The sequence below is a fragment of the Dipteris shenzhenensis genome, chromosome 24 (genome assembly GCF_047967505.1).
Source record: "Dipteris shenzhenensis isolate YYH24624 ecotype China chromosome 24, Dip_SZ_1.0, whole genome shotgun sequence".
Taxonomy (NCBI): domain Eukaryota; kingdom Viridiplantae; phylum Streptophyta; class Polypodiopsida; order Gleicheniales; family Dipteridaceae; genus Dipteris; species Dipteris shenzhenensis.
The window spans coordinates 30,256,227-30,328,315 of NC_141619.1; the positions used below are offsets into that span (position 1 = coordinate 30,256,227).

The following is a 72,089-nucleotide window of genomic DNA, read 5'->3' on the forward strand; positions in this document are numbered from 1 at the left end:
TATCTTACGCCACGTGTCAGATTCTTATCCAAGTGAACCTATACACTAGAAGGCATTGTCTCCATCACTAAATCATCAACTGCAATGTAAGTTATGTCAAGTTCTCCTGCATTTGTTTGTGCCATTCTTCTATGTGCTTGCCTATGGTAATTGTGTCAGGATGCATTATAGTAGACATTCGAGCTATTCATCACATCTATCATTTTCATGTAGTCATTGCCTTATAGGTGCCTAAGTCTTGGTTAGCATCATTCTCATGTAGTTATTGCCTTGTAGGTGCCTAAGTCTTGGTTAACAAAATGTGCCATTGCTTGTGTTACGTGCATTTGATCATTCTACTAACAACTTTTACTATCCAAGATGCTAAGTATTTGTAATTAGCCCATTGAATGTCCACTATCCCCAATCCTCCATTCTCTTTGCATTTTATGCAAAAGGACCATCGATCAATGGCATCCATTTTTTATTAATGTTCTTTTCCCAAAGAAAAGATATTCACACTCTAGTGAAATTTTCCAACTTGGCTTTAGAGGAACACTAGCTGAAAAGGATGAAATTTTTTATAAGGTATAGGCAATTATTAAGGTCATCCTTCTACCATCTAGGATTTCTTGTGTTGTTATTGTCGATCTGATTAATTTTGCAGCTGTAGGTAGCTTTTAGATGAAAGTTGTAGGCTAGATAGGACTCTCTCTCTCTCTCTCTCTCTCTCTCTCTCTTTCTCAATAAAAAAGGATAGTGAAGTAAAGAAATTTTACGAGTAAAACAATAAAAAAATAACTCTTAATAAGAGATTTCAAAGACAGTATTTCTCAATCTCTGTCACACAGAAACTCTCTCTCTCTCATTTACAAGGAAAGAAGGTCTCTCACTAATAATCAAAATTAGAAGGAACTCACACTCAAAGTAAGTTTCACTCCATAAAATCCACTCCATGTCTCCATAAGAAAGGATCAAAATGCCTCAAGGGAAGGCAAGGAATGATTTGATACCATGGAGAGAAGAATAGTGGAGATGAGGAGAAAGGGCATACCTATGTTGCACACCACAAAATGACTAACTGTATACTAGATAAATTGAAAAGAATGAATATTTACAAACCCTTTAGGGTTAGGGTTAGGGTTTTCAAGCCTTTTACTTTTTTAGTACTCTTTTGCATTAATTCTATGCACAATACAAACATGATATTGAGATGAATCCTCAACATTTTTGACATCATTTTTTAGGGTGTTGACATTGAAGGTGCTTGGTGTACATGATTCCACATCTCAAAGGAGATGAGGTTATGACTTGCCGCAATATCAATTAAAGATGGGGCTTGTGTCTTATGTCCTAGTGCTTATAAATAGGACCACACTTGCATAAGTGAAATGCTAAATTCCTCTTCTCCTATCTCTACCAAGTTGGCCATATTTATTTATGGTGGCCTTTGCTCAAAATTTAGCATTTCTTGCATCGGCTTCTACCCTAGCCTTCTTTTTTAAGATATTCAAATCTTTTTTCTCTCTTTATTGAGATTTGTTATGGGTTCTATTATGTTAGCAATTTGTAATACTACTTGATCTTACTTCCATTAAGATGCCTTGGCATCTCCACTTTGTTGAGAGTTTCAACACGGACCATGCCATATGGCATGATTTTGCTCAATTGAACTTGAGCTTGTTCTTCATGTTGAGAACACTAAATACGTTTAAGTCTTATGTTTTTCAAACCATTTCTTAAATTATAGCTTCTCAATCATCACTTCATGGACTGATCTTACTCATGATTGATCAAGTCCTTTGACATCGCAAGCATTCATTGAGAGAATTTTCTATCACCCTCTCCCTTAGGCAACTAGTAGGCTTGTCATAAGATATACATTAGGCATTATCACTGCTAGTCCATATACCAAATTGAATGGGGTATAGGTAGTCCTATGTGCCCACAATGTGGTTGTAAGTTTATGTTCCCAATGTGGTTGTAAGTTTATGCTCCCAATATGAATGACTTGCCACTATGCTCTATATTATTATGTTGCTTAGGGTCTTATTGGTGCTCTCTGCTTGACTATTGGTGTGAGAATAATTTGGTTTGGATTTTTTGTGAATCGCTAGGAGTTTTGCTTGCAATGTTGTTGTTACTTCCTTAATAATGAAAGTTGATTTGACAAGATTGTGTGTAGTGGCATTTTGTACTTTTGTCAAGGTAAAACAAAGTATTGGTGTTCATGAAATCATTTGATGAACTCAAAGGCATCCCAAAAGAGGGTGGGCCACTAGAATTTAGCTTGAAACACCTTGCATGCCATGGTGTCTATTACAAATTGTCTACCTAAAGTCACTAAGTGACCTTGTTCGAGCACACCCAAGAAGTCTTCTCAAAGACACCTCCTGAGTATGCCATCTGTGCCAATTTCATACAATTGACCTATGATTAGTTGGTATGGTTGGCATCCTTAAGTAGTTTGTGAGTTGTGCCCCTAAGTATTGAGTATTTGCATTGTTCCCTTGGCTTCTTTTGCTCCATGCATTCCATAATGGGGCAAGGGGTTCTTCTCCAATCAAAGATAGATGTAGACTCAAAGATGGATGGGGGCATGAATCTGCTCAAGTGGGAGTGCATCGAAGTAGTGGGCCATTCAGGCAAGGGCTAGACCATATACCCAACACCATCACTTTGGGATAGGATAGGTTAAGATAGTGCCTTTGGTTGTGGGAGGGCCACCCTCTTTGGAAGGTACAATGGGATTTGGGTGAGTGGTTTTGGCACTTATATTAGGGTGTTTAGAGAGGTGTGTTAAGGTACCCTTCTTCTCATATATGACAACGTTGGTTGGTTTTCAATTGGAGGTCATTGTGTAGACCCCCTCTAGAGAAAAGCACTAGGTAGAGCAACAGGTGCCCGGAGGTTCTTTCTAGATTTTGGTCATGGTTGTGGATTAGCTCTTGCCACAAAAAATTACATACTTCTAGATGGTGGCATATGGATTGTCCCATGGCTAGAGGAATGCGTGTTTATGGGATATGCCATTGATGTGCAAGTAGTGACCTTGAGCACATTGATTAAGGAGTTACCCCACAATACAAAGGATCTGGCAAGGGACCCTTTGGATCATGGCTCGAATGTAGGGAGACTTCACTCATGGTAACTTGGTCGATAGATGGGGGTCACACCTTCTTGATTTTCTCAAATACTTCTACCTACAGGATCCAAGGATTTTGAATCAAGATGCAAGATGTGACTCTGCCTTCTAGACAATGTCCCATATCCTCATGGGAGGACAATATTTAGAAGATAGTGTCCAATATCACTACTTCAAACATCTTGGCTTCCCACTATAGCTTGGCATGCAGCCATGTCCCTTAGGTAGCCACCCTTCTTGCCATGTGGCAAAGATATCAACTACACCTTGCATGCCATTTGGGAATGAAGTATGATAAGTTCTCAAATGCCCACACTGAGATGTGGGTGCATAGTTGCAAGACTTGGACTACAAGTTTCTTCTATGTAATCACATGGCAAGGTATTCACTAGATGTATAGTCCCCCACCTTATTGTTGGCTTCTGTTTCAAAGACTACCTAGGTAGTGAGATGGGTTCTCTAAAAACAAGTTGGTCGACAACCAATGTTTTTTTCTTTGCATGTCTTTTGTGATTGGTGCCACATGGATTGTTAACTTGTATTGTTGGTTTTTCTTAAGCATTAATAAGAGGTTCTTTTCTTTTGAAACTAAAAAGTAGTTTGTGATCCTGCTCATTGTTTAGCAGTTGGACTTGTGGAAACCTATTAATAGGAGGTTATTTTCTTTTGAAACTAAAAAGTAGTTTGTGAGCCTATTCATTGTTTAGCAATTGGTCTTGTGGAAACCCATTAAAATTTGCTGACAAATCTCTTCTACACATTCTATTCTAAGCCCAATTGAAATGATAAGGATCTTGAAGGTCATCATCCACTACTATAGCTAGCTCTCCATTGGGTATAGTTGAGAGGTGATTAGCCAGTGCATGTTTTGAGAGCCCATGTGGATAGCTACCATGAAGTCAAGTTCAAGGAGGACGAGCATCCACCTTGGTATACATCCTATCATGCATGGCTGGTTCATGAGTAAAGTAAGGCTCAATGGTTAATGAAGAACATGAATTTGTTGGCAGAAGGCAATGATGGAACTTACATATAAGGTACGCCATGGCTAGGCCTTCACGTTTCATGGTAAATCTCATCTAGTAACCCACTTGTTGCATAAACCTTTTTACACCTTTGTAATTCGTGGAAAACATTAGCTTAATAATGAGCTTGAACTTGTTTTTGTTAGTGGAGATGCCATTAATGGACACAATATGCCCAATAACTACTCCATGCTTTTACCCAAAACTAACAATTTAGTAGTTTGAGAGATATGTGGTAGAATTGGCACTTCTCAAACACCTTGCTCAAGCATTTTAAGTGCTCACTCCAACTAGAGGTCATACCTAGACCATCCAAAAAGACCTCTAGAATTCTCTTAGATATCCATTGAAAAGTTTGTTCTCATTAACCTTTGGAACTTTGGGGCACTTGTTAGTCCAAAGGGCATGAATTTGTAGGCATACACTCCCCATTCTATGGTGAATACTTTCTATATCGAATAGGGGGGTCTATGGTAGGTTGATTGTACCTACAAAAGCCATTAAGAAAGCTATAAGATTCCTTGCTTGCTCTTTTGTTTATACATGCTCTATGTAGAGAAGGGGATACTAATCATGTCTTGTGGCCATGTTGATGTTTTAAAAGTTAACATGGACGCATATCTTGCCATTTTTCTTAATGGCAATCACTGTGTGAGACACCTAATCCATAAGTTCTATCTCTTAAAGGAATCTAGTGTTGAGGACTTTTGCGTACTTTGGATTCTTGGGGTAAGGGTGGTGCTAGATTGGCCTCTCTATTTCAAATAAAGGGATGGTGCACTTAACCACCTCCAAGGGAACTCCCTTTATGCTAGTATACTCCATGTAAAATAGTCCTTAAACTCCTTTATGAGAGCTACAAGCTCTTCCTTTCCTTGGGTTTGAGGTTTTTGGCAACATAGACGAATTTAGGGTTTTCACTTTTGTCTACCAAGACTTCTTTAATTTGGTCGGACTACTGTATGAATAGTATTTTTTCCTCACCAATCATCTATTTTCCTTCTCAAATACTATCTTATGGTCTTGGATTGTGTATGATTTGTAATGAAGAGGACCTATTGCAAAACTTGTTTCTCTATTTCCTCATTGTCCTCCTATGTAGCTTCATCCTTGATGAGAGATTCTCTTTTCCTTTGGACTCAGGATCCCTGTTCCCTATTGGCAATGGGCTTCTATCCATGCCTCCATCAAGGTGATGAAATTGTTAAGTTTCAAACCCTAATTTGGTGTGAATTTATGGTCGACCAATGCTGCTCCAATATGGTCAAGACGATGTAGGTTTGACCCTTATCCAATGGCTCGTGGACCAGAGATGGAAGCACTCACTAGATTTAAGGGTACATTGACACTACATAGATCATCATTGTCAAGAGGTGTCCCTTTGGTGGTTTGCAAGTCTAATGTTGCAAGAGTTCCAACTAACATGTTAGAACTTGGATTTGCAAGGAAGATCATCACTTAGAGAATGTCTTTCCTCTTTGTATAAGGTTTCATTTAGAAATAGTACGATAACTCCATTTTGGCTCGATGGTTTTGCCCCATATGGGGTGACTATTAATCTGCCACTAGGGCTTGAACTGATGACATGCACATACACACGTTTACAATTCTACATTAAGATAGAATCGTGACCTGCCCTGAGGATTGAATTAGGTAGGATTCACAAACGGGCGTGGACATCCTAGCAAAAATGATATTCGCGAATAGCATGCTGCCATTTCAATTGTCCGCCCTCAAATGGTTCACAAATGGGCATGGACATGCTTATGTGGCATTTTGGGTGGAGGAGTTTTTTTGGGCGGCAATCCAAGGCTGCCCAAAAAAATTTGAGGCGGACAAGAGTAGAGAATTTGCCATGATAACCACTTGCCACTTCCCATCTGCTGATATAGTTAAATTTATACATTTGTCCGGCGTAGGTTTGTGAAAGTGCTTATGCCCTAGCCGTCAGACATGTAGGGCCCAAGCTCCCCCTTAGCCACCGGACATGTAGGGCCCATGGTCCAATGTGCGGCACCCGTTTGTGAAACCTCCCTTAGATACTTGTATGAATATAGAAGAGGGAAGTTAGTACTATGGGGTTTCGTTCTCTCAGAATGTGCAAGTTTGATTTACTAGACAGAGCTAAAAGCTCACAACGGAGATTTATCACCCACGTAGCAAAAGGTTCGCTAATAGGATTCAAGTTAGTCGTACTCAATTCGTCGCTGTGTTATAGTAATTCAGTACCATAATGTTTTGCAATGATATTTTTTTCCTTCCATGTAGGGATTCTTTCTAGGAAATAAATTATATCATTTCTATACATTTTCCCTGCTTCACAATATTTTTTTTTAACTCGACCGTCATAGAAAGCATTGCTGAGACTACAGCCCTTCGCTTTTGTTATAACATGTGCTGCTGTTTGTTGCAGAATATCGGCAGCTTTGATAAATTAAGCCATGGCATCTGAGCCGCGATGGAAGCATTCAAATGCACAGGATTACACGCTTGAGAATCCAATTTCTCAGCTCTACGAACGATTACGGGCTTTACCTCCGATGAAATCTCTCATTGCTCATCGAGCGGTGATCGTGTGCGCTGATACACAACAGTCTGGTTTGCTAAACAGTGCTTGCTTTGGGCGCCCTATTCTTGAGGCACCTAGGGCTTCCCTATCTTGTGGTAACTCCCATCTCCTTCGCTCTCTTTCCATATGTTGCAACAGTAAATGCAAACTCAAGAATTTAAAAACATAGGTTTGATTGAAACTGCTTTTAAGGTAAAATGTTGGTTGCTGAAGCTTGTGTAAACCTTCAAATTCAGCAATGCAAAACTTGTATGATAGTACATTGTCATATAATCTACTGCCGGTATTATTCAATTTACTCTTTAAACGTTATGGCATAGATGGACGTTTCCTAGGTGATGAACAGATACCGGAAGACATACTCGGAGAGAGAATGTTGTTTGAGCTTGGCTTGGAGGAGGCATTTTTTCTATGCTGCGAGCTAAAGTGTCTGGAAGTCTACCCCAAGGGCCAGCAGGTTTGTTGCCCAATCCTTATACGACCTTGCAGAATACCTCAAACCTTAAAGAAAGGGATCAATCTGCGTGAGCTAGGAAAGCTATAATATTAACGAGTGACAGATGGAGTTTATCCCAAGCTTCAGCACTTAGCTATTATGGGATTTGTGCCATCTTAGTTTGGGGTTTGAGTTTGGACATGTTCTTGGATTAAACCAGACATACATTTTGTTAAAAAAAAAAAAATTGTTACCTCTTTTTTCTTCTCTTTCGTTTTCTCTTTTATTTTGTGTAGATTTTTGAGACCTCTTGGGCATTTTGAACAAATGGCTATCTCGCTTGATATTCAAGAGTTCAAATCAAACATTGGTAAAGACTGCTCGAAATCTCCATTGAAAGAAGACTCATCAATTGGCTCAATGTAGATGAAAAAAGGTAATTTGTCGGAGTTAACTACTGGGTACTCCATCACTCATCACAGTGGTTGCATTTTGGTGGCATACCCAGAGCCTCCCCACAAAACACTTGACTTGAGAGGAAGCTAAAGTACAATTTTGAACGGCCCTAGGAAAGGCTAGCCTAATGCCATGCCTGAGCCCACTGAAAGTCTGCATATTAAGGGCTAAAAAGTGTTAGATATTATATCTAACTTCGAAAGGGCCTTGCTTGCTGAGCTAAGCCCAAACAAACCATGCAGTGGAAAATATAATACCCTTGAGAGCTCACACCGATCTATATCCTACTTTATGTATGTACACAAGCATTATCTACACCAATGCATATATCTGACGATAGACAGCAAGATATGTAACCAAATCATGTTGAAGTATGTCCATAAATATATTATAGGACCAAAAGATCAGTTCAAAAGAGGCTTTACAACTGACACGATGTGAACAGCAGGGTACTGCTTCATTGGTGCCTGATTAGTGTGATCTTATCTGCTGCTCTGTGCCTCTTGGACGATGGAGGAGCCTACAACATACTGTTCAACACCTTTGCTCCTTGAATGGGCTCTACACTTGCAGGTAGGTTTACTGGAATTCAGTCCCTGACTGCTCAAAACAATGTGTTGTGCTCCTCGAATGGGCTCTATGCTTGCAGGTAGGGGCTGCTGGAATTCAGTTCCTGACTGCTCAAAGCAATGTGTCTAATGCCCCCCATTTGGGCCTAAATAGAGAAGGGAAGCCCTCTTAAGTGGGTGGCCTGCTCTGGTTTGGACTGACCTCCTCTGTGAGGCTGGCTGACCAGATGGACGAACCCCTCAGTTTGGACTCTGCTTGGCTGACCTTAACAGCCCTTTCTGGCTGGCTTCCTCTGGGCGGCTGGGGCTGTGTTTGGGGTCTATAACACCCATATCTCCAGCCAATTGCCGGGGTCTGCTCCAGCCTGACGTGCCCTTCACAGGGCCTGGTGCTTTCGCATATTCAGAAGGCGGACACCAGAAGTCCAATACTTGAAAAAATCTCATGAAACGTAGTGCACAAACATTTGATATGTCACTTAGAACTTGAAATTGGATGCTTGAAACGTATTACTAATTTCTAAATCAGAAAATTAACAACACACCATTGTAGATTCAAGCATCAATGGTCATATTTCAGAATTGAGAAAGATACATAGAATCATGAATCACGATTCATTTTCGTGCTGCACTTGGACGGGCTAAAGGCAAATGTACGGATGAAGATCGATTTCAGCATACGGGTGACGTACGGGCGGTGTTTTGATGTATGGGCGGCAAAAATGCAATGCAACACCAGATTTTCCAAAATCAGGGCAAATTAGGGTTTTTTGAACATTGCGGGTTTTTTGGGAGCGCGGGTTTTAGAACCGAAACATTTTTGAAACGTTTCGTACGTTTCGGGCTGTCCCAAAACATGTTTCGGGCCTACTATGCCCCCGATGCACTCCTCATATGGGGGCTCACAAGTGGGGAGGTGACCAGTCCTATTCCAACACCCCCTCTCACCGACCCACATTGGCCTGATCCCAATCCGTCGATGAAGATGCTCCAGTAGCTGCCGTGTCGTAGCCCTTTGGAACACTTTGGTATCGTGATAGTCTTCTGCTGGCTTTTTGACCAGTGGCTCTTGCTCAGCCAGGTCCGGTTCCGCTTTCGCACACTAGTTTGGTACACAGGTCCATCGTTGGTAGCACGTGATGGTACCACAACCTTCAGTCACGAACCCGCCTCTAAACTCCAGCTCTCTTGGTACTAGCATCCTCCAACTGTCCCCCTCATGATAAGTGAACAACTTGAAGTCCTCCAGGCACCAAGCTCTCAAGGTTTGTTTCGACCCATCCTTTGTCTGTTTGGCTAGGTCTGCAACCAAACACCATACCCGAGACATCATATCCCAGGCACAAATCTAGTCTACCTAGACTATGAAGCTACAACTATGGTTCTTTATTGTTGTCCGCCTCTACGTCACAGCCACTGTCTGACCTTGAGTCTTCAAGTCCTGTCGAAGAATCCCCCTCTGCTTTAGCAACACCAGCCAAGCACCTAGATGACTCCAGGCACTCGTCACTGTCCATCACCTTCACAAAGGATCCTAACTCCTCTTTTGACCAATCCTCAATGTCTGACATTCTGATAGTCACACTGGGTTCCAGATATCTAATCTCTGCGGCTGCACACGGAGTGGCCACCAAGAAAAGTTCTCCTACTGCCACCTAAGCTGACTCCACTGACTCTGAGCTGGCACCCTTCTTCTTTTGATTAGTCTTCTTCTTTTTGCAATCTGTGACAAAATGTCATGTTACAAAAATGTCTTATCTCATCGCAGTAGAAGCACTCTCTCTCTTTCTTTGTCTTCTTCTTGTTGTCTTCATTTGAAGAGTCCGCTTTGTCGTCATTTTTGAGCTTGCCTTTGCCGGGCTTACCCTTGCCCTTGGCTTTGCTCTTGTCCCGAGCTATGAGGACTTTGTCATACTAATCCGTACCGTTGTACTTCTTTTCTCGAGCTTCTTGCTGCAACAGTAATGGAACTAGCTCCTCAAAAGTCACCGGCGCCACCCTATGCCCTGCAGTCATCGTAGTCACAAAACTACCATAGCTCCAGGGGAGCATTTCCAGCAATAGCCTTGCCATCTTGGTGGAGCTCGTCCTTTAACCAACTCCCGCCAGTTGACCCCACACCACGTTCATCTTCGTGACGTGTTCGTGTACGGATTCCCCTTCATCCATACTCATGCCGTACAGCTCTGTCTTGAGGTCCAAGATTCTCACCTCATTGTTGAGCTCATACATATTGCAAGGGAAAAATATTTTACTAAATTTTGATTTAAGATCAAGATATCAAAAGTGGCGAATTAGAGAAGAGCATATCCCTAAGACATCATTTCATACTATATATGGGCATTGTTTATTTAGAGTATTGCCATTTGGTTTAACAAATGCTCTAGCAACTTTTATGACACTTATGAATAGGGTCTTGAGGCCATATTTAGGAAAATTTGCTATAGTATTCTTGGATGATATCCTTATCTATAATAAAACGAGGAAAAAGCGTATGAAACATTTGACAAAAGTGTTCCAACTACTTAAATTACTCTCTTCTTCCTACAAAAACTAAGTGTGTATTCTTTGCAAAAGAAAAAAAGTACTTGGGACATATTATATCCCAAGAAGGAATTTGCATGGATCTCGAAAAGGTAAGGGCCATTTTGGACTGATCACATCCGACAAACCTAGAAGAATCACAGATATTCTTAGGTTTGTTTGGATTTTATAGGAGATTCATCCAAGACTATGCTAAGATTGCTATTCCGAAGACAGATTAGCTCAAGGGGAAGGGAAGTATCATCATATGGAATGAATCTCAAAAGAAGAGTTTTGAGAAGTTAAAAGTAGCTATAGCATCATCTCTAGTCTTAGAGATAATGGATCTCAATTAGCAATTCGTGGTTGAAACAGATGCCAGTAATTTTGGTGTTGGGACTGTACTTTTACAAAAGGGTCGACTAGCGGCCTTTGAAAGCAAAAAATTAGACCGTGCCCAATAGAATTACTCGAGATATGAGAAGGCACTGTATGCTATATTTTATGCTTTAAAGAAATGAAGGCACTATTGTATGTTGTCAAGTTTGTGACCATCTTTATCAAGAAAACAATGAGTGGGTATGCAATTAGCCAAAGCTTCAAGGAAGAAAAGCTAGGTGGGCTGAAATAATGCAATAGTTTGACATCCAATTGACATATCAGAAGGGGAAGTTTAATGTGGTAGTAGATTCCCTAAGCCAAATGCCAACGGTTAATGAACTGAGTTTCACTCATAATTTCATGGAGCCCTTAAAAGAGTTTGATCCTCACTTTTCCGAATACATAAAAGAATTTATGAGAAATCCAACAAATCAAGGATAATAATGACATTAGGTGCCAAATTGTTTGAGTGTCATGATAGTCCGAGTGCTCCACACCCGAGAATTCAAAAGACGTATGTGCTTCTGAAAAGACAATTCTTTTGGTTTGGGATGGATAAGGACGTCTAAGATTATGTACTAAAGTGCCAAAAATGCCAGGTCAAAAAGGCCGAACGCCTTAAGATTCTACACCCCTTGGAGATCTGTCTGGCAAATGGGAAAGCTACTCCATGGATTTTATTGTTAGATTACTTAGGGCACAGGCGGGGCACGACTCTGTGTGGTAATTGTGGATCGGTTGTCCTAGATGGCTCAATTTATTCCAACCAATAAAGAGGTTCAAACTCCAAAATTAGCAAAGCTATTTATGGCGCATATCTATAGATTGTGTGGGCTACTAGCCGGTTTTATTAGTGACCGGGTAGCAAATTTAACAGCCATTCTTGGAGAGATATGTTTATGAGGTTGGAAACTACTTTGAATATGAGCACTGCGGATCATCCTCAGAGTGACGGTCAAATTGAAAGGGTCAATCAAGTCATTGAAGATTGCTTCGAGCATATGTACATAAAAGGAAAACTAATTGGGAACATCAGAATTTGCATATAACAGTGCCCAGCATTCAACTACAGATTTTAGTCCATTCATGATGATGTATGGATTTGCGGTGGGACTCGAAAAAAGAAAAGATCCAAGCAGCCAAAGACTTCTTGAGGATATGAATCAAATGCTTAAATTAGCTAAAGATGCATTAGAAAGGCTCAATATAAAGCAAGAAATTATGCAAACCCACACGGTAGAAGGTTGGAGTTTGAAGTAAACGAGAAAGTCTATCTTAGGGTGTCTGAATCTTCAAAATCCCTAAAGACAAATAAATTTCCAGAGTTGTCTCCTAGGTATTGTGGACGATTTATAATACTTAAGAGAATTGGAGAACTTGCTTACAAATAAGCGTTACTAGATGGATGTAGAGTCCATCTAGTTTTTATTGTATTAGGCTAAAAAGAAAGTTAGGAGATGAGGACAATCTCATTCGAAACAAAGCCCTAGTTGAACTCATTGACCCTGCTACTTTACCATATGAACCAGCAAAAACTTTAGATAGATAAGAAAAAAGAACGATACGTACGATATATCAAGAATGTCTCTAATAGACCTGAAAAGACTTCAACATGGGAAAGGGTAAGCAATCTTCATTAGGGGTTTACCAATTTAGTTTTGGAGGACTAAACCATTCTTAAGGGTAAGGGAGTGTGTCAACCATAATCCTGGAACTGCACCATGTGACTATGGTGAGGCGGGAAACCAAGAGGGCTTGACAATGCAATGGTGGACACAAGAGTTAGTGCCTAGAAATAAGTAGGCCTAGCATTAGAGAGGGGCGCCAAGAAGGGTTAAAAGATTAAGGTCCTTTGGAGGACACTTGGCATTCCAAGAGGTCCACATGGGATGCATTGAGCATGGGGGAAAATTCCAAATAAAAGGAGTTGCATTATCAAAAGGTCGCAAGAAAGGGATCTCACATGGAAAGAACCTGAGACGGGAGCTCACGAGGGAATCCGAGGCTTGGTGGATTAGATGCACATAGTTCACGTATCAGTGACAGGGAGTGACACCTGCAGGTATAGAAGAGAGATGAACAGACTGCCACATGGGCAGCAAATTGGCTGCATGTGAGCAGCATGACAGAGTTCCTTCTTGCTTTTATTAGAGCCCATATGCAAGACTGATCAGTCCTTTGGGACTGCCATGGTGCTGCACTCCATGTTGGAGATATCATAGTCACAGAGTGTGTTGGTGTGAAGTGTTGGTGTGTAGTACTAGGTGATCTAGTACTAGTCTATGTGTGAGTCTTGTGTGAGTGCCACGTGTCATCATGGGACTTATCCCATATGCACTAGGTGCTAGTGTGTGAGTGAGTAGCCTATATAAGGCTTGTACAAGGCTTGTACTTCACTTATCTTGTCATACTTGATGAATGAATGAAAGCCTTCTTCATGTCTTCATTTGAGCATTATTTCCTCACACCCTAACTCTCTCTCTCTCTCTCCCTTCACCGTGTTTCTAACATGGTATCAGAGCCAAGTTAATCTTGCCCTAGCCCTGTTAGATATCAATGCTCCACTCTCGTGTAACTACGCGTAACTACGCGGGAACCAGCTAACTCTACTTGTAAGCCTCCCATATGAGGAGAAGGCATTTGAGTAGCTCGGTTATCCGGTAGGTCCTGGTTTGGACACCAGATGGGGGCCATGTGTGGCTTGATGGCTGGACGGCTTCAGATAGAGTTGGCACACTGCCAACTAGGCTACATGTAAGTGCGGGAAGGCATCCCATGACTGTCCGCATTGAGGGTAGATGGAGCATTTCTCGGGGCAGTCCACTCTCGGGTTGCGGGGCCCGTTTGGAGCCTTGAATGATCCCGGATGGCTTTGGACCGAACGATGACCGTAGGCTAGTTGCTCTATTTTGCGCCACGGTTCTATCGTGTGGTCGGTGGCCTATTTCGAGACTAATCCCTAGTCGGCCGTTTTGGGCGGACTGGGTCGGTCACCCAATTAGGTCTAACAGACTACGACTGGTGGCTATATAAGAGCAAGCCCGTGAAGCCCATTTTATCACTGGCTACAGCAACCCTGATTCCTTAGCATCCAGCCTCCGTCCTCTACTGTTTCCAGCACGCCATCGAAGCTTCTCACACAGGAGCGCACGGCTGGGAGGCAGCGCCATCTATTGTATTAGTTTTACAGTAATCAAAATTTTGATTCTCCATACTATCTGCTTTTCTCTCTTGCATACGAGATCCTGTTATCTGTTGAGCACAGACGTTATATTGTTTTCTTACATGGTATCATGGCTTGGGCTCTAGCAAAAAGATTTGGTAGTGTGTTTCTGTTTGCGAGCAGATTATGAGAGATGGCCCAGCCCGCAAGATTGCGAATCCCACCGTTCGGCGAAAGCGAAAAGTTGGACGGCACTAACTATCCACTCTGGAAGTTCAAGATGAAGACCATTCTAAGCGCATACGAGCTTTGGGATACTGCTAGTGGGGTGGACCTGAAGCCGGTTGCGAGACCGAATCCAGCCAATGCAGCACAACAGATAGTACCAATTGCGGATGAGATTCTCGCGTGGACAAGAAGAAATGCAGATGCGTTGTGTTCTATTGTCTGCAGTGTAAGTGATTCTGTCATGGCGTTAATTCAACATGTCACCACATCGGAGGAGGCATGGACGGTCTTGAAAAATCAGTACGAGACCACGAATCAGACGCGGATTCAAAATCTAGAGACTCAACTCGCGAACGAGAAACTGTCTAAGTCTAAAGCGGCAGAGAAGTTCATCACCAGGGTGAAGAATCTGCGCGATCAGATGACTGCGATTGGCATCACCATCACCAGTGAGAATCTAGCACGAAGGTGCATACGGATTCTCCCATCAAAGTACGATGGTCTTGTTACGGCGTTGAATACGCAGAACAGAAATCCATCCCTCAACTTTGAGGATTTCAGCGCAATGCTTCTGGAGGAGGAGATGCATCAAAAGACGAGGACTGGAGAAGATTCGGCTTTCTCGGCTAGATCAAAGAAAGGTAAGGGTAAGGACTCTGGTAACCCATCTTCTTCTGATGATAAAAAGAAAAAGAAGAAGATCAAGTGCTTCTATTGCAACAAGGCAGGGCACAAGCAGAATGAGTGCCGAAAGAAGATTGCAGATGAGAAGAACGGAGTAAAGAAAGAGTCCAGCAACAGCGCGCAGGCAGTACCAGTAGAGCTGTTCGTAGCAATTGAGGAGATTTGCACGGAGGCAGTTCATGTACCTGTGGAAGAACCTTGGATTATTGACAGTGGTGCATCGCGCCACATGACCAGTCGGAAGGATTGGTATACCTCTCTATATCCGGTAGGAAATGACATCTTGGTAGCAGTCGGCAATGATGCAAAATGTCCAGCAAAAGGAAAAGGTACGATTGCTCTCAAGTCAGATGGAGTTGTAAAACAGTTGTCCGATGTTCTTTATGTTCTTTATGTGACTGTTTTGTGCATGTCCTTGATGCTAACAGGACCAAATGGGAACCGAAGAGCCAGAAGTGTATTTTCTTGGGCTACAGTGAAGAGGTGAAGGATTACCGTCTCTATAATCCTGTTACCAAGAAGGTAATAGTAAGTCGCGATGTGGTCTTCTCAGAACAGCCGCATCAATTGGAGAAGGATGCTTCCTTCCCAGACAACCAGGACCAGGATATCCATCCAGTACAATCACCAACAGCAGACCGAACTCCCCCAACGGTGCTTGGGAAGATTCAAGATAAAGAAGAGGAAGAAGAGTCTGCAGAACCACAACGGCAATGGTTATTCCCGAAGTGGGTAAAGCAGCTTTTGGACGGCAGAGAACCTCTAGCCATTGAGGAGGAACCATCCGAACACCGCCCGTCCAAGAGATTAGAGGAGCAAAGAAGGACGCATGAACACTTGGTCAACTACGCTTTGATGACAGAGGTGATCCGTGCTGACGAACCCAAGTGTCTTGAAGAGGCACAGGGTGATGATAGGTGGATGGAGGCTATGCAGTCGGAGTATGGCTCCATAATGAAGAATAACACTTGGGACCTTGTGGATCGACCACCAAAACGCAAGGTAATCGGCACCAAGTGAGTGTACAAGATCAAGTACAAGTCCGACGGCACGTTGGATAAGTATAAGGCTCGACTCGTGGCAAAAGGATTCGCACAGGTACATGGTTTTGATTATCAGGATACTTTTGCTCTCACAGCTCGACTAACCACAATTCGCAGTGTTTTGGCTTTAGCAGCCCAGGGAAGTTGGCTCGTGTTTCAGATAGATGTAAAATCCGCCTTTCTGAATGGAGATCTCAAGGAGGAGGTATACGTGGAACAACCACCAGGTTTTGTGATCCCCGGTTCAACAGGTAAAGTCTGTAAACTGAAGAAGGCACTTTACGGGTTGAAACAGGTCCCACGAGCGTGGTACCAGCAGATTGATGCCTACTTTCTGTAAAACGGGTTCAGGACGAGCCCATCTGATGCAAATTTGTATATCTACAGAGAAGGAGGCAAGTGTATGATCGTGGTCCTTTATGTGGACGACCTTGTCATAACAGGGAACCATGAAGAGAAGATCTCGTAGACAAAGCATTTGCTAGGAAGAGAGTTTGAAATGACAGACCTCGGACTGATGCATTTCTGTTTGGGGATTGAAGTTTGGCAAGAGCCAAAACAGATCTTCATCTCACAGCTGAAGTATGCTGGAGAGATACTGAAGGCATTTGGCATGGCTGAGTGCAAGATAGTTGGCACCCCCTATGGAGGTTGACGTGAAGCTCTCAAACGAGGATTCATCACCACTGGTGGACGAAGCGAAGTACAGAAGGCTTGTGGACAGCTTGATTTACTTGTGCAACACGCGGCCGGACATCAGCTTTGCGACTGGTGTACTAAGCAGGTTTTTCAATAAGCCTCGGGAGAACCATTAGAGGGCAGGGATGCGGGTGCTGAAATACATCAAAGGCACACTTGATTATGGCATCACCTATACCAAGGGCAATATCTTGACGGGATTCTGTGACTCGGATTGGGCAGGAGACGTGGACAGCAGGAGATCAGTGATAGGTTACTGTTTCACTTGGATCTGGAGCTGTGTCATGGGTCAGCAAGAAGCAACCCACAGTTGCTCTTTCTTCTATCGAGACTGAGTACAAATCAGCATGTTTTGCTTCTTGTGAGGCAGTGTGGTTGAAGAGGATTTTAGGGGACATGGGTGTAGTGTAGAACAAGCCTACGTAGTTATCATGTGACAATCAGAGTTGCATGGCGATTTCCATGCTCGCACAAAACACATTGAGATTCAATATCACTTTGTACGCGAGCTCATCATGGATGGAGAGGTCGACTTGGTGTACTGTCCGACTACAAAGAATGCTGCAGACATCTTCACGAAGGCTCTTGGAAGAGACTTGCTGGAGAGGCATCTTCATCGACTTGGCATTGGGCCGAAAAAGTAAGTTCACTTGCGGGTGGACATTGAGGAGGGGTGTTAGATATCAATGCTCCACTCTCGTATAACTACGCGGGAACCATCTAACTCTACTTGTAAGCCCCCCATATGAGGAGAAGGCATTTGAGTAGCTCGGTTATCCGGTAGGTCCTGGTTTGGACACCAGATGGGGGCCATGTGTGGCTTGATGGTTGGACGGCTTCAGATAGAGTTGGCACACTGTCAACTAGGCTACATGCAAGTGCGGGAAGGCATCCCATGAGCGACCGCACTGAGGGTAGACAGAGCATTTTTCGGGACAGCCCACTCTCGGGTTGTGGGGCCCGTTTGGAGTCCCGAATGATCCCGGATGGCTCTGGGCCGAACCGTGATGGTAGGTCAGTTGCTCTATTTTGCGTCACGGTTCTATTGTGTGGTCGGTGGCCTATTTCGAGACCGACCCCCAGTCGGCCGTTTTGGGCGGACTGGGTCGGTCACCCAATTGGGTCTAACCGACTACGATTGGTGGCTATATAAGAGCAAGCCCGTGAAGCCCATTTTATCACTAGCTACAGCAACCCTGATTCCTTAGCATCCAGCCTCCGTCCTCTACTGTTTCCAGCACGCCATCGAAGCTTCTCACACAGGAGCGCACGGCTAGGAGGCAGCGCCATCTATTGTATCAGTTTTACAGTAATCAAAATTTTGATTCTCCATATTATCTGCTTTTCTCTCTTGCATACGAGATCCTGTTATCTGTTGAGCACAGACGTTATATTGTTTTCTTACAAGCCCGCCCTGCCACGTCATCGTCTTCTCCAACAAACCCTAAACCCTAACTTTGATCAGCTGCCTCTCCTATCCAGCCTGCTTATTTCTGCCTCTAGCTGCCTCCTTGGCCGTTTGCTTCCATTTCTGCCTGTGCACAGCCTTCATGGCCTTTATAGCTTGCTGGTCGGCAGTTCCTGCAAGAGGCACCTGCACATGTGGTTCCCCAAGGACGTTTTGGAGCTCTCCATTGCCAAAATCAGGGTTTCTAAGCTGCTGCTGCATAACTGCCTTAAACAGAGCTACTTTCGAGCTATTTCCAGCACTCCAGCACACCCACAGCAGCCGTTTTTCAGCTTGGTGACCTGCTACATCAATTTAGAGCTGCCTTGCTGAGACGCTTTGCAGATTTCGGACCTTCTGTTGTGCTTTGGAACACCTACACACCTGCAGCATTTTGACCAGTTATCTTGACCACAAGGGCTCCTTTCGTACTTCGGAGCATATTCTTGCTGTGTTTTGATTAGGGTTGGTATTTGGAGCACCGCTAGCCACCTATATTTGCCCTTTTTGCATACGTGGAGTCTACTTTTTCGTTTCGGAGTCCTAGACGAGCCGCCATACTTGCTGGTTCTTCATCTGGTGCTGCAAATTTCTTAACTCAGTTTGCCCACATGGAGCCTCATCCTCATGGTGAAGACCAATCAGCTTGGGATGACAAGAATGAGAAGGCACTGGCGCTTATTGGTTTGAGGCTGGCTAACAAACTACTTCGTCATCTTGACCTCACTACTTCAGCCAAGAAGACACTGGACAAACTCCAAAATATATACGCCACATCTACTGGACCTGAGAAGCAAGCTTTATCTGCTATATTACATGATCTATCCCTCTTTGAGGTGGTAGATGATGATTAGTGATGCTATGTGTTTGTCTTGAACCAAATAAAGGTTCTCAGCCTTGAGTTGTCCCTCTAATGAATGTATTTGGAGTCAATAAGAGGTACTCTACCCTAGGTTGTCCCCCAAAAATGAATGTATTGTCTTTTACTTTGGTTGATGATATTGCCCACCCAGTTCAGAGTAAGGCGGGATGACGAGTGATGGTTGCCCTTGCCGGTCGCGAGCTGACTGAGAAGGCACTATCACATCGCACATGGGAGGTGTTGGATAGTTGGACTTGCTCTTTGCAGTATTGCGGTGGAGGGGGGATCGGTCTACTCTTTGGGTGTTGGGTCTTACACTCTTTGCTCTGAAGGGGGGTATTGGAGATATCATAGTCAAAGAGTGTGTTGGTGTGAAGTGTTGGTGTGTAGTACTAGGTGATCTAGTACTTGTGAGTGCCACGTGTCATCATGCGACTTATCCCATATGCACTAGGTGCTAGTGTATGAGTGAGTAGCCTATATAAGGCTTGTACTTCACTTATCTTGTCATACTTGATGAATGAATGAAAGGCTTCATTTGAGCATTATTTCCTCACACCCTAACTCTCTCTCTCTCTCCCTTCACCATGTTTCTGACACTTCAATGGGGCTGCTCATGGAGCTTGCGATTGGGAGCTCAGGCCTGGCACAAACATATCCGCCGTCGTACCCACAATGATAGCCAAGGCTTCCACATTTCGTATATATAGCGTTTGTTGGCGCTGTCACTGCCGCCAAGGTTGATATGGCTGGAGTAGTTAGGGTGGCCTAAGGTATCAGCTCCGTCCCTTTCACAATCCCCCACGATTCCCTCAACATTAAGTGGATCCAAACCTTGATTTTCCACAATGGGTAGGTGGTCTTGTCGAGCTTGCCTGTCTCACCAAAATTTGGAATCTGGTATCTATTGGCCATGATAATGAATTGAAATAGAAAAAGGGTTTTAGAGTGCCGTACACCTGTCTGAACCCGAGCTTCTCACCTGGGTACAAACCTTCAGGCGCCTACCTAAACCTAAGCCTCTCGCCGGGGTACCAATCTTTCAGACACCAAAGCTGATTCCTTTGAGCTATGAATCAAGGTCGTCCTTTGGCAAGGTCCTTGCCTTCAAGCTCCACTTCATGAGAACTTCTGTCAAGGCTTTGATCCATGTTAGAAAAATAAAATTCCAGACACGTGGAAGTGTTTCACTATGGAATCAAGCTTCATCCAACGTGTCTACTTCACAACCATTCATGTGTGTGCCAACTAGCCAATAGACTGTGCTCAAAGGCAATATAGAAGTAACTCTTATATATTTCCGTCTATCCAGAAACTGGACAAGATACAATACCAAAAAGGTTCTCCTACTATATGCTTGGCACCTCTAGATCTCTGAGCTCACGTGCTCCATTGAGCGTATGTAGACTCTTTGTCCAAAGGATCTCTTCCACCTTGCTGTGCAGAAAGCCAGCCCAGGTGGGCTGCCACTCCAGCTCAGTCTGCAGCTCTTTTGGGTCACCTTCTCCTCCTGAATGTAGGCTCAAGGTTGCCCAACTACTGCTCTTGTCTGCTGTCTTGAGGGCTGCTCCAAGTGAGAAGTGAATGAGGCCCAAAGGCCTCCCTTTTATAGGGGTGCATGCCCCCTTGAACTGGCCAGCTTTCTGCCCCCTTCCAGCCGACTCAGCCCAGGCCTCCACCGAATAAAAGGGCTGCATGCCCCCTTGAACTGGTCAGCTTTCTGCTCCCTTCCAGCCGACTCAGCCCAGGCCTCCACCGACCCCTCCTTGTGCTGATTTGCCAGGTATATCCTTTCTCTCTCTACTGCCCACATGGCAGCCCATGTGCGGCCCATGTGGCTGCCCCCTGCTTCCTGATGCATTCCTCATATAGGGCTCACAAGTGGGGAGGTGACCAGTCCTATTCCAACAATATTTGCACCGCATCTACTTGTTTTTGTAGAGGTTTATTTGGGGCTTTAATTCCCGCGTGTTTATTTTTAGGCCAGTTCCACATGATCTTTGCCTAAACATTTAAAGCAAATATTTTCCTGTTTGGCCTTCTCATAATCCTCTCTTTTTGAAAAGAACATATCTTTGTGTTTGAGGTTTCTTGAGACACCTCCTTCTCAAATTGGCCGCTTCTTTTCAAATTTAGAAATTTATTGAATCTCGGTATAAAGCTAGTTTGTTCTGAAGTTTCAGCTCTAGATTTTCCTGTAGCATCATTATAGATTTGGGCATACTCGATGGTTTCTTCAAAGGTTTTGGGAGTTTTCTTCTCACCTCAATCTTGTAGTCTTTTAAACCCCTCACGAAACCTCTAATCTTCTAGAATTCATCGATTTCCTTTAACTTTAGGACGGCCTCCCTATAATTAGCTATGTATTGGACTGAAGTATTTTTGCCATACTACAGGTACCCTACGCTTCCCATGCCCTTTCCAACTAATTTTCAGGTAAAAATTCTTTTAGGAAAGCTTGCTAAAACTCAGCCCAATACTTTGGAATCCTATTGGTGTCCCTGAGGCTCATCCGTCATTTATACACTTTGTTTCCTAGGGAAAGACTGGCTTCTACGACTTGGTTTTTAGGAGGGTTATTCTTGAGTTGATGAAAGTCTTGCTACTTTTTCAAGAACGTGTTTATGGTGCCCTTGTTTCTTTCGTTTTGTTCCCCATTGTACATTGGTGGTTTAAGTCCTTAAGAATATTTGAGGCTTCATTAAGTTGAGAGGTAGACCTCTCAATTTGACTTAAAGAGTCGGTGATTCTATAATAGGAGTTACTGATTTAGAATTGAATAACTAAGAGATGATTCGGTTAGAGTTTTTAATGTGTCATTAATAGACCTAACCGTTTCTACGTTGGGGTTTCTAAGTTTTATGAATTTTGAGTACGGAATCCCGTAATCACCATAATCCACATCCTCCAAATCCATCATTTGCTCGTGTGTGTCCTCATGTGCTTCCTCTTCAACAATGGCCTTTCGTTTTCTCACCCTTTCCTCACATTCACTAATCATTTTATATATCTCTTGACCTATCATTAGAAAAATGAGAATTTTCTAGATAGCGTAAAGCAAACAGCTTTATTAAAGAGAGAACAATGCAATGCCCACTTCCCTGTTATTTGTTCGAGGTCTTGGAATTCAAATTCAAATTCAACTCACTCTTTTCACGACCTTTCCTGTCAATCCCGCTTGTTGAAATCACTTTCCTTGAGCTCGATTTCCACAATTTAGCTCTCTAGTCGTTTGTTTTAAAATCACCAAGGCTAAAGAATCGAAGCACCTTAGGACCTTGGAAAGAGGGAGGGCCTTAGTACCTTTGAAACTTTGGTTTCTTTCTTGCTTCATTATTTCTTTATTCCTTTATTCTTGCTTCTTAGAAGCCCTCAGTAGCTGGGAAGTGATGAAAGTGGGCAGCAACAAACTGAGTTGGTTGAATGACGAGGCAATTATGATCTCTCTCCTCGCTAGAGCAAGAACAACAATTTGTTTGTGAGGCAAATTAAAGGCTTATGGAGGTGGACGGACTGTTTTGTGGCCTGACAATTAGAAAGATCTCAAGCTTTTCCTCCTGTGTTGCCTAAAGTATATAATTGTGAGATGGCCCAAAACTCTTTGTGTGGATTATGCTAGCTTAGTAGTAGAATTCCTTTGGTCCGTGAAGCTCATGGGTTCTCTGGCAATAAAGAGTAGTGGCTCTTAATTTGTGAATAACTCCTTCCAAGTCTAGCTGCCACTGTCACATGGTGGTGTTGTACAGACTAAAGTCATGTGCATTTGTTCTTAAGCGAATTGTAGCTGTAGCAATATGTTTTAGGAATAAAAGGCAAAGCTCAATCATCACAGGCGTCACAAGTACTCTCTTTCAACAAATTTTCCCACAAAAGTTTTGATTACAACTGTGAAGAAACAACACGACGGGTCCTCTCCTTGTGCAATCAACAAGTGAGCGCTTTTAATGTCTCATATGCTGATCTCTAGCTTTGAGGACTAACAAAGAGAGCTATGCGCATCTAGTCTTCTAGCCTTGAATTCCCTCGTGAGCTCCCGTCTTAGCATTTTTTCTGTGCGAGATCCCTTTCTCATGACCTTCTTTCAATAATGGAACTTCTATCTTGAATCCTCCCCCATGCCCAATGCATACAATGTGGACCTCTAGACCTTAATCTTCTAACCCTTCTTGGTATTCCTCTCTAATGCTAGGCCTACTTATTCCTAGGCACTAAACTCTTGTGTCCACCTCTGCATTGCTGAGCCTTCTTGGTTTCCCACCTCACCATAACCACACGGCATGGTTCTAGGGTTATGGCTGACATAATAGTGACACTCCTCATTTGGGGGGCTGGCTTGTGGGAGTTGACCTATTGTCCCAACAAAAGATCATTTGGATGCAAATGGGGATGTTCCATAAAAAGATAAAACGATACCCTCGGACAAATTGACTCTTAACCTACCCGTGTCCTAACACAGATCTCAACAGGGATTGGTCTTCTAAAAAAGGTTATAAATGGCTTATAACAGGGGGGTCTTGCTGCCTGAGAAAGAAAGAAAGAAAGACGTATTAATGTCCGTGAGAGGCCTCGCGGGCATATGGGACAAAGTACAAAGTACACCAAAAAGGAAAAACTCATACAACCTTAGTGGGCTGGAGCAAAGGGCACACTAGGGCCTGAGTGCTAAACTGATCTACAGAGCTCAATAGCTTGAGCAAAAATTTGATATAAATCAGAGACTAGTTGAAGTAGACTGAGTTTTGGGATTCAAAAATCGAAGCTCGGCATCGTGGTGGCTCATCTGTGAGCGGCGAAAATGTATCGGATCTGTCTCTCAGGCTATCTTACGATGTGGTGGCAGGGGAGGCTGTGGTCCTCGATGTGAACCCATTGGGCTATGTTCAGAGTGACCTCTCGTCTGAGGCGGTCTCCCCTGAGGAAACTTGTGATAGGCCGGACCTCAATAGAGTGCTCTAGTCGCTCTTCGTGCCGCAAGTGGTCTTTGCATCCCTCTCTCAGTGATCCAAGCTGCCTGCATATCAGCTATCTCCTCCTCATCCATCCCACTGCGTCTTGGAGCTGACTCAAATTTATAAAAGCTATGACGTGTTGCTGTGCTCTATCAGCCTCTATACCTTGTGATCTGGTCCCCTCCTGCTGCTCTCTAATCTGTCATAGTAGAGTCTCCCTGTGTCGGTGCATCTCAAGTAGAAATAGGCCAATGTAGGACCTGGTCATGGAAGTGGATCAGTCATGAGGGTGGGCCGAAGCGGCTCCTCTCTTGGTAGAGGTAATGGTATTGTCCCCATATCTTATAATAGGTTGGGCAGGCACATAGAAAATGCTCCTCTGTCTCAACCACTCCCAGTGTGCAATGTGCATAGCATACAGATCCGTTGCTCTTTGGGTATGCATGTTGCTCTCCCCGTCTTAATCCTCAACTGATGGGATGAAACACGCATCTATCCAATGGCGATCCTCAGTGCATGAGAGACTCCTCTGTCCTCGAGATACTGGGGTCTGATGATGAATCCCTCCTCTGATACTCTTAGGAAGTGGTCGTGACAGGACTGGTACTTGGTGGGGAGCTCCTGGTCCCCCCCCCTCCTCCCCCCCTCCCAAGTCCGAGATGTATGGAGCTGGAGGAGATCTAACCGTATGATACGGTTAATCTTGTCTCGTGGGATCGACTCAGGGGCTTTGTCCATGCTGTACTCAAAAGGGGGGAGCTTGTCCATCTGAATACCGTGTCTGGCATACCATTGTTTGCTCCACTCTCTGCTAGTCGTCTGGATGACTCCACCTGTAGAGAAGTGATGGCGAACTCTGCCTGTACTATCTCATGTGGAACCGAGGGCTTACTCCGAATCATCTTAGACCCCATAATCACTTGCAGCCGCTCTCTTGACACCACCATGGTAAGCTCTCTTGACATATAGGTGCATGGAGCACACCTGGCTGTAGAGAAGGATGAGGGAAAAATTAAGGAAAACAAAAGCGAAACATAAATAGGAGAGTGAGAGCGAGCAATGTGAGAATGTGAATCAAAGTGAGTGTGTCAAAGGGGGAGAGTCTGAAAAGGAAGGTAAGGCATTGGAGCATATGTCAAAGAAGAGGAAATAGAGTGGTTCCTCATGTTGAGCTGATCCTCCATGTATTTGAAGCTTTTGGTGCCAAAGTTGAGATGGCTTTGCAAGTGCCATTGGACACAATCTCATAATATTATGATTGGGCTTGTGAGCCACTTTCCCTGTTTTTGGAAAGTTTTTTTTGTTGTTTTCTGGTCTAAAAAAGGGATATAAAAACCAAGAAAAGGTATTCCCAATGATGGGGGAGAGGGAGAGGGCATACCAAACTTTTGGAGGGAAAAATGGAGGGGGGGATATGATGAATGATAATGGCTAGTAAATGTAGGACGATGAGGGGGTAAGGACCAAAATGAACAGTGTCTGCTGTGGGCTTGCAAGGGGGGGAGCCAGATATCAGGAGGGGCAAAAAGGAGCTGCTGGAGGACAGTAAGAGGAGGGGATCAGAGATAGCAGGGGATGGTGAGGGAGGCTGCCTACAGCCAGAGTGGTGGAGGTAAGAGCCAGGGCCAGCTCTGGAAGGAGAGGCCTAATTGAAGACTATAACAGTGACATCATTTGGCCTGCCTATTTTTACTGCCATTAAAATGAAAGTTTGAAGAGTAGCAAGGAGTTAATTTGCCTTCCCACGGGTCATTGGAGAAAGCAAGACTGGTATACCTGGACCAGGCCCTATAAATCTTGACAAAGACAAAGAAATGAGGGCCTCGCCATATTCAGAGATGTAAGCATTGTTTGTCAAGAACGCCAATGGCATCCCCTTTACCTACTTGTGCATGGTGCACCCTTAAATTTTGTGTAGGAAGGGATATCGTGTGGAAGTTTATATCTGAATAGAAAGAATACCTTGTTGGCTGACCGATCATGGCAGAGGAGCATACTATTTTTAAGAGGTTTTACTGCATTGAGGAGCATCCAAGCGAGCTTTTCTAGAGTGGAAAATACAAGTACATCCTTTGTGTTAAAAAGGATACCTGGATTGTTGAAATGATGAGTCCTTTCTCTGTGAAAGCTCTTCTGAAATGTATATTTAAGCTGTTGTTTCTCTGGGGAAGATCCAGTTATGTTCTGCATGACTAGGGTATCACTTTTAAGCAATGATGAGCCTTTCCCTTTGTATATACGAAATGAGTGCCAGGGAAAAAGTGTTTTAACCACTCTGCAATGATTGTCACTGGACAGCCTTAGATGTTTTTGTACATGGTACATGCTGCTAGGGTCTGATGCAGCCTCAGCAGCCTAGATACCTTGATCAGAAAGTTCTTATGAGTGTTATTCCTGCTGCCTATGTAAGAAACTCCCTCATTTCAACATGAATATCTCAGTCTTCTTTTGGGCAAGTGTTTTATGTTTTTAACACCTCTTGTTGAATGTGAAAATGTGTACAGCATGTCTGTCTCATTTGCCTTTGCTCAACTGAATCGAAATATGATAAAAGTAAAATTCTCTGTTGATCAACCTGTGGCAGAGTTCCATTTAAGCTGCTTTCCATGATGGTACTCTCGTAATACTCTGGTCCATCAGCATTAATAAGCATATTATGAGTGAGTCCATTCCATCCATTGCACCCTGCAAGAATAATATGCATGAGTTAACAAGTGCCAATACATTAAGCAACCTGGAACCTTCCAGAGTTGGTGATTTGTACTTCTGAGGCATCTTAACTTTGAGAAGTGGACGTTGCCGTTTCATTGAATCTGAAAAGCTCTTACACCAATCATCTTTTTTCATTTGATATGAGCTGTACTGATGCCAAGAACCAATGTAAGTTTTCGCCTTTCTGTTGGGCGTAAAAACAGATCCTTCTGAAATGACTTAATCAAGTCTAGCTTATGGCTATGGCACAATTTGCATCTCCAGATTGAGTCACATTGTGTTATTGTTAAAAGAGAGCCAAAGGTTTTTCAGTTCTGTTTTAGCAGATTATACATCTTAAGCATGGGTAAAGATTCTTGTGGTATGATTGTGTCAGATGTACTCTACTTATGCTGATGAGGAAGAAATGATTGAATGGCAGGGAGAAGTGGGTCTAAATGTTGATGACCTATGGCAGTTAATGCTTGAGAGGAAATATGGTTTCTTGTATCAGTACAAAGCCTATTCCCATCTACGTATGAAAAATTGGATTGTTCGGACAGGACTTCAGTATGGAGCTGATTTTGTGGCATACAGACATCATCCATCTCAAGTGCATGCTGAGTATGCAATGTTTCCCTTGATTTGTGAACTTCGTGGTAGAACTTGTGATCAAACTTCAGCTTGAGGGATTTTGTCTAAAATGCAATTTTGTAGGTATGCTGTGCATGTAGTGCCAGAAAGGGAGGAACTGTTGCAATTGAGTTCCTGGAGTCACTTGCAAGGCATGATCCGACTTTGTGGCAGTGTTGCTAAGGTAAGTAAGTTAACTTGCTCTAGGTATGGGCTATCTCAAAATAGGAAGTCAGCTTTGCTCTGTTGTTTGCACTATGTCAATAAATGAACACTATCTGTTCTATGTTTCTCTGTATTTTTTGTTGTAGACGTTGCTGATTCTGCATATCATCTCAAGAGAACTTGATGACAGCAAATTTAGGTGCCTTGATTTATTTTCTGTTCAAGAGGTTGAGGTGAAACGATGGCTCCCAAAGAAGTTGGACAGTGACACATCAAATTCAAAGCTGACATGATGTAAGCATTTTATGGATTATTAGACCATAAAGAAAGTCATTCCACATATCACAAGATGAAAGCTCAAAAAGGCTCTCATCACTTTTGAGCTTTTGGGGCATAGACATTGCTTCCTTGATTTTAAAAAAAAAGCCTGATTAATGTGTTTTACAACTTCAAAAAAAATCAACATATGTTGAGCATTCACAAGACACCTTTCTCTGCCTATCCAAGTAGTGAGCATGAGCCAAGTAGGTTCCACAACAGCACATACAAGGATTGAGCTGAGTCTAGAGGAGGCCGTAGTACACCGTACAGTCTGAGGGAGTGCTGTGAGTTTTTAATGTTATATGGGAAGATTGCCACAGAGTAGGCCCTGTGGAGGTGAGTGCTGTTAGCCAGGATTGCCCTACCATATTCAGAATGTGTGGTTTGCTGAGCTTCTTTGCAGCGATGCTTGGGTTGAAACCAGAAAGGGTAATATGGAGTTCTCGACCGTTTTAAGGGGTGTGGTCTGCACAATGCCATACATATGTGGACTTTTTAAATGGGTTCGGCATTGCAAGCGAGTTGTTCATTTGGACCATCATATTGCAAGATTGTGGATGGTGCTTGAGTTGGAACTTAATTTGAAGCACAAGGAATTATGTTACTAGTTTGGGCCTTAAAAGTATGATCGCAATACTCAAGTATCAAAGGGAGAGAAGATGTGTGAGCATGCTTGCTTCAAGATTTCTGTTGAATTAAATGTTTGGATGAATCCATGGGATTCTGTAAGGTGGGGCAGGATGCACATGATGCGGATTGAATATCAATTCTCATTGACAAGTTGACAATGCTATGATTGTGATGTAATTAATTGTCAGCATGAAAGGAGTGCAGGGATGGAATTTGAGGAAGATGAAACTTTCCCACTGCTAGGGCAGGTTGGGAAGGACACTACCTTTTCCGTTGAGGAAGAGAGCAAAACCTGAGAACTTGTGGTGCTCACGATGGGGTCTGAAGTGGTCTGGCAGCATAAGGTGAGAGATCAATGGTCTTGGACAAGGCAGATGAAGCTTTTCTACAAGCTTCAGCAGCTTCTCTTAAAACTGATGATGAGGAGACAAGCTTGTATATAGTTTGTATCCAAAGGTTTACCTTAGAGATTCTAGAATCTTTCCAAACCAGCTTCTGCTTGGGTACTGATGAGAACATAAGCGTAGCTTTGCTTGCTTAATGTTTTTAAAAAAATATCTCATGTACTCATTGTTTTGTTTAAAGGCGCTTACAAACTCCTTCCTTGCCTTTGTTCTCACTTGTTTTATAAAAAAATCAATTTGTAAGATTGGATATATTCTCTTATGAGATATATTAGCTCGTTTTAGCCTTCTTCTATGATATCAATAAATACAAAATTCTCATGAAACAAATTTTGATTGGAAAAAATATCTAATGAGGCCAACTTTACTTTTTAAAGGTAATCCAAAACCTCTTTGTTTATTCCTTTTCAAAGAAAATGTGTTGAAGTCCATTGTAAACATGGTAAAGGGAAAAGCATCCATGGACTTGAATCCTAGTTTTGAAGCATGTATATGATAATGATGAGCCCCTTGATGCCACAAGCAATTTTTGAATCTTATGATGAGGTCCTTTCGTTATGCTCATTGTTGTCCTTAAAGGAAAATAAATCAGTCTCCAAGGCTTTGGCCTAGTGGTCTGAGTGTTGGGCAAGGTACGGGTTCAAGTCTTGGACGTTGGGGCATCGAGTCCTAGCTTGTGGTTGGGTGCGTGTGTGTGGTTTGTGTGAGTGCCACAGTTGTGGGTCCATTGTCCACCGGTCTAGGGCGGGTGCCCCTCTATAGGACCACGACAGCGTGAGTGGGGGGTGGGTGTGTTCCCAAAAAAAAAAGGGGAAAAAGGAAAATAAATCAATATCCAATGAATGATTTTAATGAAAAGGTTGTTAACTACTCATGAGTCCTTTGGATAATGAATGAATGATTTTAAAGAAAGGTAGTTATGGATTTGTTTTATATTTACACCTTTTTAGTTTATAACATAAATTGCAAACTTGAGCTATTTTATTGGGAGGTTTGAAATGTGAATACTAAATGGTACATGGATTACATTGCCATAGGAAAGGTTGTAGAAAAGGGGAAGTACATTTACATACTTTTTGTGCATAATAGTCATGCATTCCTAATCAATGGATATAAGATAACGCTAAAGAGTTTGGATTAAAGCATAGCACTTCCTATGACTCATTTTATTAACTTGAAGCACGCATGACATGAACCAATGAGTTTTGCAGCATTGATGGTTGTACAAATAGTTGCAAAATTATCAAATCCTTGCCATAAGACAGCATCACCACCATCATTATCAACTAATGCATGACATCTCTCATTGGGAAAGAACATGTGGGGCTCCTTTGAGTGTAAATATGTGCATGTAAGAAAACCATCATATACGTGCATATACCTTTGTTAATGTGTTGACCTTGTGAAACAATGTACCCTACTCAATGGACTAAGCTCTTTATGGTAGGTTAAGATCTCACTCATCCATGATGCATTTTAGCAAATTGAGACCTCTCAAACCCAACGTTGTTACATAACAATATAGGAAATGCATGTTACATGTGTGCAAGAATGGGATCAATTGAACCAAGTACATGTGTGTCTCCATGTTTGTATATGAATTTGATCACTCACTCCGTAGGAATAGTACTTGTATAATTAAAACAACTTTTCCCTCAAAATAAATACTTATGTTCTATGTGAATTTATAAGAAATAAAGTTCTAATTTGTAATTTGAATCTTGTCAATGGACAATCGTGATTTTCATATCCCATTTTAACGGCGAAAATGAAAGCTATACAAGAGGATGTTGGCTTACTTTTCCTAATGAAATAAAGTTAATGAAATCCCAAGTTCTTTGTAGGCATTCATAAGGATATTTAGATCTTGTATGGCACATGCTCATCACCTCTTGAAATAGGCTATACATTATGATTTTATTTTGAACAATCTTCCACACATCATAAAAAGTCCCACCAAATTGAGGAAAGATTTAAAATGAATAATTTTTAGATATCAATAACATACAATTAACAGTTGTCTGAACACACATTGTTGAGATCAATAATAATAATGTTCATAATGATATTCCTACATACTCATCATTGACAAGCTGGATTTTCGATACTAATGATGTATTGTTATAATGGCAAACTTCATCTGTATTTGAAGCCATAAAAATGTTCATGGAAACAAGGAGGATTTTGCTTGCAGCTTTCCATAAACTATTTCATGGATCAATAGGTAGGAGTGTATTCTATGTGGCCACATTGACTAAGAATCCCATTCATAAGAATATCTATTCATATTTTATTCTAGGTTGTTTTGGGGTTGCATATTATACGCTTATATACTTAACTAGTGCAACGGTTGGAGAAGTGAATTAATACCATATATATATCATCCATTATCTAAATGACCCTTTGCAATATTTTGGATAACTTGGCATTGGTCTTAAAAGCTTTCCACTCCATGTCTTGCCACTTCTCCCTGTTTCTTTTAAAAACTACATATAAGGAGAATTTATTTTCCAATAATCATTGCTTATACATCTGTGATATATTAGAAGCAACATTGATTTGTTCATCTACAAACAATGTGGATGATACTTACATGCTAAAGCATTTAGAAGGAGAATGGATAATGAATCCTGTTGAACACAACATATGTTAGGAAAAAAGATTGGTTTTTATCTGTTGAAGAGATAGATAAATCCACCAAGGTTGCCTTTGAACACAAATCATATTTACCAATTGAGGTAAAGATACCCTTTTATTTGCTTACAACGAGTTGTAGGAATAGCAACATGATGAAGGTTTGAAATCATTTAAATCAATAATGAAGAAGAAATAGGTAATAGTCAAAGAGAAAGAAAATGATTCATTGTTTCCCAAAAATATGGAGCAACAAAGTATCCAAAAGCATAGAATTTAGATAACAATGTAAGAAATAAAGTTATCATCGAGGTAAATATTTTTTTTCCAAACCTAGGTGGACTTGTATTCAAGTAATGCCATAATTGAGAATAACATAAATGAAAAAATGCTTATGTTGTCATTTGTGAAATATTTTGGATGTACCAAGTATGTATGTAGAGGATTTATCTTCTTCTAATCAATTCAATGATGGAGCGGAGTATAATACAATTAGGTGTAATAAGACATAGAATTTGGTTGATTTCTCTAAAGAAAAGGATACAATTGGTTGTTGGGGCATCGAGTTAAAGTAAAAGTAGATGGTAAGAATTGACAAGTACAAAGCACATTTGTTGGCTAAAGGATTTGCATTTACTTATAGTCTCATTGTCATCTAGTGAAGAAGAGTACAAGGGATTAAGATCAAGTACAATCTATTTTGGCAGACATGCAATGTGAACATATACATGCTATAGTATTAATTATGATAATTATTGTTTGACTGTTACTACAAAGAATCTAGTTTTTCATGCATGCACTAGACATATTAAAGTGCATATTAGTGAAGCTAGGACATACATCAATAGATATGAATATTGTAGACATCTTTAGGAAAGCTTTACGTATATGAAATTTGTTAAGTGGGAATTTTTATTATAAGAGTAAGTAATGAGAGACCATTGTGAGGAGAGTTATATTTGAGGGTAATAAATTATAAATCTTGTAGAGCAATCCTTCAAAAGGGATCCAAGGATAAAAACATCCATGAGAGGAAAATATGGAGAACTTGGGCAACACGACTAAGGCCATATTATAAGGGTGGCCTAATATTGGAGTCCTTGTAAGATGTGCAAAAGAAAAAGCCATTGTATGCATCAATTCAAACGAAGGAGATCAATAAATATGTGCCTTGATAATTTGATTATTTTTTTAGTGGTGATAATGATGGAGCTTTAAGATTCCTAATTTATACCTAATTTTCCCTCTCTCTCATTAATCAACAAGGAAGGTTTTGGATTAGCTTAAAAGCCACGGACAAGATCGATAGTCTTAATATTCAGTAGGGAATGCACTAGGAGATTTTGTACAATGGGGCCATGTTTGGATGTATCATGAATGAATTTTACTTCATATATAGAACTCTATTCTAGATGGTGTTCATTATCTGTACCCCTGTGACCTTCCCCTTTAGCTAATAGCCTTGTTCTTCATTATTTGTACCCATGTGACCTTCCCCTTCAGCTAATATCCTTGTCCTCTTGGGTCTCCCCTAACCTTAGGGATGGCTATTAATACCCATGGCTAGCTAAGGATGTAAAAAACTTAGAAATGAGAATGTAGTAACATGGAAAAAGTGATGGACATGCTAGAGTGGACGTGATGGAAAAAGTGATAAAGTGGAATTGTACACCATAGAAAACTGTAGAAAGATTAGAACTCATGGCATGTGAGTATCCCAATCATGGCAGTTCCATGCAAAAGGACTTGTAGTAATTTTTGGGTTTTTTGGAGTCTTTGAATCCAAACATGTATTTTACATATGTAATTCGCTATGGGATGAGATGGATCCATGAGTGATGGTACAAATTTGCAAGATGGGCACCATGATCTAGTGTTGCTAGGACGTTATCATAGTTAAAGACCAAGAAAAAGCCTTGTTTAAAATTTCTGAGAATGGGATAATTTGTATCGGAATGCCCTTCTTCATTTGCCTTGACATGATAGTCATCAACACGTGGATTAAACATTGAATATATTGTCAAATATGGTGATTATGATGAGGAACGAGCATATCTTATCGATATGCTACATGGAACATGGTAATATATAAATTAATTACATCTTGAATAATAAGGGTGACTAATAGTAGATTGATGCAACTATGGAGGGTGATTATTGAGGTTGGCATGAGTCATCTACTACCAATTATGGAGCTTTGATAGTACATACCAAGGTGCGATGGAACTTGCTCTCTTCAAGCATTTCACACATATTTGGGAGGCCACAAACACCTATGTCAGAAGCAAAATCATGTTACCTAGGCGTCTAATGACTCTGGGGCATCCTTATCTTGGGGAGCATTAGTAGTGGGCATATTAATAGGGACAACCAAAGTGGGCGAAGGTGGAGCCAAGGAAGAGCAACATGATTTTGTGCATATCATTGCACAAAATTGGAGAGGCCGAGATACCACTGAGGTTGTGGTAGCTAGGCGATTGCCACCATTTGGGTAAGGCATTGAATGCCCACACACGTGTCATGGATGATTTGGTCCCAGACATCAAGGTGGCACTGGGTCTCCACCAATTGTTGCCCAAGGGCATGCCTATTTTGCGATTCAGCTCCAAATAGCCCATGGACAAGTCCTCCAACTTTGGAAAGATTTGTGCCTTCTCCACTATCAAATTCAAGACTTGGTGCATGGTGCTAAGGTTTTGGCCATAGCCAAGAGTGTGCGGCATCAAAGGGGTTGGAGTTGGTGGGGCCTTGGGTAAAGGTGGGACTTTCAAAGTAGAAGGGTCCTTCCATGCACACAACATTAAGCTCTTGGTGAAGGCTATTGGTCTCTTTGTTCTTTTCTTCTACTACCTCCTCAATTTCCCTTGAAGACCAGTTTCATTGCCACCACCTGGTCCTTGGTGATGTCAAAGCTTTGATGGAGGACCTGCACCTACTCCTTCAAAATTCAAACTTCCAAGGGATCCGTCCATGACCCTTGGGCCAAGTTGACAAGTAAGGTGAGGGTGTCTATTGGATTGGTGGCTCCATAATGGGTGCTTTGCCCTTATCCTTTGCCTTCTACAACTTCAACTCCAATTTCTTGATATGTTGAAGCATTACAGTAGTTTGGATGTTGGTATGCTATGTGTTGCCCGTGGGGCAGGTGCCTCCTTGGCCAACCAATTTGTTTGTGATTGGGCCAGTGTTATGGGCACTATAGTCAAGGTGCTGTGGTTGTGCTGGCATCTGGGTTGGACCTTTCTTTTTGGAGTACCAGCTGTTTTGGTAGCTTGGCTAGAGGATCAAGCTGAGCTGTTGGATATGCTACTCCCACATGGCCCTTAGGTCATTTTGTAAAATTCCATCAGCTCCATCAATGAGTCCGAATTAACATAAAGATGGACAGCTAATGCCTCTTCATACGATTGGACCTGTGATTTTATGGACCAGGGAGTCACGAGCTCAAGTAGCAATCTAGCCTTCTGGGAGACCGGTCGGGCTTAATAATTTATTCTTTTTGAGTATCACTGATGAGGAGCTGGTGACATCGTTGGCCTCCTTGCTTTCTACCTTTGCATCTTCCAAGGTGAGGAGGCATTGCTACAACTAGTAAGTAAAAAGAAGAGAAACTTTGACCCACCCAGATCCTAGTATTGGGCTTGCCTAGTTGGTTCACCTAATGATGTAGCATTTAAAAGAATAGGTGTGCATATGCCAGCTTTGTCCCTTTTTCTGCGAGCATCAGCCATTCCATTGAACCGTTGAGACATTGACTATGAGCCCAACTCAACTATCCATAAACATCAGTGCGGCATCCACCGATGCAAATCCATAAGAAGAAGCGATAGCGGGGTTGAAATTGGGGCTGTAGGTAAGTGAGAGAAATCTCCTTTTCATTGTTGTACTTCTTATCAAAGCATCTTTCCATTTTTGTTGTTAACACAAGTAGCCTCTTGCTTCCTGTCCATGGGTAGGCACAGTTGGTGACTCACCAATTCAACTGAAAGAAAATATTGGTGACCTTGGAACTTTGATGATGCCACCAACCCTGAGCTATGTAAGAAAGCTATGGAACTCAAGGTGCATTGGTGTGCTTATCCATGGGATTGCAACTACCCCATCCAGGCATGCCGTATTGAGCTAGTCTTGCACTTGAGGTGTGAGAGTGAGGGAGGTGATCTTTTTGTAGACAACCAGGGCAAAAGGTGTGAATAGCAAAGTCCTAGAGCAAGAAAGGGCAAGCGATGGCAAAAATTAAGGTAAGGCGCACAAAAAATTCCAGAGAGTTCTGGATTTCTCTATCTCACCACCTCTACATAAATGGGACTTTGTATTTCAAACACACACACACACACACACACACATATATATATATGAAATTAATTTTCATCCATTTTTCCTAAGAGCTTATTCTTGAGGGGTATATATTAACTCTCACTTCTCCCATAGAGGTATATATTGACTTCCTTTAGGGGTACATATTGACTATCACCTCTCCCATAACTCATTTTTTATCACACCCTCCCTTCTCCTCCCACCCCATTCCTGTTCCCCTCCCTTCCTCTCTCATGTTCCGCTCCTGCAAGGGTGCTATAGAATAGAACTACTATGAGCAAGCACTATGTGAGCACTAGTCATCTGAGAAAAAGCTACAAGAGGAGTGGCAAGAGCAAGAGTAATAGCACAAATGTGTGTGAGTGCGAGAATATGACGAGAGAGCTGCTCAAGGGGCCTTGCATGCATAATCATGCATGATTTCTATTCTTGGGAAGCTGGACCCCATGATCTATAGGTTAAAAGGCCTTAAGATACCTTTGGATACACTCTGATGGGATATAGACCCAAATAGAACCAAAGTCTGGAGCCATTCATATGCTTCTTGAACATCTCATCTTGTAGCGTTCCCAATAAAAATACGCTTTTTGAACGTCTCACCTTGTAGCATTCCCAATAAAAATATGCCATCATAAAACCTCTTTATTATCCAAATATGAGCCTATCCGTTGGAGCTTCAACTTGGTGGGATGCTGACCTTGTTTGAAGGGTGACACGACATCTTTTCCTTTAAAGATGCAAATCTTTACATGCTGGTCCACCCATTTCTTCTCACATTTGTAAATGGAATTGGAGATGTAGGAGTTGACATACCGATCTTCTCCCATTTTTGTAGTTGGTCCTCTAATGTTGGAGAGATTGTTTCACACTCAGACATTTGGACACCATGATCTAGAGACTTGGAAGCAAGTACTCCATGGGGACCAGTACTTCCACTTTATAGGCCCCTTTGAAGGGAGTGACCCTGAATTGTCATATATTGCTCGTGCCTCAACCCATTTGGCATAGTAATCCGTGGCCACCAATATATACTGGTTTTTGATATGCTAAGCAACTAGTCTAAAAGGTCTTCCAAAGTCCAACCCCCATTTTTGGAATGGTTCGAGGGGAAGGTTAGGATTGTGTAGAATTAGATGTTGGATTGTTAGTTGCTTCAATTGCTAGCATGTGTTGCACTGATCAACTTGCTTGTGGGCATCTTTGGCCATGTTTGGCCACCAAAGACTTGCTTGCGATACCTTCTGATTGGTTACTTCTCTGGCAAAATGTCCATTGGAAACCCCTTTGCAATATAGCTCCTTATTCATGCGGAGGCACATAGTAGCAAAGTACCAATCGAGGCCCAAGTAATAAAGCTATCCTATAATGATCAAACTTTCGACTTCAGGGGAAAATCCCTGATCTCGAGAGAAGTGTTCACTTGGGATGCCGGTTTCCATGAATTGGAACTTGTCATTATACCTAGTAGGAACAAATGCCAAAACATCAACTTCAACTTCAAATAGGTTTGCATCTACATCTAGCTTCTCTGCATTCTCCAAGTGGGACAAATAGCCAGGAATCGCATGGGTACAACCTAGAGTATGCACAACAAAACATCAAATTATTGTAAGAGCAAAATCCAATGAGCTAACTTATCTGAGGTTTGACTTGTTCATAAGGTATAGCAGCACAAAATGGTCCACATGAAAGGTGAACTTATTGCTCAAGCGGTGGTGTTAAAACTTATTCGTTGAATATATCATTCCAAGTTCCTCTCTTTGTTGTTTATTCCAACTTGCATTATACATTGGTCGGTCCCACTTAGATTCCAACTTGCATAGTACATTGGTTGATACCACTTGGATTGCTAATCTTGCATCAACACTTTACCTATTTCCATGTCCTAGGGATCCAAAAAGACATGGAATGGAAGGTTCTAGTTGAGTGATTTGACTATCAGAGAATTGGCTAACATAAGCTTTATATGTAGAAAGGATAGGTTGCACTGCAAAGGCCAGACTATCGAAACCTTATTAAGTTAATTGTTGAGGGGTGTTGCCATGTGTGCAGAATATCAGAGCCTCTGGTTGTGCCAATGAACTTGGCCTAAGAACCATGCTAGCTATTTTCTATTGATTGGTAATACGGTCTTATGGATTTGCTCCAGCTTTCTTGGGCGATCCCTTGTTTGGAGATGATGTGTCCTAGTAGGATCCCGCTATACTTTAGTACAAATGCATATTTGGCTATACTTACTACAAAGGCATATATGTGTCTAGTAGCATTGTTCTATACTTACTACAAAGGCATATTTGGCTAGATTAAGGGATAGATGGGCCTCTTGACACTTTGTTAAGTCGATGTCGTGAGATGGGTGTAGATCACAAACATCGCACACATTGAAATCGTTGAGAAAAATTTGCACAAATAAAGTCAAGTATTCATAAAAGATCTCATTCTCTATCCTTTGGAACACCACTCGAGCGTTTTCTTGACCAAATGCCATGATGCTAGATGCAAACATTCCCCGCTCTAGCCGATGAACTGTTGCGAGGAGATGGTTCTCTTAAACTCAATCTAAGGATTAACAAATGGTCATATTACAATGCATCAGTCCGCATCTCTCTACAAGGCTTCATTTAGCAAGGGACTTGGCACATGGGCAGATTTGTGGGATGTAAGGACAATTTCTTATGTCCGATCGTGATCTCCCCTCCAACAAGTATGCAGCTAAATTCTTGGGAAAAGAGCTTTTTTGCTTAGGTGTGTCTCAGAAGCTCTTTTTTTGGTCAAGAAAGTCCTTGTGTTGTGGGTTCTACTATTCTTATCATTCCGTGGTGTCCTAATCGCTTGATTGATGACTTTCTTTTCCACGATTGCTTGGTTTGGGGAGTTTGTGGTGCTTGTGCCATGGATGGGAGATGCAGTCGTCTTCTTAGCAAGGCACTTAGAAAGCTTCTCCTTGTCCCATCTTCATTGAAGTCATTATTTGGTATCAAAAAAGCGCCACATCAAGAAATTATAGCCATGCATCCCCTCTACTTAGTTCAACTACAATAGCCCCTCAAATTCTAAGAGCTGTCTGATATAAAAATTGAAGATCCACTATATCTCTTCTTACTATTACTATGAGGGAATCTTCTAAGCATCATGTATGCACCACAATCGATTCTCCTTTCCTAGACTTGAATTCCTAGCCACATCTTTAAGCCTCTTAAACATAGTTTTGCTCAACTCCGAATTCATAGAATCGTTTCCTTTGATGAAAGGTTAATGGTATTTCTCAGCAAACCACCTTTTCTTATGGTTCGCTTCAAGCATCTCTTCATTGCTCTCTTCCTTGCACTCTTCAGCACGGTCCACCAAGCAGTGGTATCCAAGATTTGGAACCCAACAAGGACCTTCCATCCAAGCTTCCCAAGTGTATTTGCTAAGAAGTTGACTGCATCTCCCATCCATAAGAGGAAAATCCACCCAAACGAGGCAATCATGAAAAAAAAAGCATGAATCGAGCACGAAATGACAAGAGTCATAGAAAGTGTAAATCCAAAGACTTTTGTAACCACATCATCTCCAAGATAGCTTTTGAGATACAACTAAGTAGAAAAACCCCTTCCCCAAGAATTTATCTACATAACCATTGGAGAGGAGATCACACTTTAACATAAGAAATCAGTTAAGCTCGCAGAAATTAAAGAGAGAGAAAGCATTCATTGTATCTTCCCTAGCTCAACTAAAGCTTACATGGCTGCCGACAAGTATAGCTCTTATGTGGATGAATAGGTTCCACATGTGGCTAAATAGAAATAGAAAAGATTTAATGTAGCTCAGTCTGCATGATTTTCCCATTCTGTCCTTAGCTGATATTTCATGGTTTGCTCAATAGGCATGGCACAAGGAGTCCCACTTGATCCAACTCCAGTCTTGGTGAGCTAAATGGAAATATATTTCTCCTATGTGCCCTCTACATTTAATGCTTTTGAGAATCACTACCACTTGTTTTGGGAGTGTGTTATAGTTTTCCACTGTGGCACCAGATCTAGAGGTGGTTGGCTAAAGCTCACATCGTTTTCTCTCTGTTGAAAGATCACCCTACTTAATAGAGGAGGGATTCATCACTAGACCCCAGTATCTCAAGGATAGAGGATTTTCACATGCACCAAGAATTGCCATTGGGCATATGTAGGTTTCATCCCATTAGATGAGGATGGAGGTAGATGAGTTGCAGGTATACCTAGGGAGCAGTAGATCTGCATGCTATGCACATTGGGGGTGGTTGAGACAAAGGAATACTTTCTTCATGCCTGCCCAACCTACTATGAGGTCCTTACATTGAGAGAGGTTGTGAAGGATATTTCTTAAAGTAATTATTTTTTAACAATCTTGTTAGACTTGTAATTATAGGGTACAAAGGACATTGTCTATGAACAAGAAAATTTACTTATGTGAAAGTGAATGAGTGGCTATTTTATATACTTTTATGATAAAGGGATCTAGTTTTAGTGACAATAAAAGTGCAAAAATCCCTTTTCCTAAAGAAAATTTCTTGAAAAACACGCTCGAATAAGACCTATTCAAATATTTTTTCTCATAAAAATGATGCATTTCGTCGATGACTTTTCTCTCTCATCCTTATATGGGCTCTCTTTCTTTTCATCCCTGAATGTAGGTATGCAAATGAAATAAGTATTAAAATACGCAATCCAATGTAGAGCATCAACGAAAATCACATTAAGACCCTTCCGCAATAGATCCTCTCATATTCAAATAATGCCACATTCCAACCTTTCATCTAAAAAGCTTCAACCGTGTCTTCTATCAAGGAAGGATGCTTTGAATATTGATAATCAAGTGAAGATGATTGGAGTTAAAGAGCCCAAAAGTCTTTTGGGAAACGTTGAATAGAACTAATCTTCACCTCCTGTATGAGGGTGGTTGTTGTGATCTACTGGAATACAAACTACTAGTAACATTTCTACTGTATAAACAATGATCTCAGTTCATTTTTACGTTTTGAGTTATCTTTGCATCTTTCCGACGTTAGTCAGTCGTAAATCCGACCTTGGCACTACCATTTCCAGGTGTGGATATGTGTAGGTGTTTTCCAGCTTTTTGGAGATATCATGAACAGAAAGTGTGGGCTTATGCTATAGCTCCGAAGAGCAATGTGTTCCAGGTATTTCAGAAATGGCTAGTTTTTGCTGAAAATTAGTCAGATAGAGCGCGTAAATGCCTACGGACTAACAATGGTGGAGACTCTCTCTCTCTCTCTCTCTCTCTCTCTCTCATGACTTTCGGTATTTTTGTGATACACGTGGGATGAAAAGGGAGCTCACATCCCCTCGTACTACAGAGCAAAATCTAGTTGCAGAACACATGAACCGCACCATTCAGAAAAGGTTGTAATGTATGCTTTCCAATGCAAGTCTTTCTGGTGGTTTTTGGGCTGAGGCAATGAAGACTGCAGTGCATGTGATCAATAGATCACCTAGTAAGAGTTTGGATGGTGATATTCATGAAGAGTCATGGAGTGGCAAGAAGCCTTCTTACTCTCATTTGCGCATTTTTGGGTGTGAAGCATATGCACATGTGCCAAAAGAGCTTCAGAAGAAGCTAGATCCTAAGTCTAGGAAATGAATCTTTTTGGGTTATGGTGAAAGTGGAGAGATGGGCTATCGTCTCTGGGATCCAGAAGCAAAGAAGATCATACCAGACCATGATGTGGTCTTCAATGAGAAGAAGATGCATAAGACACCCATGAGGGATGTGGAAATGAGGAGAATCACTTTCCGAAATGTGAATCCACCCGAATATGTTGATAGACAGCAAGCTGTCCATGCACCGAATGTGCAGGAAATGGTGCCACCAGGTACTCCCATAGGTGCACAATCAAGGGCAGATGATGCATCATTTATAAGTGGAAATGATGAGCTAAATGTGGCTGATATATGCAGGTGGGACACCAAGTTGAAATGCCCTTGAGAAGATCAGCTAGAGTATCTAGACCGCCTGAGAGATTTGTTTCAGGGGCAATGCTTACTGATTGCAGGGAGTCTTCTTGCTACAGAGAGGCTATGATGCGCGAGGATCTGCGCAAGTGGGAGTATGTTATGCAATCAGAGATGAATTCACTCATGAAAAATAAGACTTGGGACTTGGTATGTTTGCCATAAGGAAAGAAAGCATTGCCATGTAAATGGGTCTATAAGATGAAGGTAACAGGTGATGATGTGCCTAAGTGCAAGGCCTGTTTGGTTGCTAAAGGATTCAAGCAAGAGAAGGGTGTGGACTTTGATGAGATCTTCTCTCCGGTTGTGAATATGACCACACTCAGATGTGTGCTTGGACTTGTGGCAGTAGAGGATATGGAGCTTATGCAGATGGATGTCAAGACAACTTTCTTGCATGATGGGGATTTGCATGAAAAAATTTACATGGTACACCCGGAAGGATTTGAAGAAAAGGGCAAAGAGAATTTGGTATGCAAGCTGAAAAAGAGTCTCTATGGCCTAAAGCAAGCGCCTAGAGAATGGTATCAGACGTTTGATGCTTTCATTCGGTCCCAGGGTTTCAGAAGAAGTGAGATTGATCATTGCCTCTACACTAAAAGGGATAAGGATAATAGCCTGATACTCCCTGGCATTTTATATGGATGATATGCTATTGGCTAGCAAGAACACTTATGAGCTAAATGCATTGAAGGCCAAGTTGCATGAGGCCTTTAACATGAAGGATTTGGGACCTATAGGTCATATACTTGGTATGCACATCACGCATGACCAGAGTAGGAAACTCCTTTGGCTTTCACAGAAGGAGTATGTTACAAAAGTGTTGCAACGTTTCAATGTGGAGGGAGGGAAGGCAATAAGTACTCCATTGCCTTCATATGTGAAACTAAGTCAGGCAAATAGTCCCAAATTAGATGAGGAGAGGGCCCTGATGGCTAAGGTTCCTTATGCATCAGTGGTTGGGAGTCTTATGTATGCTATGATAGCTACTAGACTAGACATTGCATTTGCAGTGGGAGTAAGCCGGTATATGGCTAATCCAGGAAAGAGGCATTGGGAGGCAGTGCATCATGAGGTACATGAAGGGTACCAAGGAGATGTGCATCTTCTTTGTTGGTAGAGGAGAGATGCCTGTACTTGGGTACACATATTTAGACTATGCAGGGCATCTGGATAGCAAGAGATCCACTTCTGCTTATGTGTTCACCTTTGCAGGTGGTGCAGTGTCGTGGATGTCTCATGCACAGAAGTGCGTTGCTTTGTCTACCACAGAGGCTGAGTATGTTGTAGTCATAGAGGGTTGCAAGGAGGCTACATGGCTTGATCGGCTAGTGGGAGATTTGGGGATTCATACAGGTGTACCAACATTGTATAGTGATTCCATGAGTGCTATTCTACTAGCACAGAATCCGGTCTTTCATGCAAAGACCAAACACATTGAGGTCAGGTACCATTTAATCAGGGAGGTACTTGAGGACAAGCGCATAGAGCTTGTCAAGGTTCATATAGATGATAACCCTGCAAATATGCTGACGAAGAGTCTACCTAGTCAGATATTTGAGTATTGTCGTGTATTGATAGGCATTGGATAGTATGTCCACTGGTTGTTCTCCCTTAAAGGCACATTGGCCTTTAAGTGGGAGGTTGTGGGGGTTAAAGGCCAGTGTACCTTTACCCCAACTATGTACAATACTCAAACACATATATATATGGATGACATAGAAGATTAGGGTGTTTTGCACCCACTAAAACTTGTGTGGCTCTCTTTTGGCTCTCCCTCTCTCTCACCTTCTTTCGTTGTTAACATCTCTCATAGTGGTCTACCATGCTCTTCCAAAATGTTGTCGTTCCACATGAATGGCTGCCTATCAATCTCTTTGAGAGAGGAAGAGAGAATCCTCCTAAGAGTATCCCTGAAGCTGGCCCATGCTCTCAAGATAGCAGCCATGAGAGGGGAGCAAGGAGATCTGAGATGGGTTGAAGTGAAAATCCATCTGGTACTATCCATCCAGTCTCCTCTCGCAAACGATATGCATGATTGTATGCTGCGAATGAAAAGGTCCTTCCACAGCTCCTGTTCAGGCATAAGTCCCTTGAACACTGTAAATCTAGATTAATTATATTGAGACCCCCTTCCGAAGTGGGGAGAATGAGTTTGCCAAGCAACTCTGGCTGTAACGTCATCTATGCCATCAAGTCTACTCCATAGAAAATTCCTTACAGGTCTCTTAAGCTAAGTGATGCAATCCCTTGAATGGCACCAGCAACGCCCTTGTGAAGGGCCAAGAGGGCAGTCTTGAACTCTGCATTGGTGAAAGGTGCATCAAGAGAAACTCGCATATCCGGTTTCACCAACGCGGGAATAGTCTGCCAAATAATATGTCTAGCATCATCTCTAGTCAGAGTATCAGGATCTGCTATGAGAAGGGAGACATAATAATTTGAAGCTATGCGCAATGTGACATCTAGATCTGTTAGTGAAATCCCATTTGAGTCAATGAGCTATGAAACAATCTCTCTACTATGTTTAAGGCCAAGAGTAGAGAAGAAGTGTTTATTGACTCTATCCCCGATCTGTGTCGAGAATGACCCCCAGGCATGAAACACATACTCTGCTCTCTCATCAAGAAATATCTGCAAATGAGCCCTTGCTGTAGCAAGGCACTCCTGAATCCAAGCATCGGTGGGCCTTTTCTGCTCTTCCCTCTGCAAGGCTGCCAACTGTTGTGAATACCAATATCTTGTCTAGGAATCTTCCATCTCCTAGTATTGACCAAATGATAAAAGTCGCTATTACCAATCAAGGCTGCAGCCATAAGTGATGGAGATGGAACTCCACCCTGCATATGTGACATCCATATCTACAAGGGTGCCTTTGTGAGATCCTCTTCTACATAAAAGGCATCTAGAATCCTAACGCTAGTAGAGCGTGCCCTCAAGTGAGGCTAAAAAATCATGAGTACTACTAGAAAGTGGCCTGAAATTAGAAACACTAGTGGCAATGCATATTGGCCCACCTCTATTCAGAGCCCTCAAAGAAATAGATAGGTAGCCAGTCATGTGGAATGAATCTATATTGGATGAGCTTGGCAGATCACTAGGAGTGTCACATTACATGCAATAAACTAGATGGGAGAGGGGACCTGCTTCCACAGTAGGTGGCTGGAAGGCTTTTAGGAAGCTTCCAGAGGATTAGAGACTCTTATCAGTTGGCCACCTCAGAGAGAGTACAATCAGGATGCAACAGATAGAGGCAGCCATACCAACAGAGTGGATAGATACACATGACATGCCGATCACAAATTCCACTTGGTTGGGAGCTTTCACGAGGACGGGTATTCCTTTATAGGTTATTGCCTTGCAGGATGCACACGAGGAGACCCTTGTCTTTGATGTTCAGTCGAGGGTCAAACTTCTCAAATCTTCAGATGATATTCTTTTGGAGGTTGCCTTCCAGTCTGTTAGGATTGTAGGTTACATGGAGTGGGTCACGGACTCATAGTGGTATCTTGATCCTGACCCTATTCTCCTGGCACTTAGGTCTTGGAGACTCTGGTTGTATGGTGGTTCCCCCATTATGTTCTTGCAATGGGACCCAGGGGAGTGGGAATGGATTGATGAAGGGCATCGAGAGAAGAGCATCCCCTTCTTTCGTTACACAGTCAGAAATGCCAAGAGATTTCACCTTAGCAGTAGAGGTTGGAGGCCCTCCAGAGCTCCTCATTGGGATAGTTTTTGGATTTCTACAGAGATGAAAAAAAACTTTTGGAGGAGGCTTTGGAAACCCCTTAGGAATAGAAAGATTACTCTCTTCTTTTGGCTTTCTATGCATGGACTGTTGCAACTATGTCCAAATGCAACCGTTAATATTAACTCCACACAGATAGGCATCTTCGCTCATACATCCTTTCCTACTGCCCCATTGCTCTTCCAAGATTTCACCCATTTTGAGGCCCAAGTATTGTTAACCATTTGGCCTAGCCCACGTTTGGTGGACAATTCTTAAGACCACCATTTTAGTACTTTTTAGCAACACCGCTACATTTTTTTTTTGAGGGGGGGGGGGGGGGGAGAACAATGCCAACCAACTTGGTTCTTGGAATACACTGGTATTGATCAATAGTTGACTTGGATTTTTGATGATGTTCACCATAAGAGAGATGGTTTGCCGTATGTTAAAAACTGGTGAATGCTTTGTCAGAAGGAAGAACAAGCAAGGAAGCCGAGTAGTAAAGGATGAAGTGGCATACTGGGCATTGAGGTTTTTGTTGCGTTCAAATGAAGTTCAAATGAAGAATTGGCCGACCAAGAATATATAATGGACAAGAAAAAAACAATACTATCTCCCCCTTCCCCCCCAATGCAACGGTGGTGCTAAAAAGTGCTAAAATGGTGGTCTTAAGAATTGTCAAGTAATTTTCTTATTCTGATTGTTGTTCAAATTTGAAATCATCATAACGAAATTAGCACCTCTCCATCAATTTTAAACTGCCTAATCACATTGTGATGATTTCAAGACTTATCACATTTTTAAGGGCCCCAATCTACTTAGATTGTTGTAAAGTATATAAAATTTTGATGAACTCTAATCCTTGTACCGTGACGATAAAATTTTGTTGCAATGGAGTAACTTCTTGAACTCATTAAAGCATTAACATATGAGATAGATTTACAGAACATAGAAGGAATATTGTATCTGTAGTGTAAAATACATTGCGCTTCTAGGAACTACACTCTATCTCACCACTACATCTTGTGACAAAAACTTCTTGTTTGTAGGAGACAGTGTGGTGAGATACACTCTAGTTCTAGCCATTGACGTCATAATTATAAATCTAGGGATAGCCATATATTTTACACTAGTGCTACCTCTAGTAATAATCATCGAGAAGAAAAGTCAATAGTTGATTACTACAAGTGCATTCTAGCACCATTTTGTTGGTGTGATCCTATGTCCACCAAGAATCTTGTCCTTGCATAGCAGTCATGATAAAAAGTGCTAAAATGGTTGTGGTGGGACCTATCGAGAGTAATTGTTTTCTTTTGTTTGTTGTTCATATCTCACATCATCGCAACATGATTAGGTCTCCTCCATCTATTCTGAACTTCTTTATTGCATTGTGATGATCCCAAGACCTATTGGGGCATTCTTAGTCTTTTTCCACTATTCTAACCTCCCATAACATGTTGTAATGATTGGGAGACCTAATTGCCTATAAAGGGAAGATGTGGTCAAAAGTGGAATGTTGTCTCCAGAACCTAGCCTAACCCAAAGCATGCTATGCCTTTGCCTCTATGCATGATGATGGCATATAGAGTGAAGATGTGGTCAAAAGTGGAATGTTGCCTCCAGAACCTAGCCTAACCCAAAGCGTGCTATGCCTTTTCCTCTGTGTGTGAGATGGTCTCTCTCTCTAGCACTGATTTGTAAGTCTTGGTTAGTTAGTGGCCAATCATGAGGGTGCAATAGTTCCACATTTCTATGGGATCCCGTTTTGTGTGTTTCGACACAATGGTGGTGGCACTCCAAGTAGGGTGGAAGCTGTGGCATAGAACATGACTAAGCAGAATGTTCAGTCCACAGCCCCTCATAGTCTTGGTCTCTTCACACACACATTCTTTGTAGTGAACAAGATGGATGTGGTGGCCTAGGCAAAGAAGACATATCAGATTGTGCATGGATCGGGACATCATAAAGCAATCACATACATGTCCAAACACCTAGATCTATGATGGGGATTGGTAGCTTCCCCTTAGAGAGAAGCCCAATGTTGGGGTCCCCTCCTTGAAAAGATCGGATCACCTCATCCATCCTTTGTGAGAGGAAATCCCATATCTTACAGCATGTAAAATGACATGAGATCCACTACACTTCATGATTCATAAGCTGCCCCAAAGCCTGCTTACTTAAAATGTGGGATCTCATCTCTTAGCACTCATCTCATCAAACCATGGGTTTTGGGATATCTTCCTAGGTGAGGAGCATATTGCAGATGGAATCATGTGAAAGGGTTTGGCAACATCATACTAGAAAACTAAAACCACAGTGTCTGAGCATGGGCAAGGTCTACATCGTCTCCATGGAGGGTTGGTAGCTCACAAGACAAGTGGCTCACATAGACCAAATCAAGGACATTGTCAACAGGTATCTGGACATGGGCGGAGAAAGGAGGGTCGTGGCTTGTACCTACTCAAAATGTTGAATGCAATATTGGAGTGGTCAGTGCTGGGGGAGGAGGGCTAGTAAAGTCGTGTACTCATGACACAAAGGCTAAGAAACCGGCTAGAAACCCATCAAATAGTCCACTGTGTTCATCCCCCCTCCTTATGGAAAGTAGGTGGGCCCTCCCATTAACGGCCATCCCTAGAGACCATTATATATAATCAAGTCATGTACTGCTCCCATCTCTAATAAGTGTTGTCCATACCCTGTCACTTGTGGGGTAAATCCTTATGGTGTCTCACTATTCCAAGCTCAACTAGGTCTATCTCTAGTACTCTGAGTAGATGTAATAGAATGTCAAATAGACCCACCTGTAGACTCCCCATATATGCATTGAGGTCACCTAAGAGAAGAACCCTTCCCTACCTAGAGAACTCCGTGACATCATCATATATTGTCCTCGTGAATAGAATAGCACTTGATATTTTGATACTTCTTTGTAGATTTCAATTAGGAATTTCACATTATGTTTTCAAAGGAGCAGCTGAGGGGGAGCAAATAAAACTAAAATGTTCACCTTGAGAATTGAGACTACTTTTAGATTGTCCAAGAAGGTACCTCTTAAGTCAACAATAGTCCAAATGAGTGGTTCAAATCAAGATGATAAGGTCTAAAGTATTGAAGTTGTTGAAAAATCATGCTGAATCTTCCGAGCTATAATTTTGGCCTTATTTTTAATGAGTTAGATGTGTGATGGAAATGCGTGCTAGGACAAGTATTCACATTGCATGCTAGGCCCATGTGAAGACCTAGTAGGGGCTACAGGGTCATGCCCCTAGGCAAAGCCACATGGCACAAGCAAGCATGCATATCCACATGTGCATATCCCCTTGCCTCACACCCTCGTACACATGGGTACACACTACAGATGCATGCATGCACGCAGCTCTTGAGCTTGGGGAATAATAAGGGCCCCAAGCTCACAAGGATGAGCTGCACTTTAAGATGCCATGTGTTTGTACATAAGGGAAATTCAAAGTTGTACTACATTGTGCATGTTAAAAGATACTTTTTAGCTTTGCATTATATGAAATTCTAAAGCATGTATTGGATGCTAATATCCTACTCAATCATTGTATATACCAGCTGCCAACTGGTTACATATATTCTTTTCACATTATCCTGGGGATACAAGAATACATATCCCTATTCTGTTCCTTAGCTTTGTCTCCTGGACTTCACACCAAAGACTTGAGACCACAAAGCAAGGTGCCTTTACTTATTCTGCAAGGCCATACATAACTTATTTTTACAAAGCCTAAGTCACATCTAGAGACAAGACACGTGTTGATGCAAAGATATTTGGAGGACTTCGTGTGTAATAGAGTTGGTCTAGATTGGTTTATGCTTGAATTAGATTTGATATGACACCATGATGGAGTCGATTAGCTCCTGCAGGGGTGCAAGCTCTTTTTTATCTACCAATCCAAATTCCTGCACAAGCGATGACTAAAAGCATCAGAAAAGGAGATAGGACCTTGGTTTCCTTAGAGCTCTCTTTGTTCAGTTTTGTTCTATCCTCCCAAACAAACTTAAAGGAGTCCCTTCATATAAATTAAAGCTTCAAAAGCAAAAACTTACATATGTGAAGAGGATGAAGTGTTTGAAGCACGTGTTAAGGTGTGCTTCTTCATTGAGGCTCACAATCTTCTGGAAATGTGAATGATAAATATGAGCGTAAACCCGAAATAACCGCTTGAAGATAGTTTTAACATCTCTGAAGTTTTGAGGAAATGGTGCACCTGCAAGATACTAAACATTGGTGCCTTTTCAAACTATGGACAAGTAGACCAGAGAGGCAAGCCACAATGGAATGGATGGAATTAGCCTTTTCTGAGCTACATTTAGTACGTTTTTTGTTGCATACTATCATATTTGCCGACGTGAATATTAGAAAGATGGTCAAATAGTAAGGTACCAAGCCTTTGTGGAAATACTGACTCGTCGTCTAGCTGAGCCTCTATCCATCCCATTAAGTACTCCACATACTTTGGAGCCGAGACCTCTATAGGTTTCTTGATTTGTACTCCATCAGCCCATCTGTATTCATACCTACAACATACATAAAATATTCAATAAAAGACTACCCTCATCTCTATTGTGTACTAGTCGCAACTAAAATGGCATAAACATGAATCATGAAGAGCTTCCCTCCCTTATTATTTAATAGTATAAGACGTAGCTGGAATGTGTATGCTTCACGTGGTGCAAAGAAAGCATTGAGAGGACCTAAGTGGGGGAGGGACGAATTGTTAGAAATCAACCAACAGAGGGTACCCACAGTGGAAGAGTGATAGAATAGCCCAAGAGCTCACATAGTGTGTGTGGTGAGTGGAATCACAAACTTCTTAAACTTATGTGCATCAAATAGATGTGCAGACTCATCAATAGACAATGCTCCAGCCAGATATAGAAGCTACCAAAAGAAAATATTTCCGTCCAAAACTATGGACACAATACAAAGAGAGAGAGATCCAAAGTCCCACTAAAGAATGGTCCTTTGATCTTACCACCACGTACTTCTACTATCTGCCGGATATCTCTCGACTTGAGCCCGCGTGCTCCACCTCGAGCGTATGTAGACTCTCCGTCCAGATCACAACACCTTGCTGCCCTGACAGAGCGCCTAGGTGTCAGCCCTGTGAGCTCAGTCTGCAGTGCTCCTCCTTGTCACCCTCATCTCCAGGATGAGGCCCAAGGGAGTGGCTTCTGACTGCTCCTCTTTTGCTGACTTTCTGGATACTGCGAATGAGGCCACGTGCCTCTCTTTTATAGGCCCAAAGGCCCTCTAAAATAACCGACTGGCAGCCCCTTAATGGCTGACCAGTCTGTCCCAAAACTGACCCCCCCAGGGCCCTCAAAACTAGGGCTTGTGCCCTTATTTCCACGCAGGGGCCTAGCCCCTATGAAGGCCGACCTGCCTGGCCGACTTGTGCCCTTTATAGCTGGTCCCTTGGCCCTTCATTCCTTGAAGAGTCCCAGCCTCTTAGTCTGCTCCATCCTGGGCCTGGTTGTCTGGCTCCAACCAGCCCTTCTGGCCACCTTTGCTACTGTGCTCCCTGCTCCATTCCTGCGGGTCTTTGCTCCTGGATTACCACACAGCTACTAGAGTTGCTGTGGGTGGCTGCAAAGGTCAAGTGCAGCAAGAAAACACCTTCCCAATCAAATCACAGTTCTCTAGCAGACTCTTGGAGCCAATCGCAATTTGCTAGAGCACTAGAAACTAGCGCAAAAACTTCTTACAACCTTGGGAATCATGCGGGGCTTGTAGAAGCTAACTCGCCAACAAGGAGAAGGATTGGGACATTAGGGAGAGGAGCCATACACAGCACTAGGGCCCAGAAATAAGGGCTGGGACCCCCCCCCCGAAGGTCTTTATTGCAACAGAATAAGGCTTTGCACAACTGGCTCTCACAAGAGCATGGACTGAGTACAATCTATGTGATCTAGAGCTTAGAGGCTCTTCTTTTATAGGCTTAGCCTCCAACTCGAAAGCAAGAGCTTTCTAATAAGCTGGGGCTAGCTTTTTAGCTTTCTCTAGACCTAAATTATGCATACTTTTCTCAAAAAGCTGAGCTTTCCTAAAATCAGCTTTAGGAAGCTTTTCTTGGAAATTGCATTGGATTTTCTGGCTGATTTGGCCTTGTGGGGTCCTCCATAAAGTAGGCGCCCACTTCTAGATGCTTTTTGCTTTGTAGGACCTGCTATTTGCAACTTTCCCCTTTTGTTCTTGGGCCTTTTTGCAGTCCTCTTGGCCCTACACATAGCCAAAACATATACCAACACTTTAACCCATTAGATGTTAGTCAAATGCATGCATTCTAGTTCTTGCACTATTTCTAGTACCTTGTGGATGTTCCCACAGTTCTCTTTTTACCAATGCAAGGCAAAAGTAAAAACAATAAAACTCATTCTTGGTTAACCAACTTCACCATTCTTTGACTCGAGTCAATTCTAATAAAGATTACTCTTTATTTTCTTAGGAGAAGTCCCAAATGGTGACATCCCCTCGGCTTCTAAACAATTGTCCTCAACTGAAAAGCTTCTTGATACAAATATAGAACTCCTCATCTACCACTTAGCATCAAGTGCCAAATAATTCTTAAACTTGACAAGGTATGTACGAATAATCTTGCCTTTGGGTCCTTTCTTCTCTGTATGATATACAATTTGTTCTGGTTGGAGGATCTCCTCCATTGCTTCCACCTCAAGTGGCTCTTCTTGAACCGGTTCCGTGGGTTCTAGTCCTTGATACTTCTTTAGAAGACTCACATGAAAAGCATTGTGAATCTTCCAAGTCTCCGGCAGCTCTTGCCGAAAAGCGACTTCATTTATGGGCTCACTAACTTTGAATGGTCCATAATACTTGGGAGACAACTTTGGGTATACTTTCTCTTTTCTTTTCATCTTTCTGAGACGTGCTTTTTCAAACTTTAGTAACACCCAGTCTCCTCCTTGTAGATTCATCTCCCTCCGATGCTTGTCTGCTGCCTTCTTTTGCTTTTGTTGAGATCTTTCAATTGCTGTCCGAACTTGAGAGAAAGCTGTATCTAAGTCTCAGACATACTGGTCGGCTGCAAATATCTTGTCCTTTGTTCTGAAGATAGGTAGCAAAATTACCTTTCCATAAATAACTTCGAATGAAGCTTTTCCTGTGGATCTATGAACAGTGTTTTTGTATGCAAATTCCACAAGAGGAAGATACTTTTCCCATTCGACATTCTGCTTGGTTGCATAACACTTGAGAAGATCCAATATCGTGGAATTGGCATTCCCACCTTGTCCGTCTGACTGAGGATGAAAAGAAGATGAAAAGTCCAACTTCGTCCCCATATTATCAAATAATGCTCTCTAAAATACACTAGTCATGCTGGGGTCCCGATCACTAACAATCGACTTAGGCATCCCATGGTGCTTGAAGATCTATGCCAAAAACAATCTGGCCACGTGGTCTGCCTTAATAGTTTTTCTTACTGGAATGGAATGGGCCTGCTTGCTGAATGTGTCAATGATGGTCCATATCCCATCATTCCCGTATTTGGATCTAGGAAGATCAAAGATGAAATCCATCGCAATACTTTCCCATGGTCCCTGCGGTATGGGCAGTGGCATGAGAAGTCCTAGGGTCTTGTGCTTGTCATACTTTACCGTTTGGCACGTTAGACATTCAGTTACAAACTTGTGAATGTCTTTCCGCGTCCCTGGCCAAAAGAAATATTCTCAATGGCATGTGTAGTAGACAAAATACCTCGATGCCCTGCATAAGGAGGAGCATGACATTCTTCCAAAACTTTGGCTCGCATGTCTTGAGTCACATAAAGATGATCATTTTTCATGAGAAATCCGTCTTTCGGTGCATACTTGCTGGATGATACTCCATGCTGAATATTTCTCATGGTCTCTCTAAAATCTGGATCCTGTAAATAAAGCTCTTTCATCACCTCCAACTCCCGGTGATATGCTATGGTGACAGCTACTCCTGATCTACCTCCCACCACGCCAGATCTTGGGTTTGCTGCCCTTGCCCTCTGCTCCTTCTACAAGCGCTTTCTATTGCAGCCATGCTGGTCCCTCCAGGTACCTTTCTCTCCTCTCTTTGATTAGTGCCCACATGGCAGGAATCAAAGAGAGGAGAGAAAGGTACCCTGCCCATGTGTCAGTCCTTCAAGACCCAGGTCCAACCCCCCCATGCTGTCCTCATTTGGGGGCTTATAGATGGGGAGATGACCTTTCCAACACCCGCTCTCACCGACACATCTCGGCCCAATGCCAACACGTTGATGACGTTGTCTCAGCAACTTCCATGATGAAACCCTCAGCAACAATTTGATGTCGATTCCAGTTCCTGGCTTTTCAACCAGTGGCTCCTGCTCCTCTAGGTCCGGTCCTACACAAGCAAACCATCCTGGTACACAGGTCCATCCATGGTAGCACCCGTTGGCACCACCTACTTCAATCATGTTACCGCCTTCAAACTTAAGCAATCCATATGCCACGATCTTCCACTTATCCCCCTCATAATGAGTAAACAACCTAGAGTCTTACATGCACCATGCTCTGAGGGCCTGTTTCAACCCGTCCTTCCTTTGGCAAGGTCCGCAACAAAAGAGCCATCTCGAGAAATGAAATCCCAAGAATATCTCCAAAAAACCTGGACCACGAACTCACTGAGCTCTCAAGCAAGTACTCTTCTAGCTTCAGTACAACTTGTCTATCACTCGTGAGAAAACGGAAGCAAGAGCAAGAGTGTGCAAAGAGAGAGTAAGCTGAACGTAGTTCACTCTCCAAAGTGTACTGAACTGAAGTGATTGAAGTGAAGTACAATGAAAGAGATGACGATTTTGTGTTAAGTGACAAAACCCTATCTAATCACTAACCGTAATTAGAGGTTAGACCATGGTTAGGGGAAAAAACCTCTAAGAGGAAAAAGTGCCCCTAACTCACTTATTACATTACATTGGCCACTGCCTAGAATATAATAATAATTCTAACACCCCCCTGCAGTGCCAATGTGGTGTACAAGGTAGTGATCAATCACCAAAAGGAGATAAGTTTAGGGCATTGCCAAATGCCTCAAACTTCTCACGTGGAAGTGCTTTGGTCAAGATGTTTGCAACATTGTCATGTGTTGACACATAGATCATACTGATCTCTCCTGCATGCAACTTCTCTCTGACATAATGATAATGAATCTCAATGTGCTTCGTGCGAGCATGAAACACAGGATTCTTTGCCACTCCTATAGCACTCTGACTATCAGTGAGAATCGGAGAAAGACCCTCCAATATGAGATGAAGATCAGCAAACAAACGTCGCAGCCAAACACACTCAACTGTCACTGTGAAAGCTGCCCTGTACTCAGCTTCATATGAGAAAGTAGCCACTGTAGATTGCTTCTTGCTCAACCAAGAAATGCAAGCGTTGCCCAAAAAGAAACAATTACCACTAGTGGACTGCCTGGTATCATAGTCTCCAGCCCAATTTGAATCACTGTAAGCATGCATTTGCAAGTCACCCCCCTTGGGAAACATCAAGCCAAAACACTTTGTGCCTTGCAAATCTCTGAAGATGCATTTTACAGCCTGCCAATGTGTTGTCTTTGGGCTATGCATATATCTGCTCACCTGAGATACTACATACTGAATATCGGGCATGGTATTGCACAAGTATATGAGGCATCCAACAGCCTGACTGTAAAGTGTCACATCCACTGATTCACCTGCATCATACATAGTAAGCTTCAGCCCAGGCTCCAAGAAGAGCTTCTGCACATACTTGGATTGAGACATAACGATGCCACGCTTGTCTTGTACAAACTGGATCCCAAATAAAAATTTAACATGCCCAAATCTGTCATGTCAAATTCAAGGAGGAAAGTATGAAAAAAGACACAAGCACTCAAGACTTAACGTTTTGAAGCATTCTAGTCATTACATAAGATGCACACACCATGGGAAGATGTGCATGGCAGCCATGAAACCAACAAATACAATCCATCCCTAATCTCACTAATATGATTCAAAGCCCCCACACTTTTCTTTTGGCTTTGAATTCATTCTCAGTGGCCATTAATTTGTGGAATTAATCTAGTCTTCAGGCCCACATCTGCCTATGTCACTTGGCATTTTCCTTCAGCCTTGTTAAAGTCAGTAAACAATCAGAGGCTTTCGTTCTCAATAAGCACACAACTACCCCCTTAATGCCTAGATGTTTACAACATAACATAGAAAGGTTGATTCCTGAATATGCATGCCTTAGGCTGAGCCACACATGGGTGCATGTACATGCAAACTTTAGGCATGTACAGAGACATACAAGTCTTATACATTTCTGATCCCCTCAATCAAAGGAAATTGCAAAATGGCTATTGGCCAATTTCAACCATATTACCTTGCTCCCTGATGGAGTACTTTTTTTGGGACGGAATGTCCGTTGATTCCTGCACCCATTCAATAGGCTCATGAAAAGCAAGATCTATAAAACAAGACACATCCTTAAAGAGGCGGAGAAACCAATTTGCTAATAGATATATCTGCAAATTTCTTTTAATTTAAGCAAGAAGAAACAGGAAATTAAAAATTTTCAAATGCCTTGTTGCAAGATCATCCATTTTTTGAAATTTCTTAAAGATGTTATTATAAGGTTCTTATAAAAATGGCCCAAGTTCATTCACTTTACAAGATGTTAAGATTCTTAGAAATTACTCAAGTTTATCCAATTTATAAAGTAATATTTCCCATGCGACTTTACCGAGAAGATGTGGCTCCCTTAAAACCCACTTACAATGATAAATTACGAGTTCAATATCATTCCATGCACCAATAAAATTAAGCAATCTAACTCAAACTTAACCACTACATGTTGGATACGTACTGCCTAAGACTCCAAGAGAGAAAAGCTAGCATGCATGGAACTTTGCCAAGCTGCTTTAAAGTAAAGACACATTTACTCCCTAACAACTTACACAGCTCTAAATAAATCGAGCTAAGTGGCATACTAAGAAGCCAATCAAATAACCAAGCTGAATGCTCACATGCTTGTTACTCCTCTAGCTAAATGCCAAAGAAAAAGAAGCCACAGAAGTTCCCATTGGGCATAGAAATGGGACCCACATGCACCGAAATATTTATAGCACACGCTATAAAGATGTTACAAAATATGTTGGGGCCAAACACATTGTCTTCCCTGTTAGAAACATGGTGTGAGTGAAAGAGAGAGATAGGTTAGGGAGTGAAGAAGTGGTACACAAATGTAGAAACCATGAAGGCTTTCATTCATTCATCATCACCACTAAATGAGACAAGTGAAGTACAAGCCAGGCTACACACTCACACACTTGCACAAAGTGCATATGGGATAAGTCCCATAGTGACACGTCGCACTCACACATGACTCACACAAGAACTTGTACTAGATCTCCTAGTACTTCACAACAACACATCACATCAACACACACACACTTTGGCTATGATATCTCCACCTCCCTTCAGAGCAAAGAGTGTGAGACCCAACACGCAAATACTGCAAAGAGCAAGTCCAACTATCCAACACCTCTCGTGTGATAGTGACTTCTCAGTCAGCTTGCGACCTGCAAGGGCAAACCATCACTCGTCACCCCCCCCTAACTCTGAATTGGGTGGTCAATACCATCAAACCAATGTAAAAGACAATGCATTAATTTTTGGGGGACAACCCAGGGCAAAGTACCTCTTATTGACTCCAAATACATTCAATTAGAGGGACAACTCAAGGCTGAGAACCTTTATTGACTCAACACGAAAAACACATAGCATCACTGATCATCATCTATAGATCATGCAATATAGCTAATAAAGCTTGCTCCTTAGGTCTAGTAAAGTGACGTAGATATTCTTGAGCTTGTCCAGGGTCTCCTTGGCTGAAGTAGTGAGGTCAAGATGATGAAGTAGTTTGTTAGCCTAGGTGGCACAGCAAAAAGGGGGAACCAGCAGGCCTGGTTCAGGCCATTGGCTGAGGCTGGTTGGGGCTGGTTGGAGCCAACCAACCAGGCCTGGAGATGGGCAGACCAGGGGAGCTGTACCCTGCAAAGTTTCGGGCCTGACAGCAGCCCAAAAGGGCCTGGCAGAGGCCCTTATATAGAGCTTGGAAAGGAGCCAACCTGGTTGGTTTTTTACAGACCAGTCTGGTTGGCCAGACTGGTCGGTTCTATCAGCAGCCCTTGGGGGCTATAAAAGGAGGGCCTCCGGGCCCTCATTACTCATCACTTGCAGCAGCACTTCAGGGAGCAGAAGGAGCAGCAGACCAGCAGCCTATGAGCCTACATTCAGGAGGGCATAGAGGCTGGAGAGTTGCAGACCTAGCTCAGCAAAGGTGCTGCCCACCTAGGCTGGTTTGAAGACAGCAAGGTGGAAGAGATCTGGACAAAAAGTCTACAACGCTCGAGGTGGAACACGCAAGCTCGAGTCTAGAGATAACCGGCAGATAGGAGAAGGACCTTGTGGTAAGATCAGAGGACCACACCATTGGTGGGACTCTGGATCTCTCTCTTTTGTATTGTGTCCATAGCTTTGGACGGAAATATATTATTTTGTTGGTTTCTCTATCTGGTTGGTTCATTGTCTATTGATGAGTCTGCACACCTATGCTATGCACATAAGTTTTAAGTTTGTGATTCCACACCCCACACCACACTATGTGAGCTCCTAGGCTATTCTATCAGTCTTCCGCTGTGCGTACCCTCTGTTGGGTGATTTCTAAAATGGTATCAGAGCCCAAGTAGGAGGCTCACAGGTGTGGGAGCCTAAAGGCAAGGACCTTGCTGAAGGATGACCTTGATTCAGAAGCTCTTGGGAATCGACTTCCACAACTGGAGGACAGTGCCCTTGCGAGAAGGAGGGTGACTCAGGTGCGTTTAGAGTTCTGGTCTACTAAAGGTTGAGTTTGTTTGACTTTGTTGTGTGGTTTTTAGCAGTAGAGATGTCGACCTCTTCAACCTCTTCAGCCCCTGCTCTCCCTTCCTGCTCCCCCAGATTTCTTTCATTCACTATCCCTAACTTTGGAGAGTCTCGGAAACTGGATGGGTCAAACTACCTGATCTGGAAGGTGAAGATCCGGAGTCATTTAGTGGCTTGGAAGCTATGGAAATTGACAACGGGAGTGGAGGCGAAGCCGGAGGACATGGTGGACAGACAAGGGGATATACTCATGGCAGTAGACGCAGAGGAGCTCAAAGCTTGGGAAGACGGAGGAGTGCTTGGTATCTTCCAAGTGCGTGGCTGTTGACACTGACACGAGGGTGGATTCCATGCATGTTCAACTGGATGATGTACTTCAGAAGGGGACAGCACAGGATTACACCTGCTATTGGTATGTGCCTCGATGAGGTGTATGGTTTGCTTTCAAAGCAACACACAAGTAGTACGATGACCTGGTTTGTACTTGATGTTCTTAATTTGAGCCTTTATAGCATGTTGTGGAGAGACTCTGCTCTTCATTTGTCTCAAGTAATGCGAGATTGTAAGGAATGGGCCTTCTTTGAAGGCAGAAGGGGAAGTGTGGGTGCTTCTTCAAATCTCGAACACAGATTGCTAAAAGGTGATGGACAAGGTGTACTGAAGCCAAAAGAGTACCTGCTTGAGAGCTCAGCGAGAGTTCATGGTCCAAGTTATCTGGAAATATTCATTTGTTGCACACCTTGCCAAAGGAAGGACGGGTTGAAACAAACCCTCGGAGCATGGTGCCTGGAAGACTCTAGGTTGTTCACTCATTATGAGGGGGACAACTGGAAGATTGTGGCGGCTGGATTGCTCGAGTTCGAAGCCAGGAAAGTGACTGAAGGAGGTGGTGCCAGGAGGTGCTACCAAAGGTGGACCTCTGTACCAGGATGGTGTACAGAAGCGGAGCCCAGACCTGATGGAGCAGGAGCCATTGGATGAAAATCCAGGAAAAGATTTCGATAGCGAAATGTTCCAAAGGACTACGACCAGCATCGTCATCGATGTGTTGGCATTGAGCCAAGATGTGTCGGTGAGAGGGGGTGTTGGAAAGGTCACCTCCCCATCTGTAAGCCCCCATATGAGGAGAACATGGGGGGGGGGGGGGGGGGGGGGGGGGTGAACCTAGGGATTGAGAGACTGACACATGAGCAGCAGCATGGCTGCCATGTGGGCAGGAATCAAAGAATAAAGAAAAGTGAGGTACCTGGAAGAGCCATGGTGGCTGCAACACATGGAGCTCATGGACGGAATAATGGCTATGGACGTTTAGCATGGATCTGGCCTGGAAGAGGCAGATCTGGAGCAGCACCAGATCGCGGAGTATACCCAGGAGAAAGGCAAGCCACGTGGCAGAAGCTGTGGGCAGGATCTCGACCTGCAACAGACCTGGAGAGTGGCATAGCAAAAAGGGGGAACCAGCAGGCCTGGCGCTGAGGCTGGTTGGGGCCAGCCAACCAGGCCTGGAGATGGGCAGACCAGGGGAGCTGTACTCTGAAAAGTTTGGGACCTGACAGCAGCCCAAAAGGGCCTGGCAGAGGCCCTTATATAGAGCTTGGAAAGGAGCCAACCTGGTCAGTTTTTTACAGACCAGTCTGGTCGGTTCTATCAGCAGCCCTTGGGGGCTATAAAAGGAGGGCCTCCGGGCTCTCATTACTCATCACTTGCAGCAGCACTTCAGGGAGCAGAAGGAGCAGCAGACCAGCAGCCTATGAGCCTACATTCAGGAGGACATAGAGGCTGGAGAGTTGCAGACCTAGCTCAGCAAAGGTGCTGCCCACCTAGGCTGGTTTGCCCTTGGGGGCTATAAAAGGAGGGTCTCCATGGTTTCCCTATCTGGTTGGTTCATTGTCTATTGATAAGTCTGCACACCTATGCTATGCACATAAGTTTAAGGAGTTAGTGATTCCACACCCCACACCACACTGTGTGAGCTTTTGGGCTATTCTATCAGTCTTCCGCTGTGCGTACCCTCTATTGGGTGATTTCTAACAGAGGCTGGATGATTCCATCCAAGCATCTACAATAGCCAACCTAAAGATGCCTAGTCTAGTAAGAAAGGGCTTCTAATATTCCCAGCCAAACCTACCTTCTAAGGGGGATGCCCAAATGCTGCCCTCGGGCCCATACTATGGCAACCTAGGTCTTCCTTGGCATTTGAGACTAACAAGTCTTAGGCATAGAAACAAGTACAAGGAACAATGTTGGTAAAGAATGCCCCTTCATGTGCACCATTGACCACAAAAAGAATCAAACTCCTCATATTGGCAACTACTTGATACGACCATGAACGCTCTTGGGAATCTAGACCTGCACAGGAATCTAGACCTGCACACAAGCGCGAACAACAAATCACAGAACCACAAAAAGAGGTGCAAGCATGCTCACCACCCAACCATGATGCTCACAGATCTAGGACCCATAGAATCTAAGCATCCCCCCAAGCCACAAGCTGGGCTGCTGGCACGAACATCTAGTCCACAACCATCCTAGCATCCCATCCACCAAGAGGCACCCATCGGGCCTCATGACTGCGTTGGGAATCCGCACTACGCTAGAAAGCAGGTGCGCGTCCGCAACACGATCCAGGATCCAAACCAGCAAGGAAGAGATAGACTTGCTTTGACTTGCGTGAATGACAACTAAACCCCTGGGCCCCTTACATAGGTATTAAAAGTGGCAGCGGAAGATGCAAACAAACTGAAGCTACAGAATCACACAGAGAACACTAGAGACAACAAGAAGTGCCACAAACAGATCTGCTGTAACTCAGCCCATAAACCAGGGCAGCAACTGAAATACAAAGTGTCCTGAACAGGATGAGAAACAGGAGCTGCAGAAGGGGCTGAACTGAAGCAGAGGAAAGGGGCACAAGGAGGCTGCAGCCTGAGAGCACGGAGGCTGGAGGAGCCTGAAGCGAGGAGGCAGGAGCCTGGGAGCGAGGAGGCTAGAGGAGCCTGAACCGAGGAGGCAGGAGCCTGGGAACGAGGAGGCTGAAGGAGCCTGGAGCGAAGAGGCAGGAACCTGGGAACAAGGAGACTGAAGAAGCCTGGAGCGAGGAGGCAGGAGCCTGGGAAAGAGGAGGGATCTGCAGAGGGAGCGTGGGCAGCCAACAGGGCAGCTGAGGGGCTCAGGTAGGGACGGCCAGGAGCAGGCAATGACTGGAGCCTTGAGGAGCTGCTGGAGTGAGTGAGTAAAATGAGGAAGGGGGAGGGCCCTTATATAGGGAAGGCCAGGAGGGTCGGTCTAGTTGGCCTAGACCGACCAGCCTGGTTGGTCAGCCAACTGGGCCGACCAGCTGGTCGGCCAGGGGCTGGTCGGCCAGTCTACCCCCTCTGGCCCCCTGCTTCGGCCCTGCTGCGTGGGAGCTGGTGTGCGCCCTGGAGATGTCAGTCTCAACAATAGGCTCTAGCCGAGTGTTGCTAAAATAGCAAGAGCCCTAACTCATCCAATGCCCTTGCAACCCAACCTGAGAATTGCATGCCTACCCCTAGCCTCCCCAAGCTATCCAAGCTAGTCATGCGTGCCTAAGCACACGTCAGATACGATCCATGCACATGACATACTCCCCTTCCTCTAAGAACTCACTCCTAAGTGCATAAGAAAGTTTGAAGTCTCTCTGAAGGTTAGTTAATGTCTCCCATGTAGAGTCCTCCTCGACACGATCCTTCCACTTAATCTTGTATTCCGTGATCGTCCTATTTCTAACTTAAGGTTCATGAAATCCAAGAATACTCTCGGGCTAGTGTGGTACAAAGGGTCAAACTCTATAAGTTCTTGAGGAGTAACCATTGATCCTCAACACCGTTCAGTCTACTAACGTGAAAGACTGAATGAATCCTTACATTAGGAGGCAAATCCAATTCATATGCACTTGGCCAATTCTTCGAATCACCTCGAATGGACCACAGTATCTGGGGGATAATTTTCTAACCTACCCAGTACTGAGACTCTTGGATTCCTTGGGAATACACAAGTATACCATCGTTCCAATAGAGAACTCTCTAGGCGAACAATGTCTATTAGCATAAAATATGTCTCTGTCTTGGGCACTTCTAATAGACTCCTTGGTAAACTACAACATCTCTTGCATTTCTTGCAAGAATGCCTTAGCATCATCATTCTTGATTCCCTTGAATCCGACCATTACTGGAGACTTAGATTGAAACCCGTACAAAAGCATAAAAGGACCAAAACCATGTTCGAAGCATATCCTCTAGAAACATAAAAGGACCAAAACCGTACATGAGCATAAAAGAACCGAAACCCGTACATCAGCCTCTTGGAAACATATGCTCGAAGCATATCCTCTAGAAGTTGGTTCACAACTTTTGTCTGGCCATCAAACTAGGCATGTTCAGAGGAACTCAAACTAAGAGTGGTATCCAACATGTGAAAGACAAGCGTCCAGAATTCACTTGTAAACTTAAAGTCCCTATAACTGACTATGTATACCGGCAACCCATACAAACGAAACAATTCGTCAATGAACTGCTGAGCCAACTGACTCATTGTAACCGTGGATCTAGTAGGTAGCAATCTAGCCATATTTGTCAAGCAGTCCACGATAACTCATATGGAGTCATGACCCTTGCGCGTCCGTCAGCAATTCCATGGAAATACTTTCCTACTTATTACCAGGAATGTCCATATCACACGAAATCTTGTTTACTCCTAGCTTACATCGAATCACGGACGCTGGCACGTAGAATCACCTCCCAACCAAATCTCAGTAGTAGTAGTCAGCTTTTTTTTCTTCCTTAGAATCGTTACGTGAAGCTCTTGCTTACACAATTCCACCAAGCCTCAAAATTCCCTAGATGGATCTAGTATGCCATATTTAATGCATCATTTACCCCTCTCTTGGGATATCATTAAAACTATTTGCCCCTTGGCACATTTCATGCATTTAGGTCCCTTAGCCTTAGATCCACCTAGTCTAGTGCCATATCACCCTCCCCAAGGACCTTGACCTTGATTCCTTTTTTATCATTTACATGAAGCCCAAACAAATATAATACAAACATTGATCCTTTAAAGGAAAATGTTGACTGACCCTTCCGAGGTCATGTTACCTCGACTTGAGCGTAACAGTCCAAGGGTTGTAGTAACCCCGCGCTTCTAAGGCACTCTGCACAACAACCTACTATATAGTCTTGAACAAATTCTCTCATCTTAGGCCAGTAAAAACTATGTTTCACAAGAGACAGAGTTCTGTGTACTCCAGGATGTCCCGCACTAGGTGCATTATGACACTCCCAAGAATCCTGGATCAGAGATCCGACACATCTGGTACGCAAATTTATCATTTCGGAACAGCAAGCCATTCCGAATCATCCACTGACCTCCTCCACTTGAACAGTAGGTGGCATAATCGTTGAGTCTTGGTCAGCATTCATAGAGCTCCCATCCTGGACCTTCTGCCAATAATGGCTGAAATGACTATCAATCACGCAAAGCCCTCTCAAGGATTGAAATAGGTCAGAGGATATCTCAGTAAATGACAAAGCATTTACCATCTTAATCCGACTAAGGGCATCAGCAACACTATTCAAAGAACCTTTCCTATATCGAATCTCAAAGTCAAAGTCCTACATTAATTCTGCCCACCTAGCCTTCCTGCCCATCAAATCATCCCTTCACACACATATCGGAATGACTGATGATCAGTCAACATGGGGAAGGCTGGTTGGAAATGGCTATATTTTGGTCCGCCATAGGGAGATTACTTGCATTAACCATGGAAGAAACAGCAAAAAGAATACCCAAACGAAATAGGCCTGTAAACTGCAAGACCTGCCACAAATTGCAATTGGAGAAGGAAGGCTCTAGCACACCAGCTGAACAGGAGCAGACGGATCAAACGAGCCAGGTGTAGGCTGCCCAAACGATGACTAGGCTAGTCGAAATCCTAATGAATCAGCTGATCCACAAACCTGGCTGACAAAACAGCCTATAACTGTCCCGAATCCAATAGCGAGCAAACGAAAGGGAGCCCGAGCAGCCAACCAGGTGAAGATGAAAGAGAGAGGATGGCAGGATTGGAGTGGTGGGGTGGAAGAGGTAGGGAGGAAAACGCAAGCCTGGAACTCAATCCCTAGAGCCACCTAGGAATTCACGAATCTGGAGGTGAGTGCCAACAAACAAAGAGCACTCCTGTTGAAGAAAAATTCGGGGGCTTTTGTTCCTACTGATGCCCTAGCTCTTGAAAAAGCAGGGCATCCAAATCTGGATGCTTGCAAAAAGGCAAGTCGATTCCTAAAAACAAATAGGGATGGGAGACCCTAAGGATATGGACATGGAATATAGATGGCCTTAAGATAGACAAAGTTGCTGCAATTTCCAAAGAGCTAAAAGAGATAGACATACTTATTGCACTTGAAACTTGGGAACACCAGATTTATGAGGTACCAAAGATTCAAAGTTTCACGAATCACTCCATCTGGAACAATAAATATTCTATAGGAGGAAGGGATAGCTTGTTACATGAGAGATGCCCTCTTGAAACAAGTATCCATTGTCCAAAAAAATCTTTTCAAGCAATATATATGGCTTCAAATAGACACAAGGAAGGAAAAATTTACTTGGCAGCCTGTTATTTTGCTCCCCCCAATCACCTATCTACAAAAATGAGCACGTATCAAGTCAAGATGCCTTCTTTCACCTGAGCAAGGATTTGGCAATTTCTTCGATCAATGTGTGGTGAGTTTGATAGGAGACTTTAGCAAAAGAACACAATCACCTCCGATCCAAGGTACTAAAACAGGCAAAGATCGAAGATGATAATGAAGAAGAAGAGTTGAAATGGATAAGAAATTCGAAGGATAAAAACGACATTACACAAATTGGGCAGACATCTCTTGTCACTCGGAGTTGTGATCTCAGAATTGTAAATGGAACTACCTTGTGCCCAAAACAAGTGGAATTTACATGCCAAACTCTTCGAGGCAGTAGTGTTGTAGACTATGTACTTATGCAGCCCTGAACAGAACAACATGACAAGGAGAACGAAAAAGGATTTGCCTTTAAAAAAAGCAGCAATAACTTTTCAAGAAATTAAGGCTCTATCCAAAAGATTTTTGGAAAAAACTACACTCCAAAAGGCCAATTGAAATCGATTGCCTTAGGAGCACTTGACTGCACAAATCAAAAATCTCTACAAGACCAATGATGAAGAAGGCCTCAAACAGCCCTCTACAATAACTTTTTTCAACCAAAGAAATATCAAAAGGCATATAGAGTCTCGTGAATGGAAAAGCAAGAGACCCACAAGGTCTTATAGCCTAAATGATTAAATAGGGAGAGGATAATCTCCACCATAAGATCCAGGAAAACTTGAATAACACTATGACTGAGGGTTTCCCACAAAGTTGGCTAGTAAATACTTTGGTGTTGGAATAAGACTGGTCACCTCCCCACTTGTGGGCCCCCATATGAGGAGTGCATTGGGGGCGGGGGGGGGGGGGGGGGTGGACCATAGAATAGGAATAGGCATGGGGCTGCCACATGGGCAGCACATGGGCTGTCATGTGGGCAGCACAGAGAGAGAGAGGGGATACCTGGCCACCATGGTGGGAAGAAGTGGTGCAGGTGTGCCACAAGGCTGTCCATGGATGGAGAGGACAAGCATGTGCAGGAACTGGTTGGAAGACCTGGAACAGATGCAGCATGTTATGGAGGGCCTTGGGGCTTGAGAATGAGGCTGGATTATGGGCAGACCTGCCTGGGCCAGTGGCAGCCAGCCACGTGGCCAGGCAGGGCCAGAAAAAGGTCTGCAAGTGTGTCCCCAGGGGGGGATTTGTAGGCTGCAAGGCTGAGTTGGTTGGAGGCCTGTTTAAGTCAGCTACAGGGGGGCAGCAAGTCAGCCAGTAGGGGCGGCAAAACCGGCACCTATAAAAGGGGCACTTGGGCCCCCATCCATCATCACTTGGAGCAGCCCTCAGAGAGCAGACAGGAGCAGCAGAGGGACCTACCTTGGGCCTACATTCAGGAGGAGGAGGTGACCCAGAAGAAGCACTGAGCTAGAGTGGAAGCCCACCTAGGCTGGCTTTCCGGACCGTAAGGTGGAATGGATCCTTTGGACAGAGAGTCTACATAAGCTCAGTAGAGCAGGCGGGCTCAAAGATCTATAGGTGCCAGACTTATTTTGGTATTGTATTGTGTATGGACGGAAATATGTAAGTGTTGCTTCTATATTTGTCTTGGTGCACAGTCTATTTGCTGGCTTGCACACACATGAATGGTTGTGAAGTACACACATGTTGATGAAGCTTGATTCCATAGTGAAACACTTCCACGTGCAATTCCTGGGCCCATCTATCAGTCTTCCGCTGCAGGATACCTTCTGGTGGGATTTCATTTTCTAACATTTGGTCCCAATTCTGAAAGGTGGAAACAAGGAGGCAGCAACAAACTACAGGACAATTATGGTAAGCAAACTCATGGCAAAACTACTTGGAAAGTTAATAGAGAAATGAATAAGTAAATGGGCAAAATTCTCGATTGTTAGAGCAGGCTGTTTTAGACCCAAACATTCGCAATGGATCACTTGATTACTCTCAGGGCCATAAGAGAGGTAGATAAGGGCAAAGACAAATCAGTGTGCTGTTGCTTTGTAACTTCAGGAAAAAAAATTTGGCATGGCACCCAAGCAAAAGCTATGGGAAAGAATGATAAACTTAAAGCCCCTCTAGAACTAAGGGCTGCTACAACCAGATTGTATGAAGGGCTCATAGCCAAGCTTACACATCTCACCAAAACTCCACCCCTAAAGCCTCTTTTATCAGGGACAGGAGAGTGAAACAAGCTGCCCCCTCTTCCCCACACTTTTTGGGACTCTGCATAGATGAGCTAGAGGAATGGATAAGACAAAAGGACGGAGGTGGCTTTCAGATTTCCCACTCTCTCTTTGGACTCTTCATAGAAGAACTAGAGGACCGGATAAGACAAAGGGGCGGAGGTGGCATTCAGATTGCAGGATATGTGGATTTATTGCTTATCTATGCAGATGACGTGGTCCTTTTTGCCAAAAATGCAAAAGCACCTCAATGTTCTCTCAGATTTCTGCAAAAGCACAGGTACGATTGTAAATATCGAAAAGACTAAGGTGATGATCATTGGGAAAAAGTTAAGTCTAATTCTATTTTGTTTGATGGACACAACCTAGAAGTGGTGAAATCTTACAAGTATCTAGGACTGGATTTTGAGGACAGCTACAAATGGAATCTATGTGTAGATTCTAGAAAAGAGGATACTTGGAGGCCTAAAAGCTTTATTCAGCTTACAAAACAAATGCATGCAATCAAACCTCTGGAATTGGAGTATGAGGAAATTCCTTTTTAAGAATCTAATGCAACCAGTGGTCTTTTATGGATGTGAAGTATGGGAATAGAGAGAATTCAGAAAAGGTTCCTAATACAAGAGCTAGGGGTAAGAGTGCAAACTCCATATTCCATGATTCTGGTAGAAGCAGGAATGTTACCTAGCCACGAAAAAAAGAAGGCACATAACTGGTTGGAAAGGTGAGATATCTCGGCCAAGATTTATCTGAGAAGAAAGGGGCCATAAGGGACTTTGTGCAGCACAAAGTGGTAAACACTTTGTGGAGAGGATGCAAGGGGGAAGCGGAGTTTTACAAGAAAGAGATCAACCCCACGTTAGCATACAATGAGCACCACTATGTCAAGGACACTATCTCCACGTACAAGAGACAAGCTATTTGCAAATTCTTAGAGTCAGATCCCATGACCTGGAGGTAGAGACCCATCAGCAGGAGAGGCCCTATAAAATTTGTGAGGACAACTTGATTGTCACATGCACAAGTGCCAGGCACAGGTGGCAGTGACAACTGGCTGCACAGTCACCCCATTGGCATGCCCACCGGGTCAGCCCTCCAGGGCTGACCAAGTCGGGTCCAGCCAAGCAAGTCGGTCAACCAACCAAGCAGGTCAGTCAAAACCGCCTTCCAAATCAGCCTGTTTTGTAGCCCTCTATAAGGGACTATTTGCCCCTCAGTTTGGCATTCAATCTCCAGCCTCCAGCAGAGTTTCCAGCCCCTTGTGCAGCCCTTAGCCACTCCAGCAAGCTGCCGTACAGCAGCCCAAATCCGCCATACAAACCCAGCCCAAAGAGAAGGTGACCCTGGCAGTCTGTTTCAGCAGCTTAGCTCCATCTCCCACATTCGCAGTTAGGGCAATTATCGCAGCTCAGTTTTGTATGCAATTTTGGCACTCATGTACAACAGTATTCAGGGCATTTATGCCAGCATTATAAATAAAGCAGTGTACTATAGTTAGAAGATCTCAAGATCTTTGGTTTCTCTCATGCCTGAGTTCTCTTCTTGCATTCCATCTATTTCCACACAGCAAGTCCATGCATCTTACATTGATTGAGGACAAGGGTAACTTTACATGGCAATGTAATGGATACTCAGCAATCAGATCTGATGACCTTTTTCTTCCTCCTAGCACTACAATTGGAGCTACATTGATCCAGATGGCAACGCATAGAAAGACGCTCCTAGCATCTAGGAGCGAGCATTGATCACCGAGGGATCTTAGCGACCCTCTACAATCCTTCACCGGAGACTTCTCTAAAGTAAAATTATGATGTGATGGTCTAATAGACACAAGTCGGCTTGAGAAGCTACTGCCGTGATAGTCTATTGAAAGATCGAGACGCATTATTACTTGTTCATCCAGTAAAAATCCTTTGAGTCAACGTTTCACGATTCCGTTTTGTACTAAGCGATCCAAAAGTATTGACGCAGGACATGATGTAAACACGGGATCTGGGCAAAGAAAGAGGTGTACCTGCCCAGCCCGAAGAGGCTCATGGCGCGTAAAGCGGCCGTGTCGGGAAGCTTGGTAGGCCAAACTCCGCACTGGAAGCGAAACTTACTTGATTTTCCCCGACCAAGGTCAATTTGAGAGAGAAAAGGGACGGTTCTTGAAGGCGCGAGATGTTGTTGGGTAGGATTGCGCACACCACTTACAAGAGGTCCTCAGATTCTAGCCTTTAAACACGACACTGCTCTCTTGACTCTTGAAATGCTAGCGTTTAGAAATGATATGATGATGATGAACTAAACTTAGTTTTTAGGCATTCCTTGAATTTTTGGAAGTGCTATTGGCTCTTCTTCATTGGACTTGAACTCAGACCTTAAAGTGGTTGACTTTCTCTCTCCCTCTCACCTCTCTCTCTCCTCTCTCTTCCCTTCTTTATCTCCTCAAGTCTTCTTACACATGATCTCCACCTTTCTTCTGTGTCTCTCTCCCCCCTCCTCTTCCTTCACACCATTTTCAGTGGATTCCTTTTTGTTTACTTTTTTTATCTTGGGCAGGCCTTATGAATGATTGAATATCATTCACCTTGTTTTTTTTCCCGGGAAGACAAAATTGTATTAAATCATGACCTCATTATTTTTAGCTTTTATGAGAGCAAGATGATGCTCATGGGTTGATTTGGAGAGTGGGCCACCGGTGGAGGGGAAGGGGGAGAGAGAGATGGGGGCGAGTGAGGGGGGAAGGAGGGGAGAGAGAGCGAGAAGAAGAAGAATAATTTTTTTACAGCTAGGCCACAATCTCACAGGGGTCATTGATGATCAAACTCAACACACCCAACAACAAGAGTCACTCTTATAACCAACAAGTTTGCTAACCAAGACTGGAAGAAATGTTGGCTAGGATGAGACTATACACACATGGAGGATAATAAGTTTTTAAACGTCAAACCACAAGGCAGGGCCCTATAGAGAATAGCTCATGCACGAGCAAAATTAGAGGAGAGAGAGAGAGAGAGAGAGAGAGAGAGAGAGAGAGAGAGAGAGTAGCTAATGAATCTAGGCATGGGCATAGGATGAGTGTCCAATATCAATTTGGAGGACACTTTTTCCTCATAGAGCGCTTTGCCTTGCAAGGTTGTGCTAAAAAACAAAATTGGAAGTACAAAAAAGTGAAAATATTTAGCCTATTAACTCATGTAGGCAAATACAAAGATCTGGTCAACCAACTGCTAAAGAAACCAAACAGAACAACATGTGTTTCCTCCCAAAATTAAAGTTCTGCTCAAATCCTCAAATCCTCAAATGCTTCCTCATGAAATAACGAGATTTATTTCATATTTTCCAAATGTGAAAGATAATCACTGCTTGTGCTAGGTGCCAAGCTCCATAAAGTATCTCATTTAGCTTACTCTTATCTCCAAGAATAGCAATCTTCCAAGATGACTTTTCAAACCATTTGCTTACCTTCCACCATACGTCTCTAGTAGCCAAACATTTCCAAAAAAAATTGTAGATGAGTTTCCTTCTTTGTTTTACATACGAATTTGTGTGTTCCTAAATTTTCGGTGATTGACATAATTTAGGAACACACAAATTCTTATGTAAGGAAGTGTTTATACATTTGAAGAGTAAGTCTAGCTTAGCAAAAATGTGTACAGCCCTACATTGAGCCAACTATTTTTGTTAAGTATAGATTAGATGGTGTTTGGGATTGAATAAAGGCTTTACTCAAAGAAGAATCTCAAATGTGTACGAGGTAGCATGGGATATTTTAAGATTGATTGTCAAATCAAGGCACTGTGGAAATACATTACGTGTCTTCCTCCATCTCCATGTCTCTGATGAGTCACTTATCCATTTCTACGATGCAAAAGGGCAAAGCCAGAGCTTGTAATTGGCACCATGATGAGCCTCCTTCGGGTTCTGCATGACAAGTTGGCATTGGGCAACATCCTTACTCGTTTTCCATTGTATACGCATCCCCTCATGGCTCCCTTTGCCAACCACAAATGACTTTGATGCCAACCACTTCTCTTAAGGGCCACTGGTTCTCATTTAACCTTTGATAAGAAATATGATTCCTCAAAAGTTGCTCCTTTCTCACTAGGCAAGATATATCATGTTATTAACAACATAAATGCTACTTGTTTGGGAAAGGATTTGATTTATGCTTGTTAAGGCATTATGATGGATGACAATGTGACGAATTCAAGATAGAGATGAAGTCAACACGTTCAAATTAAGAATGTCCATTTAAATGGGGTTGTATCGATGATATTTCAAATTATCTGCCTGAAAATTCAAGGACGATCTTTACACCTTAAATTTCTACTACTAGCATGTGGCTAGTATACTTGAGCATAGTTTGAGCAAGCTTAAAGGGGGGGGGCTTCCATCCCTAAATATGTTCAAAGGGTTTTAAAAAAATTAAAATTGTAGCTTACATTGCAGACAACTATGTATCTACCCTAAGGAGTTGGCATGATAACTTTTTGACATTCGAAAGGCCCTTCACCTTAGAGGTCAATTTTGGGCCTTTTGTATGCTTTTGATTTGAATGGCTTCTAGTGGACCATGAAGTTATAAGAATTCATATAAGGTTTTTCTAAAGCATGGCTCCTAATGAACCATGAAGTTATAAGACTTCATATAGACGGTTTGCCTGAAG

General features: G+C 42.9%; 2 protein-coding genes across 5 annotated transcripts; one reads left to right on the forward strand and one right to left on the reverse strand.

Moving 5' to 3' along the window:
* Positions 1-6,204: 6,204 nt before the first annotated feature.
* Positions 6,205-28,889, forward strand: LOC147886473 (tRNA-splicing endonuclease subunit Sen2-1-like). 3 transcript variants are annotated; one of them, XM_087395653.1, is made up of 6 exons: positions 6,205-6,315; positions 6,563-6,813; positions 7,039-7,175; positions 27,292-27,473; positions 27,567-27,666; positions 27,794-28,889. In XM_087395653.1, exons 2-6 carry the CDS (start codon positions 6,591-6,593, stop codon positions 27,938-27,940), a joined length of 789 nt encoding a protein of 262 aa, XP_087251779.1. In that variant the 5' UTR covers positions 6,205-6,315; positions 6,563-6,590; the 3' UTR covers positions 27,941-28,889. The 3 variants fall into 3 exon arrangements, with proteins under 3 accessions (XP_087251779.1, XP_087251782.1, XP_087251780.1); XM_087395656.1 differs by having other exon boundaries at positions 7,054-7,175; XM_087395654.1 differs by lacking the exon at positions 6,205-6,315 and adding an exon at positions 6,350-6,366.
* LOC147886474 (MOB kinase activator-like 1A) lies at positions 26,326-50,212 on the reverse strand. 2 transcript variants are annotated; one of them, XM_087395657.1, is made up of 3 exons: positions 50,085-50,212; positions 49,748-49,908; positions 49,198-49,600 (listed from the first exon to the last, which is right to left on the reverse strand). In XM_087395657.1, exons 1-3 carry the CDS (start codon positions 50,137-50,139, stop codon positions 49,520-49,522), a joined length of 297 nt encoding a protein of 98 aa, XP_087251783.1. In that variant the 5' UTR covers positions 50,140-50,212; the 3' UTR covers positions 49,198-49,519. The 2 variants fall into 2 exon arrangements, with proteins under 2 accessions (XP_087251784.1, XP_087251783.1); XM_087395658.1 differs by lacking the exons at positions 49,198-49,600; positions 49,748-49,908 and adding an exon at positions 26,326-26,843.
* Between the last annotated feature and the right edge of the window lie 21,877 nt (positions 50,213-72,089).

Coding starts and splice junctions, on each gene's coding strand:
- LOC147886473 (XM_087395653.1), top strand. CDS start 6,591: ATGGCATCTGAGCCGCGATGGAAGCATTCAAATGCACAGGATTACACG. Junction 7,176..27,291: donor TCTACCCCAAGGGCCAGCAG/GTTTGTTGCCCA, acceptor ATTGAATGGCAG/GGAGAAGTGGGTCTAAATGT. Junction 27,667..27,793: donor TTTGTGGCAGTGTTGCTAAG/GTAAGTAAGTTA, acceptor TTTTTGTTGTAG/ACGTTGCTGATTCTGCATAT.
- LOC147886474 (XM_087395657.1), bottom strand. CDS start 50,139: ATGGGATGGATAGAGGCTCAGCTAGACGACGAGTCAGTATTTCCACAA. Junction 49,909..50,084: donor AGTATTTCCACAAAGGCTTG/GTACCTTACTAT, acceptor AGTATCTTGCAG/GTGCACCATTTCCTCAAAAC. Junction 49,601..49,747: donor ACTTCATCCTCTTCACATAT/GTAAGTTTTTGC, acceptor TCGCTTGTGCAG/GAATTTGGATTGGTAGATAA.